This window comes from Odocoileus virginianus, chromosome 22 (assembly GCF_023699985.2).
Source record: "Odocoileus virginianus isolate 20LAN1187 ecotype Illinois chromosome 22, Ovbor_1.2, whole genome shotgun sequence".
Taxonomy (NCBI): domain Eukaryota; kingdom Metazoa; phylum Chordata; class Mammalia; order Artiodactyla; family Cervidae; genus Odocoileus; species Odocoileus virginianus.
Window position 1 is genome coordinate 8,396,443 of NC_069695.1, and position 72,089 is coordinate 8,468,531.

Sequence of the window (72,089 nt, forward strand, 5' to 3'; positions counted from 1 at the left end):
CTCCTAGTATATTTTAAATTGATTCAATTTACAAAACTTCAATGTAGACTTGTATTTTTAGGATTTCATCTATTACATACAAGGGGATACACCTGCAAGAGCTCATTTATCCTCCCAATACCCCAATTTCTCCAAAAGCATTACTTTCCACAGTTTTGAGAGAAAAAAATAATGCCACATCCTGCATAAGCATGGACTAAATGAAAACTATTTTATGAGAACAATTCACAGTAACGATGAGGATTACAATGATGACAATGGTAAAAGTGATCTGTCCATGATTTGAGAATTAGAGGCAATTTTTTACTTGGAGAATAGAGATCATATTTATCATCTCCAGCTACCATCACGGTAACTAAGTATTATAAATGATGTATACACCTTTCAAGCTTCTACCATGCAGTATCAAGACCGCACCATCATTGAGAAATGAACATAATAAACCATTTAAAAACTAAGTATAACAATTTTGTTGTGGTTTACTGTGGCAGACTGCTAGTCATGTACTCAACAGCTTTTGTCCTCATGGAAGCCTCCTCTTCCTAGCTGGTAGGGCCTGCTTCCAATACAAGGGCTGATAAAACAAGTCATCTGCTTTTCTTGCAGCCAAAGCATGGGCAAAACACCAAATCAATGCATAAGGAGACGTTTGCAAGAAGTTTGGGAAGGAAATTCTCCCTGGTTCCTTTACATGTAGTTGGATAAAGGTATAGGGCAACAGCCACCTTGCAAAAGTGGTGGAATAAGTCATATGGTGAAAACCTTTATTGTGTGAGAGGTAGACTAGAGAGAGAGAAAATACCCAGGTGGACCAAAATCTCTGTGAGAGGTATAAAAAAGTATAAAAAGAGGGCTTAATACACAACATTATCCTAAGAGTTATTATTAAATACTTATGCTGCAGTGTAGCTGCTATTGATGTTGCCCTCTCTGGATATTAAATTAAATTCCATCATGCCTTTTTCAACACTGTATCTCTAGAACCAACTTGAGTCAACATTCTGGTGCAAAGGATGAACTAGCCCACAACTTGGCCAGAATGAAACCTATTCGATTTTAACCTTTAAATATTTCATTGTTACCAGAATTAAGTTTGGGCTTCCCTGGTGGCTCAGATGGTAAAGAATCTGCCTGCAACGCAAGAGACTCGGGTTTGATCCCTCGGGTGAAAAGATCCCCTGGGGAAGAGAATATCTACCCCACTCCAGTATTTTTGCTTGGAGAATTCCATGGACAGAGGAACCTGGCAGGCTACAGTCCATGGGGTCACAAAGAGTCAGATACAACCGAGCAACTATCACACACACAGAGAATTAAGTTCATTACTTAGGATCGGACCTCCATGTTTTCCTGTTATTTGTATTCCCTTCCAAATTCTTTAATCTTCAGCCAAAATCCATTGGTTGTCTGAACTTAACCCTGCACCGGCATCTCCATGCCATTGCTCATACCTTTCCCTGCTGCCTGAAATACTCATCACACACTCCCAACTAATGAAATCCTTCCCTACACTGTAACCCACTGAATGGCAACCTTACCCTTTAACATCCTCCCTCAGAGCTTCTAGTCAACCTTTTATTCATAATTTGAAACCATACTGCCAGATCATCAACTCCTTAGCACATAGAGTAGATGCTCAAAACTAGTTCCTAAAGACAAAATCTTTGATAGCTATCTTAGCCTCTACACTGGATTTTTCTTGAAACCAAAAACTTTGTCTTTTTTCTAATTCCAATTCACCCTTCCCTCCCAGCATCTAGCCAAGAGCCTTGCTCACAGTAAGAGCTCAGGGCGTGTTTGAAGAATGTTGGTCTATTTCTTCATTCCTCACCTAACATTTTACCACAAGCTTTCCATAGGGCATCTGTTCAGGAAAAACTTGTTCCAACCAGGTGACTCACTGTCATCCAAGCAATGTAACAAGTGCTTCCAAAAAACATACTAAAAGACCTAGCTATTCAGGTGAGACAAAAGCAATATAACTAATGGCATTTTTCAGCCAGATCCTCCCAGAGCCGTGGTCACTGTTGGGAACAAATGCTCCCTGTATGTGTCCTGACACGGATCTAGACACATACCAAATTGTGGCATCATTCATTCTATAACAGCTGGTTCTGATATTCTGTCATATAGAACAGGATGGAAACTCTTTTCCAAATCTGCTGTTTTCCCCAGCTTGTCACAGATTCTTTTGAAGCATTTGTTCTTTACGAAATAGTGTGGGTTAATTCCAGGTACATACACTCTTTGTGGAAATGTAGATGATTCTGTCTGACGTCTCAACTGCATCCCCAGGTCATGTTCAGTGTATCTTTCCTATGGTTACCATTTCCTGTTCTAAATTCATTAGTCCCCAGTTCCACCCCTACTGTTTAATTTAGAGACTCAGTCTTTTTAATCCTCCAGGGATTGTGTAATTTCAACATCAATTCTTTGTGCCAGCTGCAACACAACAAGAAGCCAGTCTCTTAAACAAAAGTCTGGGATGGAAGCCATTCGGCCCCACAACATGGATTCGAACACATGGTCCTAGTTCCTCCTATTACTGTCACTTTCTCTCAGGGGTGGTGATTATTTGTAAATTCTGATGAGCTAAATGTAGCAAGCTGCGGAATCCCATTTCCCCTTCAAGGAGATGATGAACAATAGATGTTTTAATGCCTTTGCTTTGTAAAGTTTCAAATAGGCTTCTGTTTACACCTGGATATTCAGTTCTTCTGTTTTCATTTTTAATTGCCCACTTAGTGGAACAATCAATAATCCTGAAAAGGTGACCTGCTAACTGCACAGAGGTTTTATTTTACACCCCATTTCCTTCTGCAGCCCTTGGATACAGTGAATACAATGGTTAGCTTTCATTTTTGCAGCTGTTAAGTCTTCCAGTGTCTAAATAAATCTATCTAAAGAAATAATACACAATGTAAAATAATGGCGATTAGATTCATATATGGGCATGCATACACATATTGAGAGATTTTTGTACAGCAGCTGTTTTGTAATTAATTTCTCTTGACATGAATACTAAAGAAAACAGGATGGACTCCAAAGGTACTAATTTAGAAAATAAATGCTCTCATTTCATTATATTAACATATCATGCAACACTAGATAAGAGAAAACCAAGAAAAACTTGAGGGGATTTATTCTTTTCTTAAAATACTTCATATAAAAAAGCACTGTGGTCTTAGTTTTGATTGCTCATAAATGCTGACCCCATGGTTTTGACGGAATTGGCCTGTCTATGTGCTAAATCATTTAATAATTTATTACCTTTATTAAATTACTAGTTTATGATTCCATTATGAAAATGGCTTGTGTATAAACATATAGTGTAAGCTAATGATATGGCATAAGGTTTCACACAAGAATGTCATGAGAAGCTAGGTTATATTCATATCCAGGCTGGAGGCTAGATGATAGCCTCTGATAGCTAGATGATGAAAGTCTCTCAGAAATGGCCCGTGTCTCTAAGACTTAAACCTCTTAAATGTCATTAACATTTTTATGACAGAGACCTGAAACAATTCAGTTCAGCATATACCAGAACTTGTCTGACACACCCTTTTCTAAAACACTGAAATCACTTGTCCAATAAACATTTACACTACCCTTTTCTCCTTGCTAATTAGAATAATGTTTTGGCACAACAGCAAGGCTTTTTGCCCCTTTCATACTAAGCCATCCTTGGCCTTTGAAATGTTGATTGTTCAAAGAATCCCCCACCTGTTCCCATAATGCTTTGGTGCAGGCATGAACATGTGATGAACTCCTCACCAAATAATTCATTCAACTGGTGTTAGCTGACACTACAACGTTCTACCGACTCCTCTGGGTGCTGGGGACTGCAGTGAAGAAAAGAGACAGGCCCTTGCGCTCAGGGAGCAAAGCAATGAAGGAGCTGTCTTTCTTATAGATGTTGATGCAGCCGATCTGACTCTCAGTAGCTGCAACCACCCTGAAGACTGACAACCACAAAACCAGCACCCCCAGATTGACAGTGAGGGGAAAAAAAGAATGGAAAGAATCTGAGTGCTCCATGACATAATCAATATCCAAACAAACCTGGAGTCACCTTTCTTCTGAACAAAATATCAAGGTAGGGGGTTACACTGCCTCCCCCCAAAAATGTATCTAAGTCCTAACCCTGACTGTGAGCTTACTTGGAAATAGGATCTTTGCAGATGTAGCAAAGTTTAAGGCTCTTGAGATGAGATCATTCTGGGTTTAAGGTAGGTCCTAGACCCAATGACTGCTGTCTCCTTATAAGGGAATGGAAAGGGAGATTTGAAACAGAGAGGAAGGCCATGAGAAGACACAGAGAAGGCCTGTGAAAATGAAGGCAGAGATCAGTGATGCTTCTACAAGCCAAGGAAAGCCCAAGACTTCCTGCAACCCCAAAAATTTAGGAGAGGACTGGAACTGAGGCTCGCTTAGAGCCTTTAGCGGGAACAGCCCTGTGACACTTTGATTTCAGGCTCCAGAGCTGAATCAGTGTGACTTGACTGTGAACATATGACCCCTATGACAGCAGGAATCTTCATATAAAAACATACCTAGAGCAATGCTTGGCCCTTAGAAGAGGCTCCGTAAATAACTGCTGAATGAAATAAATGAGTTTTTCTTTAGTTTTAACCTAAACCATCACCTAAATGATTCTAACATTCATAAGCATTGCAGTCCTTACGAATGTGAATGAGTGCTTTCTCTCCTAAAATTCCGCTCTCCAATCTCCCCTCATTTATTCTCATAAACACTTTATGTGCCTTTCATGAAGCTATGCAGCTATATAATAAATTAAAATAGTTCAAGTTTTCTTTCATAATCAATTAGGAAAGAAAGCCACTATCACACAAATTGCAGTGCAATTTGCTTTTGTTTTACTTTCTATAACAAGGATGACCTTTCTCAACCATCTCAATCCTCTTGATGTTGCATGCATCTCCACTAGGACATACATATTTCTTGATATTTGAAAATTATTAAGTAGATCAATTTTGACAAAATTTTTTCCCATGTTAAACATTTCAAGATTGTTAACTCTTCTAAACTGTTAACTCCTAACTTCTAAATTGTTAACTCCTGAACTGTTATATTTTTTGTGGGTTCATTTCCACAATAAGACAATACTATCTTGCTTTGAAAAGTCATCTGGGCCTGTCCATGTATTTTGAATTCATTTATTCCTGTACTTTAGCAAGGTGGCCCCAACAACAATCCACATAAAACATGTAGGCTTTAAATAATTTCAGCAAGGCTGACAGTTCACTTGGGCCTGGAAATGAATGTGCACATCTGTCCTCAACACTGTTTAGTACACTGTATGTCTGGCTGCACCAAAATAGGAAGTATGTTTTGTAAGGCGGCTCGCCTTTTCATTTGTGAGACTCTTTGTTCTTTAGGTTGTGCCCCTTCAAGATAGATAGGATCAAAAGGGTCCAGAAAAGAGTAATGAAAACTGTTAGATATGGGGACTAGAACAGAAACTTATATATATATATCATTTTGTGTGTATGTGTGTGTGTGTGTTTGTGTGTATATGTATATATGTGTGTGTGTGTGTGTGTGTGTGTGTGTGTGTATGGGGGCCTTGGTAGAGCAGGAGCATATATTAAAGGAAATTAAAGGAAATTGATGCATTTTTCCAAAGAAACACTTGTGACAGAAAAAACTTTGCTTACAATGTTCTGGTTTACACTGTTTTCCTCCATCTGGCATTCATGGCTGATATTTTCAAATGCACAAGCATACTCAAGATGGACTGTCTTCTTTCCCTAGGTCATATAAGTATCATGATCAAAGCTTAGCCTGTAAAGAACCTCTTTATTTCCAGTGCCAAGTTTGCCTATGGTAGCATTGATTATGGTCTCTCAATTTATATCTAATGATATATCAAATTATCTTTACAAAAATGCTTCCACCAAGTATATTTGACTGTGTGTGTGTGCACACATGCTTCTTCATACAAATATATATAGAGAACTAGGGAAAATTAAACAAAATAACAAGTGTAGACAGAGGAATATGACTAGAAGGATACACAGGCCATTATTTGCTATATAGCACACATTCTCAATAGGGCTTTAAGAAATTATTGGCAGGTAAAAAGAAACTTACTCTTTTTCTGTATAAAACACAAATATATATATATTTATATGGTACATGAACAGATACACAGTTTATTAGTGGTCTTAAAATTTCATGGAAGGGGGCCTAATTAGATGATTAGAAACAAATATTCCTTAAAAAGCTCCTTTGGGAGACAATGAGGGGCGGGGGGGAATGGTTGCAAAACATTAGTGAATAGTGACTAAGCTTAGGTTGCAAAATCCGCACTAAAGATTCCTATCAGGCAAAGCACAATAGGAAATGCTATCAATGTCAAAATCCACAGAGTTCATGACCATACTTAATTCTATGGGAAAGAAAAACATTTTCTAATTTTGTGTCAGAGTGTTCTTTTATGTGTCTTTATGGGTTAATAGTAGACTTTGGGTGAGTTAGATTTTCAGTAGATTTTCTATGTTTGCTTCATTTAATGCAATGTCAAAATGCCAACTGGTGGAGGTATGTGGCCAGGGAAGATGAAAACAGGGCAAAACAATCCAAGGACACAGCTCTGGGCTGTTCAGGCTGAACACAAGACCTCAGGGCGAATGAACTGCACGTCCTTCGAATGATTATGGTTAAGTTGTGCTTCTTTGGACTGAGCACTTAAAAAATTCTGATGGCAGGCAATCAGAGTGTGTATTCTTTGGCAAGAAGCTGGAACGCAGGGATTTAGTGTTATGTAGACCCTTCTTCTTCACAATGAAATCAGCTTTGTTTTAGCTTGAATTACATAAAAGCACATACTTGCTTTAAAACGCTCCAATAACACAGAAAGAAAATGTCACCTAAAGTTCCACACTTGTGAGATAATCATCAATATTTTGGTACTCATCCTTTCATTAATCCATTTCTCAATAAAAATATATGCATTGTATCTTTACATAGACATACATTAACCTTTTCATTTCATAAAGCATTAAACTCTCCATAGGTATTTATGTGCATATGTGTACTATGTGCATATATGTATGTATGCGTGCACATATACATATACACACACACACATATACATATACATGGATTAATGAAGTTGCAGCCTTCATTTTATTTTAAAGCACAGGTGCTCTTTTGATTCTACTCTATTCTCATTAAGAAAAATACCAAGCAGAGTAGGACTGAAACTTTTTCATGAAATTATATTTCCTCTTTCACCAGTGGTATATCACCTACAGTGGTATATCAGTGGCCACAGGACAGGAAAAGGTCAGTTTTCATTCCAATCCCAAAGAAAGGCAATGCCAAACAATGTTCAAACTACTGCACAATTGTACTCATCTCACACACTAGCAAAGTAATACTCAAAATTCTACAAGCCAGGCTTCAACAGTCCATGAACCGTGAACTTCCAGATGTTCAAGCTGGATTTAGAAAAGCCAGAGATAGCAGAGATCAAATTGCCAACATCCATTTGATCATAGAAAAAGCAAGACAGTTCCAGAAAAACATCTACTTCTGCTTTATTGACTGTGCCAAAGCCTTTGACTGTGTGGATCACAACAAACTGTGGAAAATTCTTAGAGATGGGAATACCAGACCGCCTGACCTGCCTCCTGAGAAATCTGTATGAAGGTCAGGAAGCAACAGTTAGAACTGGACATGGAACAACAGACTGGTTCCAAATAGGAAAAGGAGTATGTCAAGGCTGTATATTGTCACCCTGCTTATTTAACTTATACGCAGAGTACATCATGCAAAATGCTGGGCTGGAAGAAGCACAAGCTGGAATCAAGATTGCTGGGAGAAATATCAATAACCTCAAATATGCAGATGACACCACCCTTGTGGCAGAAAGTGAAGAGGAACTAAAGAGCCTCTTGATGAAAGGGAAAGAGGAGAGTGAAAAACGTGGCTTAAAGCTCAACATTCAGCAAACTAAGATCATGGCATCTGGTCCCATCACTTCATGGGAAATAGATGGGGAAACAATGGAAACAGTGAGAGAATATAGTTTTTTAGGCTCCAAATCACTGCAGATGGTGACTGCAGCCATGAAATTAAAAGACATTTGCTCCTTGGAAGAAAAGTTATGACCAACCCCAATAGCATATTAAAAAGTAGAGACATTACTTTACCGACAAAAGTCTGGCTAGTCAAAGCTGTTGCTTTTCCAGTAGTCATGTATGTGGCTTTTATTTATTTTCCCTCCCAGTTAGGTTGCCCTCCGAGATTCAAAAACTTCCCCCAGACCCGCCAGTGAGAGGGTTTCCTGGTGTTTGGAAACTTCCTCTATTAAGACTCCCTTCCCAGGACGGATCTCCGTCCCTAACTCTGTTGTCTCTCTTTTTATCTTTTATATTTTGTCCTACCTCCTTTTGAAGACAATGGGCTGCTTTTCTGGGTCTGATGACCTCTGCTAGCGAGCCGAAGTTGTTTTGTGGAGTTTGCTCAGTGTTCAAATGATCTTTCGATGAATTTGTGGGGGAGAAAGTGGTATCCACATCCTATTCCTCTGCCATCTTAGTTCCCTCTTGTCCAGTAGTCATGTATGAATGTGAGAGTTGGACTACAAAGAAAGCTGAGTGCCAAAGAATTGATGCTTTTGAACTGTAGTTTTGGAGAAGACTCTTGAGAGTCACTTGCACTGCAAGGAGATCCAACCAGTCCATCCTACAGGAAATCAGTGCTGAATATTCATTGGAAGGACTGATGCCAAAGCTGAAACTCCAATACTTTGGCCACCCGATGTGAAGAACTGACTCATTTGAAAAGACCCTGATGCTGGGAAAGATTGAGGGCAGGAGGAAACGGGGACAACAAAGGATGAGATGATTGGATGGCATCACCAACTCAATGGATATGAGTTTGAGTAAACTCTGGGAGTTGGTGATGGATAGGGAAGCCTTGCGTGCTGCAGTCCATGGGGTTGCAAAGAGTCAGACACAACTGAGGAACTGAACTGACACCACCTACACACAGAAATGGGACCACCTCATGCCACAGTTCGAATTCTCAGAATTAACAGGTATAGTAAGGAATCATTTCCCCTTTGCCTCCTGCTGCACAGGACAACACTATAAACCTAAGGAGCAGATCCATTCTCACAGGGACTGTTGAGGGTCTCACTTGGCATGGAAAGCCTGGCTTGTGCATCTGAGTGTACCCAGCAGCACACCAACACACCGGAGGCGCTCAGTAAGTGCAGGAGGTGAGAGAGCTGATAGAGCCAGATGGAGAGGGCACAGATCTACTCTAATCATGATACTGAATGTTGACAGCTTTTCAAAGTCCTATGTCTCCCGTATTTGTCAAGATTATGAAATCCACAAAGGCGAGCTTACTCCCATACAGAGAGATTTTTCTCTCTTGACTCTACAAATCAGAGTTGGGTAGCTAGGCAGGCGGAGCTCTGAGGACAGAACCGCATGACTATATAGTCCACTGATCCCACAATAAACCCTCTGCTGTACACGAGCAGAACAGAGCTCATCTACGCGTCCCCAGCCTTAAAAATGTCCTTGATCAGGGGCTCACGACCGGGTCCGGCCGAACCGGCTGAGTTCAACTTTCTATTGATTTTTCATTAATATGGGATAGCCATCATACACAAAAACATAGAAATACTAGAAGAGAGACCATTCAGATAAATCTTCATCTCAGATTGTCATTCTAGTTTTGCTGTAGTAGACACATTTGGATATTGACGATTACATTTAATGACATAATTAAATCTATTTATTGAAACCTGTCTTTTCATTTGGATATGTATGTGTAATATAGTGTGCATACTTTTTTCTTTTACATTTCTGTTGTTCTAATGTTTATCTTTTTAGGTTTATATCTTGATTCTGTAAGACAACTGGAAAAGGAAATAAACTTCAAACATATAAATGAGAAGCCAGTTCATTTTCATGTCTACTTCTAAAAGAATGCAGCCAAAGGTTACCATGATTATGTATGCTGAATTCTTCCCGAAGTTGTTTAGTCACACATTTCTGAGGTTTAACAAGACAACTTACATCTCATCCAATATAACAATCCTATGAAGGGGATTTTCTATCAGGTCATCTACAAAGAATTATAAAAAGTTGGGGAAATATAAACTGGATAAGTACTTTGAGGTCAATTTCAATCCAGTAACAGCAAAGCTTATATAACTGTGCCACATAATATGCTGTAGTTTTGATTTCAAATACGTTCTTCTTTTCTTTAGGCACGACTCTGGCCCATCTCCTCTTTTCTCTGGTAAAAGGAAATGCTTTGATGTAGGTAATGATTTCTCAGACAGAAAAGTCTACTTACAGATCTTATTCCTGTGAAAGACACTGAGGTAGCTGAATTCTGGGAAGCAAGTTGCCTTCTGAGAAGACCCTGAGGCAGCAGCAGAATAGTTTTGTTACCTCTTACCATTTTCAACCACTGCTTTTTTCTTTGAGGGATTAGCTAGTTCCTGGAAAACAAATAGTATTTCTGAAGGTACTATTAGGGAAGAATAATACCTCTTTGCAATTTCTTTGAACCTAACACAACTGTTCAGAGACCCTAGGAACTGTAGAAAAGCACTGTTCTATTTCCATACCAGAAAATAAGAAAAAACTGCCTTCTCCATATCTCCTTCCAGCCCCCTCCCACCTGACAGCGATCTCCTCTCCCTCCTTCAAAGCCTTGGGACAGACCTACTTCATGCTCTCCCAGCCATATCCCATCCCTTGTCTAAATCAAGGCTTAGCAGAATACCTGTGTTGGACAATAATATTTCATGATAATACAGCCACACACATTTGTTTACATCTTTTCTACGGTTGCTTTCACCCTACAGAGCTGAGCAGTTGTGCCAAAGCCAGAAGTAGTTACCAAGTGGCCTGTCAAAGATAATGCTTACAACTTCACTTTTAACTCATAGATCTCCTCACACACCCACAGAGAGATTTTTCAGAAATTCAGTCTGCTAACTCTCTACAATATCAGCAGTATTTTCTTTCCTTTTGGTTGTAAGTTCCTACGGATAGAAAATTTAAAGCTTTACAGATTTTATTAATAAGGTTTATTTTAGAGCATTTTCAGGTTCACAGTGAAGTTGAGTAGAAAGCATGGAGTTCCTATACAACCCCTGTCCCCACTCATGAACAGTCTCTGCCATTATCAACACAAGAATGACAGATCTCTTACAATGGAACTTTCACTGATACATCACCATCATCCAAAGTAAGTCTCATTAGGGTTCACTCCTGATGTTGTATACTCTATGGGTTAAAATGAATGTATAATGACTTGTATCTTCCATGATAATTTCATACAGAATAGCTCCACTGTCTTATATATCCCCTATACTTTGTTGATTCATTTGTTGGTTTATTCATGTTTTCCCTTCTAGACCCTGGAAACCATGAATCTTTTCACTGCCTCCATAGTTTTGCCTTTTCCAGAAAGTCATATAGGAAATCACACACTACGTAGGCTTTTCAGATTGGCTTCTTTCATTTAGTAATATGTACTGAGGGTTTGTCCATGTCTTTTCACAACTTTTTAACACATTTCATTGTATCACTGGATAATATTTCATGGTGTGAATGTACCACTCACATACTGAGGTATAGGCTGGTTGGTTTCTGGTCTGGAAAATTATGGATAAAATTGTTATAAACACCAGCATGGAGGATTTTGTGTCCAGATAAGGTTCAGTTCACTTAGGTGAATACCAAGGAGAACTACTGTAGATTGCATGGCACTAGTATGTTTAGTTTTATTAAAAAAAACAAAACAAAACAAAACTGCCAACCTCTCTTCCAAGGTGGCTGAAACATTCTGCATTCCCATTGGCAATGAAGGAGACTCTCTATTGTGCCACATCCTCACCACCATTTGCTGTTGTCAGTTCTAGAATTCTGACTTTCTAACAGGTATATATGGGCTTTCCTGGTGGCTCAGACAGTGAAGAATCTTCCTGAAATGCAGGAGACCCAGGTTTGATCCCTAGGTCGGGAAGATCTCCTGGACAAGCGAATGGCAATCTGGTTTCTCTCTGTTTTTCTAATTTGTAGTTCCCTAATGATATATCAGCAAAGATTCATCTAGTCAAAGCTATGGTTTTTCCAGTAGTCATGTGTGGATGTGAAAGTTGGACTATAAAGAAAGCTGAGTGCCAAAGAATTGATGCTTTTGAACTGTGGTGTTGGAGAAGACTCTTGAGAATCCCTTGGGCTGCAAGGAGATTCAACCAGTCCATCCTAAAGGAGATCAGTCCTGAATATTCATTGGAAGGACTGATGCTAGAGCTGAAAATCCAATACTTTGGCCACCTGATGTGAAGAACTGACTCATTGGAAAAAGACCCTGATGCTGGGAAAGATTGAAGGCATAAGAAGGGGACGACAGAGGATGAGACAGTTGGATGGCATCGCCAACTCAATGGACATGAGTTTAAGCAAACTCCAGGAGTTGGTGATGGACAGGGAGGCCTGGTGTGCTGCAATCCATGGGGCCACAAAGAGTCAGACACAACTGAGTGACTGAACTGAATGATATATGATGTTGAACACCTTTCTTGTGCTTCCTTGCCATCTGTATATATTCTTTAGTGACAAGTCTATTTAGGTCCTTTGCTCATTGAATTAGGTTGTTCATTTTCTTATTGCTAAGGTTTATGAGTTCCATGCACATTTTGGACTAACAGACCTGTATCAGATGTGTCCTTTGCAAATATTTTCTGTAAGTCTGTGAAGGCTGTATTTTTGAATAAGGCTATGCTAAATTTCCATTAGTTAAATCAAGTGATTAACCTACTATAATTTAGAAAGTGTAAGTATATATTAAATTGAGAACTTTTAATAGGATTTAAAATATCCTCATTACAAAATCATTATTATATACTATAAGAAATTTGTAGAGAAAACATATCAAAAAAAACCCAGTCAAAAATCACTGATACCTTTTGATATACACAAAATATACATATCATATGTACATTGAATAATACTTACATCAAATATAATTGCGCTTAATATATTTTAAAAAACATTTATCAATATGTTGTGAATATTTATTGAAGCATTACATATCATTCTATAACGATGTTTTAAATAAAGCTTTCAGTATTCTTTCTTAGATTTATTTGGAGAAATAATCAATAGTGATTTTATTATTTCCCCATGTTAGACTTGGGATTCCCAGGTGGTGCCAATGGTAAAGAACCCACCTGCCAAAGCAGGAGACACAAGAGACACAGGTTCAATCCCTGGGTTGGGAAGATCCTCTGAAGGAGAAAATGACAACCCACTCCAGTATTCCTACCTGGAAAATCTCATGGACAGAGGACCCTGGGGTTGCAAAGAGTCGGACACAACTGAGCACTCATGCCCATATTAGATGTATTAATTCTTGTATCTTTTAAAAACACATTGATGAGTGTCCCAGAAAAAATCCTAACATACATTTTTGATTACATCTTTAGTGTAAGTTTTTAGAAGTGAAACTGTTTGACCAAAATAGTAAATTGTAGAGCTATTAATACATATTGCCAAAACATTCTCCAAAAAGATTTTCTCTTCTCACTAACACCCTTAGGAACCATTATAACAGTGTTATAAATACTCAAACATTTCACTTTATGAGGTGCACTGTGTGGATCACAATAAACTGGAAAATTCTGAAAGAGATGGGAATACCAGACCACCTGACCTGCCTCTTGAGAAACCTATGTGCAGGTCAGGAAGCAACAGTTAGAACTGCACATGGAACAACAGACTGGTTCCAAATAGGGAAAGGAGTACGTCAAGGCTATATATTGTCACCCTGCTTATTTAACTTATATGCAGAGGACATCATGAGAAACGCTGGACTGGAGGAAGCACAAGCTGGAATCAAGATTGTGGGAGAAATATCAATAACCTCAGATATGCAGATGACACCACCCTTATGGCAGAAAGTGAAGAGGAACTAAAAAGCCTCTTGATGAAAGGGAAAGAGGAGAGTGAAAAAGTTGGCTTAAAGCTCAACATTCAGAAAACTAAGATCATGGCATCTGGTCCCATCACTTCATGGCAAATAGATGGGGAAACAGTGGAAACAGTGTCAGACTTTATTTTTCAGGGCTCCAAAATCACTGCAAATGGTGATTGCAGCCATGAAATTAAAAGATGCTTACTCCTTGGAAGGAAAGTTATGACCAACCTAGATAGCATATTAAAAAGCAGAGAATTACTTTGCCAACAAAGGTCAGTCTAGTCAAGGCTATGGTTTTTCCAGTGGTCATGTATGGATGTGAGAGTTCTTCCGTGAAGAAAGCTGAGCACCGAAAAATTGATGCTTTTGAACTGTGGTGTTGGAGAAGACTCTTGAGAGTCCCTTGGACTGCAAGGAGATCCAACCAGTCCTTCCTAGAGGAGATCAGTCCTGGGTATTCATTGGAAGGACTGATGTTGAAGTTGAAACTCCAATACTTTGGCCACCTGATGCGAAGAGTTGACTCATTGGAAAAAACCCTGATGCTGGGAGGGATTGGGGGCAGGAGGAGAAGGGGACGACAGAGGATGAGATGGCTGGATGGCGTCACTGACTCGATGGGCATGAGTTTGAGTAAACTCCGGGAGTTGGTGATGGACAGGGAGGCCTGGTGTGCTGCGATTCATGGGGTCGCAAAGAGTCAGAGACGACTGAGTGACTGAACTGAACTGAACTCATAGCCATTTACTGTAGGATCAATTCTTTTTAGACATAAAATGACATTAAATCACTTGATCTGTTCACTCACACTAAAGTTGACTTCAAATTAACATGGTTTTTTATCAAACCCCAAGTACATTTTTAGAGGATAAAAAGTTGGGGAAAATAATTAACATTAAAAACAAGCAAACAAGTAAGCAAGCAGGCAGACAGACAAGTGCCTGTGACTCCAGATCTGAAGGACGTCTTAGAAGATGCCCCAACAGATGCTTTCTACATGGTCAGGAACCTTAAACTGCTGAAAATAGAATCTTCCCATATTCACAAGCAAAAAACTAACTCCTGTGTGAAAGTGTAACTCTGCCACAGTTGCCTGGAAACTACTTGCCCCCTACTTCAGATTTACAACTGTGTACACACAGTAAGTGCTAACTGACTCCCTTGGAACATTTGAATCTCTTTCCTTCCATGGAAGAGGCTGTACCACTAAGAGCTTCCTTTGAGAAGCCTTGTGGCAGGATGGGCCTAGGATCAGGGGGTCAAATTCTAACTCTCTAGGAAATCATTAAACGTAGATACGCCTCAACTTCTTTCTAACAAAAGCAAACTACCTACTTCATTACGATTGCTGTGCTGTGTACGTGTATGCTCAGTCGCTGAGTTTGTCCAGCTCCTCAAGAGCCCACCGACTGTAGTCGGCCAGGCTCCACTGTCCATGGGATTTCCCAGGCAAGAATACTGGAATGGGTTGCCATTTCCTCCTTTTCCAGGAGATCTTCACAACTCAGGGATCGAACCCACGGCTCCTCTGTCTCCTGCATTGGAAGGCAGATTCTTTATCACTGAGACACCTCGGAAGCCATCAAGATTGTCAAGAAGTTTAAATAACATAAAATATGCAGAGCATCTAGTAGCTGCCCTTATTTTGTGGTGACTCCTAGTTCTTCGATGCAGAGCAACTCTCTTAGAGAACCTGCAAACTATGAATGTGCCTCTTCCCAACAGAAATTCATGGTATTCAATGGAAACCAGTCTAGTCCAAGCACATCTTACGAAACTTCAGCTCTGCCCGGTACTAACAGACAGCTAGTGGGGGAAAAAAATCATATTATTGAGGATGAAACACTAGAATGAGAATGGAATTCAAGTATTTCAGTTGCAACAATGAGAAAAAAAGAATATGGAGAAGTAAAAAGCCACAGTGAAGCATTGTATTTTGCCACTAAATGTCAAGGCAATTTTTGGATATTCTGATTTTTGCCTCTAAGATTTTCCCCAAGATTAGATGGCATTGTAATGCCACCAAATAAATAATGCCTACATTGTGGTTCCACAGCTGAGTGATGGCTTCTGACTAGAAATTGAATGAACAGTTTAATGGTAGTTCAAATAGTAGCAAATAGTTGTTTGCCATTTTACAATCACTTATTCTCATTCGCTCTCTGTCATTTTCTGAGCTATGTTGCAGTTAAGAAAGCTGTCATACAAAATGAAAGTGGCTTTTTCAAGCAGAAAACAAATGTACTCTGGCTGGCAGACTGGCATTTAATCATTCAGTCTCTTAGCATCATTACTTTGCTGCTAGCATAAAACACCTCGCCTTGTTTATGGAGCAGAAGACAGACTGTGAACACTGCGCCCCTACCAACCTCTGCACGGAGGTGCCACGGAGGTCTCTGCTGTCACCCAGGGCAGTGATCTTTCTTGGTGTGGCATCTGGGTTTCTCAGCGGCGGCAGAGGTAGAACGTGATTGGGGCTTTGACTCCTAGATTCACATCTGGTTTGGAGTAAGAGTGTGTTAAGGCACATCTCGGTCTTTGGTTTGTGGTCACATTTACTCAGTCACATCCCATGGCTCAGAGACTGGAAGCGATTTAAAAGACAAGTCTCTTCTGACCATCTCCAATCTCTCACCTGATGATGCAAACTAGTTAACACGTGAAAACTGTGTTGTCTTCTGGTAAGACTGAACATAAACATTCCCGTTTGTTTTAGAAAACCTTGGGCTTTGCCGAGGGATTTGTGTACCCCCAGAGACCTCTCCTTTCCCTTCTCCCCTCATTTTAGTGGGTTGGTCCTTCAGGGAGGAGAAGAGGATTGATGAACGTCACCCATAGGAAGCAGAGTCAAGGCAAACATGCCGTGCCGACAGGCGGGTGCCATGCCTCAGGGCCCTGGCCCCAGGCGGCTCAGAATCAGGTAGCTCTTACTGCAGTTCAACAAGAGCCAATCTTCCTCTGAAGCCCAGCTGTACCCTCCAGCTAGAGGGGTAAAACGGAGAGGCCCCAATACTGAGGAAGAAGCAGTAGATTCCTCTCTCCTCGCTGTGCACACAATGTCAGGGTGTGATGTTACTTCGAGCAAAAAGAACACTTTGATGGATACTGTTAATGGAGCAACTTCAAGAAGAAAATGCAAATTTTGGCATTCTCACCAAGCACCATGCATGCATGTTCACTCAGACTTTCCATACATATGCCTTGTAGAATAATTCCTTAGAATATAATCGTTTGCTGTTTTAATTACTTCTCAGTAGAAGGCTATCAGTACTGCACTAGACTTATCTCATAGAATACATTTTAAAAGCGCTCCTTTTGCATCTAGTCTACAGGATTCAAACTCTTCACTTTCCACTGGCGTGCGTGTGTTAGTTGCTCAGGCATGTCTCTTTGCAACCCAATGGACTGTAGCCCGCTCGGCTCTTCTGTCCATAGAATTCTCTAGGCAGGAATACTGGAACAGGTTGCCATTCCTTTCTCCAGCGGATCTTCCCAACCCAAGGACTGAACGTGGGTCTCCTGCATTGCAGGCCGATTCTCTACCATCTGAGTCAGCAGGGAAGCCCTTTTCCAATAGTATATTCAAATATTTTCCCAGTGAATCCTATAATATCCATTTATTGTAGAGGATAAGACTAAAGATAAAACTGAATTCTCTTCTTCTATGCTTTGGCATTGGGAATTTCTTTGTGAGGAGCTCAGGGTACAATTATCAAAGGTGGAGACATCATGGTTTCCATCCATGAAGATTATAAGATGTCCTCTATTTCTTGAAAAATATAAACTTATATTCAAAGGACAAGATACATAGCATGGAGGATTACCAAAGATGAAAAGAGACTAAACTGACATACTTAATTTGGAAGAAAACATGATAACACCCAGTTTCTTCCAAGAAAAGTTATTGAGAAAGTACCAAATTTATGATCTATAATGTTTCCATTTATATGTCAAAAACAGTGAAGTAGTCTTAGAGCTGGCAGTGGCTTAAGAGTCTTTTGAAATAGAGTGAGTTATAGGTAAATAAACATCAGCTGCCCTCGAGCTTCTGTGGTCCTTTCATTTTTCCCCAAACAAGCTTCATCCAACCTTATAAACCCAGTTAGACTACCCACCAGAGATGATAGGAGTCAAACTCTTATGGACAAGTCTGTACTGCAAAAACCACCTCCATTTTCACCTTGCAGGAAATATCAAGATTAATCAATGCCAAGTTTGCAAGTACATTTGTATCTTGACTGCAATTCAGCACCCTACTGATCTCTCTAAGGCATAGGGAATAAGAGAAATACCAAGAATGTTTTTACAGCAGAATGTGAAGAGAAATGTTGTCTTATTCACCAGCTCCCACAACTCAGCTTCAGGACCTCAAGTTAAAACCATTATATATATATATCAAGAGTTGATAATAGGTTATTTGCTTCCCCTAAGAAATAGAAACAGAAAGGCCAGGGGGGAAACATAAGCTAAAACCAGTTCCAATGAGATATTTGTGTTATTGAAGTGTCAGGCAGAAACTTACATCCATGCAGGATTTTGTGAACTGCATGGCACCTCTGTGTATCAAGGCCATCCTTTCTGCAATGTTTGCATCCTTCATCTTCCCATTGTGCAACCACATATGGGCCCTTGTTATTAGATCTCATTTTATTCCCACTCCTTGTGGGAAATTATTTAATGTCATCGTCAGAGGTAACGGCGCTTAGAATGTTTTAATCTTGTAAAACGTTTTCCTCAGTTACACAGGGGAGTCTGCTTTTGAGTTTCCACTGTGATCATGAAGGATAAGGGGCTCACATGCACACTTCTCTCCTATTTGTTACATAAACATCCCTAACATCTCAGATAATTTTAACTTATTGCCATATATCGAGTGCCTCTAACAGTTAACAAGTGTGTTCTAAAGTTACCTGCGTAACCACATCCATTTTACTCTTGGTATGAAATAGTCATCTGAGTGCTGGGGTGGGCAGGGGCTGGGATAAGCTGTGGACAAGTCATGCTGCTAAGCAGAATACCAGTCGGGATGGAAGACACGGCTATAACAGAAAGGGGGTTAGATTGACAGGAAGGGGAAGGGTTGGAGACAGAAATACAATGATTCCCAAGATTTTGGTTTGGGCACATGGGAAGGTTGTTAGAAATAAGTTTCCTGGAAATTATTTGGTAGAATTACTCATCATACCAGTTAATTAGATAGCAGTTTTTTTCACAAATGACCCAAGGCAAAATATTGTTCATTCATTCATTCATCAGGGCATTCATTCCTACCTGTATTGCATATCTACTAGATTCTTAACAATCTCTGAAAATAGAAAGAGAAGGAAGGCATGATCTCTGCTATCCCTCTGGGGAGGGATAACAGAAAGATGCCCAGAATCCCTTAACCCAGTGTGAGGCACGTGCCGGCAAAGGGATGTGTGCATGCCACTACCTCAGCTCAGAGGGTGTAGCTGTTACCTTGACTGGGCTGAGGGAAGACAGGGAAAGGCAGAGGACAAAGGGCAATAAAGATGACTCTCCTAGAGACGTAACATTTAAGTTGGATTGTGAAGACTAAGAACCTACGAGAAAGAAAAAAATGAAAGTACCATTTCAGGCAGAGGACACAGAGGCATAGAAAATTCCAAAGAGAACCTTTCTCCTCCTCTTGGTGTTCCATCACTCCCTCCTATCCCTTGATGCTGCCAGGCTTTGGTGCTTTTGATGCCAAGATCTTTCCGCATAGTCTCCGCAAAATGGTATCCATTCTAGAGACTTCACCATCCAAGACCTTGATTACTGCTCACTGACAAATGGCAAAGGGTTTAGGACTTTTTCACTGCACCACATTTTGCAGTGGGGTCAGATCAAATGAGGTACAGCCTTTTGATCTGGGATACCAAGGTAGAACAATTTCTTGCTTGTGTTGAAGGTTTGTTCTGTCTGAAGAATGGTACCCAAAGCATAAATTGTAGTCATGCAACCAAAGAGAAAGGGAGGCTTAGTTTGTTTGATGCAATCAAGGAATTCGGGTCAACTAAGAGATATAGATGAGCAGAGTGGAAGGGGAAAGGAAGAGTAGGGGCAATGTTCTGTCCCATGGAATCTATAGTTTTCCCAGGACATTAAAAAGATAAAAAGAAAAACACAGCAAAAAAAAAAAAAAGAGTAACCTTAGCCAGGAGTGGCTGGCAACAGGCAACGTAATGATGGTTCCCTCTCAGTGTCCTTCTCAGATCCATGTCTTTGGGGACCACATGCTGGATGTAGGAAGTATGAGTTAAGATTAGTCTTGTGCATATAGAATTGCTTTGTATTCTCCTACCATGCTGATACCCTTGATGAAGTTCTTCAGTATGTTCTTCCTTTTCCAGCCCTCGGAGGAAAAATACGAGCTTTGTCCAATGTCCTGATTTGACTCTCTAGCAATTAAAAAAAAAAACACCAAACCATCCTCCTTTCAGCAATGCTCTGGAGAGAAAACTGTTTACATGCTTCCGAAGACATAATTGGCGTTATAATTCTGGGGTGACTTCTCTTCTCAGCAGGTATCATTTTACTTATATTGATAATATACCACAAGCATTGAACTGACTTTTAAGAAAACACTGTGAATGCTTGTTATGATTCTCCAGCACTCCAAGTTATTGGGATCACTAACTTCCAATGGAAGCATTTTATTTGTTTTTATAATAAAAAGTACATAATTGTTATTAGTCCCATGATTCCTTCTGTTGAATACAATAGTGCCTGTCTTTACCCCAGACTTCATTGCTTTTTACTCTGCATCATGAGCTTTATTGATTTTCCTGTTACTATTACTTCCTTTAATAAGCCATTTTAAAACAACATGAATTTCCTCCTTTAATTTTGTTGGCTTCATTCCTAGCCACAGCCCTCCACGGAGCCGAGGTCAGGACTGGGCTGTAGCTTCAGCGCTGCTCCTCTCTTTCTTTTTGCCTTCTCATGTATCACCCCAACGATGCTGTGTCAAGATTTTAGGGGGCAAATAAATTTCTCCCCTTTCTCCTCCTCTTGATTTTAGGACCAATTGAAAAATAAAAATAAAAAAAAAGAAAACATAGGCAACAAGCAGACGGAGATCAAAATGTCAGCCTTTACTACTGATAAAACTGGTGGCAGAGAGCAGTTTCTGGCTGGTAACAGTCCCTCTCTGAATTACAAAGACAGGGCTAGATAATGACAGAGCCCTGGAATACTGCAGCCCAAGGAGACCACCACGCCTAGTGGAGCCGACTGTCTGTGTGTCCTTGAAACAGGATGGCTCTAAAAGCGGGAGCAAGGCGGGTAGAGCCAGGTATTCTGAGGTCCAGTACAGTCCGAGCCACGTTTTTGTTTGCAAACCCATCACTAAAGTCAGTTTCACCCTGTATCACTTATCTGTTAAAGAGCATGGAACAGTGTGGGGAGGGTTCCTCAAGTGGAAAACCCTTGAGTGGAACAGGAGGCTGAGGGAAATTACGTGGTAGGTGCTGGAAGCGTCAGTTCCCGAGGAAATATGCAGAAAACGTTCCCTGGCCTTGTACAGTGAAGAAGGAGCTAAAGCTCCCACATTTTCTCTTGTCTACACCGAGTTACATCTGTCATCTAGGTGGGATATTGAGGTTATTCCTCAACATGTCGGATGTTGCGGTCTGAGTTGTCTGCTCTTCACAACAGTTGAACAATTCCAAGGTTACTAGTTCAGGATGCCAGCGATTATTGTGATTCTGATCATTGAAAGATGGATCTTTGTTGAACGGGGCCCAAAATGAACCATGTGGTCATGAAAAGCAGAGTAAAATCAGTTAGACTACTCATCTACTTGACCTGTACTTCCCATACCAGAGAAAGAAACTGAGTTTTCTTACTACATAGTTACTACTATTTTACCTTAATTTCTGGACAAGTGATATTTCTCAGGTTAATGGATTTAAGAGTTAAAGGTGCAACTTCCTGTAGACCGAGGCACAGGATTTTGTGATCTGGTCAACAGTAATTTTTTGCTCTGTTTTACAACCTAGTCTTCAGCATGTATGAAGAAAACCTTTTTTTTTTTTTTTTTTTTTAATGGAGAGAAAGGAGGCTAGGTAATGGAATTGAGATTAAAGAACATTCATGCAGTTCAGAGGCTGTAAGAGGCTCAGAAAAATCAGGCATGAGCTTGCGTGAGAAGCCCCCAGGTTTGACTATGCTTTTCTCTCTACAGTTGAACACAACTAAGTCTCCCCACTGGAGACTCACCACACAAACAACTCACAGTATTCAGTTTGTTTTCCACACTGATGACAAAAGATGACTTCACACAATAAATATTTTTGTTTTACACTCAAGCAGTTGCAACCTTTCCAAAGTGTGGTGGTTAATAACCTGGTCTGTGGAGTCCCACAGCCAGCCTCCCAACCCAGCACTATGATCATGGGCGATTATATCACTTCTCAGAGTCACATTCACCATCACCTTCCGATAGAAAGGTAACTATCTACATGTTGATAACAAAGTAAAACTGTGCAGAACAGGATGGAGGATTCTTACAAAACTAAAAAGGGAACTATTGTATGACCCAGAAATTTTGCTCTTGGGCATTTAATCCAAAGAAAATGAAAATCATAATTTGGAAAGATACACACATCCCGAAGTTCACAGCAGCATTATTTACAACAGACTAGATATGGAAGCAATCTAAGCATCCATCAACAGATGAATGGACAAAGATGCTAGTGATAAGCTGCTTTCAGTCGTATCTGACTCTTTGCAACCCCAGGGACTGTAGCCCACCAGGCTCCTCTGCCCATGGGATTCTCCAGGCAAGAATCCTCGAGTGGGTTGCCATTTCCTTCTCCAGGGGATTTTCCCGACCCAGAGATTGAACCCACATCTCTTATGTCTCCTGCCTTGGCAGGCGGGTTCTTTACCACTAGCGCCACCTGGGAAGCCCCAGTTATTCTGAAATGATGTGGCATTAACTATATATACCTGATGCAAAGAGCCGACTCATGAGAAAAGACCCTGATGCTGGGAAAGATTAAAGGCAGGAGAAAAAGGGTACAACAGAGGACGAGATGGTAGGTTGGCATCACTGACTCAATGGACATGAGTTTGAGCAAGCTCCAGGAGATGGTGAAGGACAGGGAAACCTGGCGTGCTGCAGTCCATGGGGCCGCAAAGAGTCAGACATGACTGAGCGACTGAACAACCACAATACCCACCTACCCCCCACCACCCCCCCCACACATAGAGTAGAATGAACTTTTTCCACTTGCAACAACATAGATGGACCAGAAGGGGATTATGCTTAGTGAAATAAATCAGACAGCTAAAGACAAGTACTGTACACTATCACTAAAACATAAGCAAACGAATATAACAAAAGAGAAACAGATTCACAGATATAAAACTAAACTAGCGGTTACCAGTGGGGAGTTGGAAGGAGTAAAAGGCAAGGGGTCAAGATGTACAAACTACTACGTATAAAATAAATAAGTTATAGGGATATACAGTTTTCTTTCTTGTATGTATTATAAATATCCTAAATTTCTAGTATTTTTGGAATATAAAACACTAAATTTCAAAGCAGTCAGTATTTTTATTCTTTCCCTTAAGACTTATCTTTTGTGTTTAAAGACTCTTTCCATCCCAATTTTTTTAATGGAAAATTTTTATTCCATTTTTTAATGGACTATCCCAATATAACTATGATATTGTTAGCTATTAGCTATAACTATATAACTATATATAATATAAATATTTTAAATAGTTCAAGTTTGACTTTGTCATATTTAAGTCTTTCATCCATCTGAAACCTACTTTTAAGAACAAAAGAAGATTTTTGTTTTGTCTGTGTCATTTTTCCTTTTTGCAATCAGTCAGTCTAGCACCATTTATTACATAGCCCCTGGCAATATCAAATGCAGTCATGGGATACACCAAGTTTGGAGGTACTCAGCAGGGCTGTTTCTGGTCTTTATTTTGTTTTAATATTCTATTTTCTCTTCTTGAACCAACACTCCACTCAGGAAAAGATTATTGGTGGGGAGGACCATGGGGATAATCAGCTTTATCACAGGAATCATTCTCAGGAATCATTCTCTTTACTATCAGCATGTGTTAAGTGCCTACTATGTTCAGAGTCCTGAGCTATTTACTTAATACCCAGTATTACATGCAATCCTTAATACAATCCAATGAGGCAAATGTATCTTTATTATAAAGATGGGGAAACTGGGACCTAAAGTGAAAACTTGCCCAAGTGTATTTAGGATGGAAGTGAGAGAGCTGGGATTCACACTCAACTCCATCTACCTGCAATGCTTGTCCCCTTAACACCTATGATGCACTCTCTCCCTGGACAAGACTCCAGGGATCGCCTTGCCCAGCAGTTCTCAGCACTGGATACACATTAGAATCACCTGAGGAACTTTTCCAAAACACACTGATTCCGCTTCACACACGTAAGTCAGAATACCCAGGAACAGAGCTCAGGCACTAATATTTTTAGAGAGCTTCCTGGATTCTCCTGTGCCCCCAAGTTGCAGCAGCACTAATTTAGTCCCAGGTATTCAGGGAAGCCTGGCGTGCTGCAGTCCACCGGGTCATGAGTAGCTGGACACGGCCTGGAGACTGAACAACAACTCTATGTTTACTCATGAGAAAACTTAGGCACAAAGACGGAATGTAACTGGCTCCAAATATCATACTAATTTAATGGCAGAACAGGAGCTACAATCCAAGCACTTTTAAAAAATGTTTTATTTTATATTGGAATATATAAAACATTCATTTCAGATGTACAGCAAAGTGATTCAGTTACATACTTGCATCTACTCTTTTCCAAATTCTTTTCCCATTTGGGTCTTACGTAATATTGAGTACAGTTCCTTCTGCTATACAGAAGGTCCTTGTTGGTTAGTCATTTTGAATATAGCAGAGTGGATATGTCAATTCCAAGCTCCCTAACTATTCCTCCCTACGACTCCTCCTGCCAGTAACCCAGGTTCCTTCTCTTAAGTTTGTATGTTTCTGTTTTGAAAATAAGTAAGATTCTACATACAGTTATCTTCCTCTGTCTGACTTGCTTCACTCAGTATGACAATCTCTGGGCCCATCCATGTTTCTTCAAATGGCATTATTTCATTCCTTTTAATGGCTGATTAATATTCCATTGTATATATGTATCACATCTTCTTTATCCATTCAACTGTTGATGGACATTTAGGTTGCTTCCAGGTCTGGCTGTTGTAAACAGTACTGCAATGAACGTTGGGGTGTATGTATTATTTTGAACTATGGTTTTCTCTGGATATATGCCCAGAAGTGGTATTGCTGAATCATACGGTAGCTCTGTTTTTATTTTCTTAAAGAACCTTCATACTACATAAATAAAATGAAAAGACAACCAATAGAATGGGAGAAAATATTTTCAAATGATGCAACCAACAAAGGATTAATTTCCAAAGCTTAAAAACAGCTCATTCAGTTCAATATAAAGAAAAAGAAAGAAATCCAACCAAAAAATGGACAGAAAACCTAAATAGACATTTCTCTAAAGGAGACATACAGATAGTCCAGAGGTACATGAAAAGTTGCTCAACGTCACTAAATATTAGAGAAATGCAAATCAAAACTACAATGAGATACCACCTCACACCAGTCAGAATGGCCATTATCAAAAAGTCTACAAAGAGTAAGTGTTGGAGAGGGTATGGAGAAAGGTAGCCCTCCTACAATGCTGGTGGGAATGTAAGTTGGTACAACCACATGGATAACAGTTTGGAGATTCCCAAGTACTTTGATTCATAGCCCAGTAATCTGCACAAGACCACACAGTTCCTCAGCATTATTTATACAGAGTGGTGACTGAATACATTCCCCTTAAGTCTGTATTCAAACCGTTTCACAGGGTCCTGAAAGTTTTAGGCCAGGACAAGGAGGAAAAGTAGAAAGCTGACCAGGATCATCTGTCCATGTAGCTGCTGGTACTCAGAAGTGACTTCTTTGGTGTGAAATCAAGAGACTAAGAATCTCCTCTCGTGCATAAACAAACTTATTCCCAATTTTCCAAATGTTTGCTCTCTTACTTATTGAAAACAAAAACTCCTCTAATATTTTTAGTTGGTAATTATAAATAACTAGAAAATTACCTTGGAGAAATGCACACTGACCTGAGCTCAAAGTGTCAGTGGTGAATCATACATCCTTTTCCAAGAACAGATTACTCAGAAAAGAGATAAGAAAGCTGAAAGTCACATGGCAACAAAAAAGGCGAATATAAGAACTAGAAAGACAAACTTCCCACTGGAACCTTAATATCACCTAGACTCTCACAAAGAAAAGCCATTGCATATAATATAGATACATGGACTGATATGCTAACATGAATATAATTCCTTAAATAAAATGGAAAGAAAATTCTCTTGTCGGTGAGGGCGATAGTCTTATCTTACCCTTGAAATTTCTTTAAACCATCTTAAATGAAAAATCAAACACACACACACAAAGAGATTATATTTAAATGAACACCTAGATGCCAAAATTATTGATACACTATTATTAATATTATCACCTTATCAATGTTGACATGCAGTTTTGAGTACTCTCCTTTCTAGATGCTCAGAGTTATCATCTTTGCTATATTCCTTAAGAGAGATTCATGGCTCCAAAAATATAAGGCTTGCTCTGTGCTTCATGTACACAAGTCAAAGAAGACACATACAGGTCATAACTCTAGCTATCACTTTTCCTTGACTTTGGTTCATTCTACTTTCATACAATCATTCGTTTGCACCAACAGCCCTAACTGGGTTTTATAAGCTCAATTTGGCCCTCTCTGCATAGCTGATAAGCTGCAATATGCAGGTAGTACATAGAGTTTCTGACTGTGGTACAATTTTGGCAGCATAATTGTACAGCAGTGTTTGTATGTCTTGAATATTTTATTGCCTTCTGTCTTCATTATTTTATAAAAACAAATGGAAGATGAAAATGCTGATATGAGAAGTATAGATCTCATAAACCTAATATAGTTGAGACAAAGATGGAAATCACTCTGAGTGCCAAAAGAGGTAAATCCACAAGACATTCATTGGGCTTAAGCCAGTCAACTGTTTGTTCAGTTGTGAATAGAAGATAACAAACAAGAACATATTAGAAATTCTAGAGGTAAATCATAGAGATCTGTGTTAAGTAACTGAGGACGTTTTAGCTCTCTGTGCCTGGGTCCTCAACTTAAAATATGTAAGGTCATTATTTGGCCTTTATACGATAAACTTCGACACACATGTTTTAAAAGTGCATTATGTATAAAAAGTAGGATATTTCCTGCATAGCTCTTATAAACCAAAAATAATCCATTCCATAATCATAAATATATTTATACAAATGCTTGGATTAGGGTAATACAACAGTTCTTCTTGGCTTGTAAAATCATACACACCCTCAGCTGTGTGCACAGACTAGCAGAATCTTTGCCCTATCGAATCAGGTCTTCTACCCATAATGAATAGTGAAGCAGTATGAAGTGAAGTGGAAGTCGCTCAGTTGTGTCCAACTCTTTGCAACCCCATGGACTATGCTGCTGCTGCTAAGTCACTTCAGTCCTGTCCAACTCTGTGTGACCCATAGACAGCAGCACATCAGGCTCCCCCGTCCCTGGGATTCTCCAGGCAAGAACACTGGAGTGGGTTGCCATTTCCTTCTCCAATGTGTGAAAGTGGAAAGTGAAAGTGAAGTCGCTCAGTCGCATCTGACTCGTAGTGAACCCGTGGACTGCAGCCCGCCAGGCTCCTCCATTCATGGGATTTTCCAGGCAAGAGCACTGGAGTGGGACAACGGTACAATGTGGCAATGTGTAGAGTGGTACAATGGTACAATGTGGCAATGTATAGAGTGGTACAATGGTACAATGTGGCAATGTGTACAGTGGTACAATGGTACAATGTGGCAATGTGTACAGTGGGACAACGGCACAATGTGGCAATGTGTACAGTGGGACAATGGTACAATGTGGCAATGTGTACAGCGGTGCAATGGTACAATGTGGCAATGTGTACAGTGGGAAAATGGCACAATGTGGCAATGTGTACAGTGGGACAATGGTACAATGTGGCAATGTGTACAACGGTGCAATGGTACAATGTGGCAATCTGTACAGTGGGACAACGGCACAATGTGGCAATGTGTACAGTGGGACAACGGCACAATGTGGCAATGTATACAGTGGGACAACGGTACAATGTGGCAATGTATACAGTGGGACAATGGCACAATGTGGCAATGTGTACAGCGGTGCAATGGTACAATGTGGCAATCTGTACAGTGGGACAACGGCACAATGTGGCAATGTGTACAGTGGGACAATGGCCCAATGTGGCAATGTGTACAGTGGGACAACGGTACAATGTGGCAATGTGTACAGTGGGACAACGGTACAATGTGGCAATGTGTACAGTGGTGCAACGGCACAATGTGGCAATGTGTACAGTGGGACAACGGTACAATGTGGCAATGTGTACAGTGGGACAATGGCACAATGTGGCAATGTGTACAGTGGGACAATGGCACAATGTGGCAATGTATACAGTGGGACAATGGCACAATGTGGCAATGTGTAGAGCGGGACAATGGTACAATGTGGCAATGTGTACAGTGGGACAATGGCACAATGTGGCAATGTGTACAGTGGGACAACGGCACAATGTGGCAATGTGTACAGTGGGACAACGGTACAATGTGGCAATGTGTACAGTGGGACAATGGCACAATGTGGCAATGTGTACAGTGGGACAATGGCACAATGTGGCAATGTGTACAGTGGGACAATGGCACAATGTGGCAATGTGTACAGTGGGACAACGGTACAATGTGGCAATGTGTACAGTGGGACAACGGTACAATGTGGCAATGTGTACAGTGGGACAACGGTACAATGTGGCAATGTGTACAGTGGGACAATGGCACAATGTGGCAATGTGTACAGTGGGACAACGGCACAATGTGGCAATGTGTAGAGCGGGACAACGGCACAATGTGGCAATGTGTACAGTGGGACAACGGCACAATGTGGCAATGTGTAGAGCGGGACAACGGCACAATGTGGCAATGTGTACAGTGGGACAACGGCACAATGTGGCAATGTGTACAGTGGGACAACGGCACAATGTGGCAATGTGTACAGTGGGACAACGGCACAATGTGGCAATGTGTACAGTGGGACAACGGCACAATGTGGCAATGTGTACAGTGGGACAACGGCACAATGTGGCAATGTGTACAGTGGGACAATGGCACAATGTGGCAATGTGTACAGTGGGACAACGGTACAATGTGGCAATGTGTAGAGTGGGACAACGGTACAATGTGACAATGTGTAGAGTGGGACAACGGTACAATGTGGCAATGTGTAGAGTGGGACAACGGTACAATGTGGCAATGTGTACAGTGGGACAACGGTACAATGTGGCAATGTGTACAGTGGGACAACGGTACAATGTGGCAATGTGTAGAGTGGGACAATGGCACAATGTGGCAATGTGTACAGTGGTGTAATGGCACAATGTGGCAATGTGTAGAGCGGGACAATGGCACAATGTGGCAATGTGTAGAGCGGGACAATGGCACAATGTGGCAATGTGTACAGTGGGACAATGGCACAATGTGGCAATGTGTAGAGTGGGACAACGGCACAATGTGGCAATGTGTACAGTGGGACAACGGTACAATGTGGCAATGTGTACAGTGGGACAACGGTACAATGTGGCAATGTGTACAGTGGGACAACGGCACAATGTGGCAATGTGTACAGTGGGACAATGGCACAATGTGGCAATGTGTACAGTGGGACAACGGTACAATGTGGCAATGTGTACAGTGGGACAACGGCACAATGTGGCAATGTGTAGAGTGGGACAATGGTACAATGTGGCAATGTGTAGAGTGGGACAATGGCACATGTGGCAATGTGTACAGTGGGACAATGGCAGGTGCCATTGCCTTCTCCGCCCATGGACTGTACAGTCCGTGGAATTCTCTAGGCCAGAACACTGGAGTGGGCAGCCATCCCCTTCCCCAGGGAAGGAGTGTGGCTGGCATGCACGATATAAACCCATGAATGATGAGCTTATTGCCCCCAAACCCTTGTCTCTTCTATGATTAATTATGAATGTTTCATTGATCACAGTTGCATCTATACTTTCTTTTTATCCACAGAAATCAAACATACTGCATCTACCAAGCCTCTACCTACATTTTGGAAAATTAAAGAGTAATTCCTCTCTTTAAGAAATTTGTTTCATTTATTTCAATTAACTTAGCTCCTAGCACCAAGCATGACCTGTTAGGAACTCAATATAACACCTAAACTGAATTTCATCTGCGAATGCCAAATCTATGCTTTTATTCATTAATTCATTCATCAAATTATTTACTTATTATACATATATTAAATACATAATGTATGCCTTTCTCTTGGCTAAGAGAAAGGTGACTTAAAACATAGCTTCCTTCCTTTAAGAGTCAGTCTATCCAGAAGGGGATATTAACATATAAACCACAAATTTGACTGTAAGGCAGAAAATTTCAAAAGATGAATTTAAATGAAAAATATTACCTGGAAGGCAGGAAAAAAACAACTCTGACTATAGGTGAAAGAATGAAACTCACCGAAGGGGTGGTATTTCATCTGGGCCCTAAAACAATGAGCAGAATTTTGAATATATATGATGTGTATGTATGTGTGGATATATGCATATATATCATTATTTTATAAAAACAAATGTGTGTGTGTGTGTGTGTATATATTCACACACACATACATATATATAGGCCATGCCATGTGGCATGAAGGATTTTAGTTTCCCAACTAGGAATTGAACCTATGGCCTCCTACGGTGGACAGAGTCTTAACCACTGGACCACCAGGCAAGCCCATTAAAAAATATATTTTTTGACACATGGATGAACTATGGATAAAATAAGGGACTATCAGAGTAGCAAAACAAAAACAAAAGGAAAGAACAAATCCATATAAGATAGTGAAACTGAAGCAGAAATTATTCCCTGACCAATGATGTTTTAGAGCCATGAGGTTTAAGTTAGGCTTGGGTAATTAAGAATGGAGGGTACACAAGTCTGTGAACCTAGTAAGAAGCAAGATTGCATTGAAAGAAAAAATCCTCCATAAAGAAGGTTTCCCTAAATAACAATAAACTCAATGTGTATAGAAGAAAAATGCTGTGCCTCATGGGATACTGGAACATTTGTGGTTTTTATTTGAAGTATAGCACAAAAATGGAGGGAAGATTCTCATGAGGATTCCCAATTAAAAGCCTGCAAGCAGGCTTGAGGCTAGAATGCACACTTCATATATGCCCTCCAAAAGTACAAACTAGAAATTTAAAATAATTCTGGGTTAGCAGACAGTTGACTGGACTGACTGACCCACATGGAAATCCACTGTAGAGTAATGAAATTTCAACCCAAGCTATTTATGCATCTATATTTATATATCGCTAATTCCATCTAATTACTGGAATATATTAAAAAACAAAATAATTAGATGCAATAAAAGAGAAAATGTGAACTAACCATTAAATCTAATGAAACCACTGAAATATGGTACAAAAATCCCTCAAAATATGCGAAAAGAAATTATAAAAGAAAAGTTATAAAGCAAAGAGAATAGGCAATATTTCAATACTGTCTTCAGCAAAATTGAATATTGCAAAAGATGTAATATCCAAAAAGAAGATAATGGATGAGAATTTTTCAAGTTGATGCTACACACATCACTGAAATTTTCACCGGCTAAATAAAATTTATAAATACACACACAACAATGAAACTGCAGAATGTGAAAAGCAATGAAGTGATGTTAAAGAACATCCAATGGGAAAAGATTACCTCAAATAATAACAGTTACAATGGCAGCTAATTTCTCAGGCATAATCTTGGAAACTATAAAGAAACAATTGTATCTTCAAGGAACTAAGATGAATTAACTGCCATCATAGAATTCCATGTACAACAAAACTGTCAAGAATGGTGAGACTTCTGACTTTGGCTTACTACTTAGAAATCTGGAAAAGAGTGTCACTCTTGTTTTTAATAATAAAACCCACTGGATAAAAGCAAATTTACACCTTTGCTTAAAGCTATCAGAGACCTGGTACTGCAGGGCAACCTGCTAGCCAAAAATCTAAGGAAAGAGCACATGCAAGTAGAAAGGGAACACAAGGAAGTGCTTGCTTGGGTTCAGTGCCTCAGGATGCCATTCATGCTGGTAAAAAGAATTCAGCTAAAATATTTTTAATGAATTGATGACAAAGGCCAAAAGTGGGCTGGCATGAAAAAAAAGTCAGAAAAGCAAGGTTACCAATAGCAGCCATATTGTGGGATCATCACGGTTGACAGTGACCTACTCAGCAGACGAATCCAGCAGATTTTGCAACTGGAGGAAAGCCAGCAAAGCTGTGGCACACTGCTGCGTATTTCAGTAGCCTTTGCCCCAGAGGCATTCCATCTGTTCTCGCCTGAGAGTCTTCCTGTCCCTTACCCCACAGCAACCCCCACCAGAACCCCAGAGCTGCCCCAGCAGCCAGCATGGGCTTCCGCAGCTGTGTGAGTGGTAATGCAGGCTCATCAAAGAGATCTGAGGGAACTCCCTGGTGCTCCGGAGGTTAGGACTCTGTGCTTCCACTGCCAATGGCCTGGGTTCAACCCCTGGTTGGGGAATTAAGATGGTACAGACATGTGGTGCAGTCTAAAGAAACAAAGAGAAAGATTTGAAAATTAAAAAAAAAATAGAAATTAACAAAGATACAAAGGGAAAGACAACCATGTTTACGCATTGAAAGAATATTGTTAAAATGTCCACACTACCCAAAGCCAGTAATATACTCACTGCAATCCCTATAAAATCTGTAGTGACTTTTTTTTATGGAAATAGAAAAAAAAAATCCTAAAAATTTTATGGAAACACAAGACACTTAATAGCCACAGAAATTCTAAGAAAGAGGAAGAAAGCCAGAGTCATCATATTGCCTGATGTCAAACCATACTACAAAGGTATAATTATCAAAACAGCATGTTACTGGCATAAAAGGAGATATGTAGGACAAGGAAACAGAATTAAGAGACCCAAAACATATCAAGGATCCCACTGTAAAAAGTTAATATGTCTAGTCTAATTGCCAACATCCATTGGATCATCGAGAAAGCAAGAGAGTTCCAGAAAAATATCTATTTCTGCTTTATTGACTACACCTAAGCCTTTGGGGAAACAGTGGAAACAGTGTCAGACTTTATTTTTTTGGGCTCCAAAATCACTGCAGATGGTGACTGCAGCCATGAAATTAAAAGACGCTTACTCCTTGGAAGGACAGTTATGACCAACCTAGATAGCGTATTAAAAAGCAGAGACATTACTTTGCCAACAAAGGTCTGTCTAGTCAAGGCTATGGTTTTTCCAGTGGTCATGTATGGATGTGAGAGTTCTTCCGTGAAGAAAGCTGAGCACCGAAAAATTGATGCTTTTGAACTGTGGTGTTGGAGAAGACTCTTGAGAGTCCCTTGGACTGCAAGGAGATCCAACCAGTCCATCCTAAAGAAGATCAGTCCTGGGTGTTCACTGGAAGGACTGATGCTGAAGTTGAAACTCCAATACTTTGGCCACCTGATGCAAAGAGTTGACTCACTGAGAAAGACCCTGATGCTGGGAGGGATTGGGGGCAGGAGGAGAAGGAGACGACAGAGGATGAGATAGCTGGATGGTGTACCCGACTCAATGGACATGAGTTTGAGTAAACTCCGGGAGTTGGTGAGGGACAGGGAGGCCTGGCGTGCTGTGATTCATGGGGTTGCAAAGAGTCAGACACGACTGAGCAACTGAACTGAACTAAAACCTTTGACTGTGTGGATCACAACAAACTATGGAAGATTCTTAAAGAGATGGGAATACCAGACCACCTTATATGCCTCCTGAGAAATTTGTATGCAGGTCAGGAAGCAACAGTTAGAACTGGACATGGAACAACAGGCTATTTCCAAATTGGGAAAGGAGTACAATAAGGCTGTACACTGTCACCCTGCTTATTTAACTTATATGCAGAGTACATCATGAGAAATGCCACAAAAGCGTCACAAGCTGGAATGAAGCACAAGCTGGAATCAAGATTGCTGGGAGAAACAGCAATAACCTCGGATATGCAGATGACACCACCCTTATGGCAGAAAGTGAAGAACTAATGAGCCTCTTGATGAAAGTGAAAGAGGAGAGTGAAAAAGTTGGCTTAAAACTCAACATTCAGAAAACTAAGATCATGGCACGCAGTCCCATCACTTCATGGCAAATAGATGGGGAAACAGTGGAAACAGTGAAAGACTTCATTTTTGGGGGCTCCAAAATCACTGCAGATGATGACTGCAGCCATGAAATTAAAAGTAGAAGAGACTTAAAATTAGAAGAAAAGCTATGACCAACCTAGACAGCATATTAAAAAGCAGAGATACTACTTTGCCAACAAAGGTCCCTCTAGTTAAAGCTATGGCTTTTCCAGTAGTCATGTATGGATGTAAGAGTTGGACTATAAAGAAAGTTGAGGACCAAAGAATTGATGATTTTGAACTGTGCTCTTGAGAGTCCCTTGGACTGCTAGGAGATTCAACCAGTCAATCCTAAAGGAAATCAGTCCTGAATATTCATTGGGAGGACTGATGCTAAAGCTGAAACTCCAATATCTTGGCCATCTGATGCAAAGAAGTGACTCATTGGAAAAGACCCTGATGCTGGGCATGATGGAAGGCAGGAGGAGAAGGGGACAACAGAGGATTAGATGGTTGGATGGCATCACTGACTTGATGGACGTGAGTTTGGGTAAACTCCAGGAGTTGGTGATGGACAGGGAAGCCTTGTGTGCTGCAGTCCATGGGGTCACAAAGAGTTGGACACGTCTGAGCAACTGAACTGAAGTGAACATGTCTAGTGAAATTGCAAAAATCATAACTGATAACATAAGGACAATGGATATTTGAAAAGATTAAAATTATATGTGTACCAAACATTTTTCAAGAAGTCTAATATAGCTCTATCAACATCAATCTCAATTGTCTTGAAGACAATACAAATTATTAACAATACAGAAGGATATTGGAATGGGTTGCCATTTCCTTTTCCAGGGGATCTTCCTGACCTAGGGATCAAACCCATGTCTCCTTCATTGGCAGGAAAATTCCTTACCCCTTGATCCACTTACATATATATGCATACACATACACACACACATTAAGACCCTAAAACTATAAATTATATATCATTTTCAAGCAAATGTAGAATATTTACACAAAGTGATTATATGCAAAATCATAAAGAAAGTTTTAGTAAATTTGAAAGAAAGGAGAGACACGGAAAGTCTACATCATATTGCCAACATGACCAAAAATATAGAGACAAGAAATGCAATATATGCTTCAGGCAATGAAACTTGTTGTAAATGACTGACGCTAAAAGCAGGAGGACGTTTTCTAAAATTCCAAGCCAATAAAGAAGGAAAGGCTGGAGACACAAAAGGTTTGAGCTTTTTATCTGAGTCTTATTAGGCATTAGTTTCTTTTATGTATTGGCCATATTAAATAGATTAAACATCTGAATTAGAGATAAGCGGTTCTATATTCAATCTCAATCATAAGTTATCAGCTTCCATCAGAAGGAAAATTCAACCTGTGTAGAATTGTCTGTGTAGTATATTGCCACTTGTGTAGAAAAAGAAGTTGACTTGTATAGGTCAAACACACAGCTGTGTCTGACTCTTTCCGACCCCATGGACAGTAGCTTACCCGGCTCCTCTGTTCATGGAATTTTCCAGGCAAGAATACTGGAGTGGGTTGCCATTTCCTACTCCAGGGGATCTTCCCGACCCACGGATCAAACCCATGTCTCTGGTGTCTCCAGGAAGATGATCCCTTACCACTGAGCCAAGTGGGAAGCCCAGATAGCCACCACAGCCTGATAAATGTACTTTTTTTCTCCATCTCTTGTTTCATAATAATAATAATAATAAAAATTCAACCATTCATCAGACTCACAGGCATGTAAAAACTGACATGATAGCCACTGAGACTGGTAAAAAATTTCTTGACCATGCAAGCCTCTTGATTTGTATAAATTCAATCTTCTTTTACCTCCCAGTGTGAATGTGACTCTGATCTGAAAGGTCACACATAATTGGGTTCTATTTCTCTTCCTAAGTGGAAGTTCAGCATTGTCCCTCCCTTTGAATCTTCTCAATTCTTTTCTATAATGCCAATAGGAAGGTCAGCTATCTCCCAGCAACAACTTAGCCACCATCATAGATGGAGACTTTTGACCAGAATGTAAGGCTGCTCAAGACATTGTCATGCCAATCAAGTCAAAATTGTGCTGCTAAGATCTTAGGCCAAAGTTAAAACAACTGGTTTTACTTATTTGTTAAACTTGAGAGAATATAGGGCATAAACATTTATAACCTGTGACTCAGCCTTTTAACTTTACAGGAAGTAGAGTTTGAGAAAGTTTACTACTAAACTTATAAGACTGACCTTAATTTCATATTGGGGCTTATGTTGAGATATTATACACAAAAGATCCTCTAACCAAAAAAATCACTTTTCTCTCCTCTCCTCAACTAACACCAAATGGTGTTTTATTTCCATCATTCAGATGAAACTGCTTTTGTCTGAGTTATCCTTGTTCTCTGTGCTGCCATGTGCAACATCCTCTTGAAATTGACCGTTCTTCACTTCTTGAAACACTTTCTTCATGAGAGTTCCTTTGTTTTCATTCTACCTCTGGCCTGCCTTAGCAGTCTTCCATGTTGGTTCCTTTTCCATGACTCCTCTGCCAAACACTGGAATAACTGGTGTCCAGCAGTAAGCCTTCCTCTCCCCATCACCCCGCATATATAAGCTCTCTTCAGTCCCATCCTTCATCGAAACATTTATATCTAGCCCTGATCTGTCCCCTTGGACTTAAGAGGCACATATCTAACCACCAAATGACATCTTTATTTGATGGTATAATGGGCATCTCAAAACTGGCCTGTCCAAGGTAGAGCTCTTGGTTCTGTTTTATGCCCAACCCCCAATACTCTTGTTCCCTCTGCTTTCCTGTCTTACTATGTGTGGTTCCAATGCCCACATAACAGCTCAGTCTACAAATATGTCTTTAATTCTTGGTTCTCCTCCTCCTACATATCAACACATCAAATCTCAATAGATATTCCTATTAGTTCTGCCTCCAAAATACATTCACTTCTGCTGATATCAATTGTTTCACTAGATGTTTCTACTACGCCACTCCATTTGTGCTGAGACCAAATACTAATCTGATGAACAATGATCAGTGACTGAAGAAATGCTCTAGAATTCACATACACCTGATCCCTCTTATAAGGTCAGTACAACTCACCATTGATGGAACACACTGTCTTCTGCAACACAGAAGAGAATGAAACTGACATTTGGTGCACAAACACTGCACGTTACCAGTAAATGCCTTATTTCCACCTCCTAAAGAAAAATGCACTTACTTTAACAGAGGAAACTGATATACCCACGATCACTAGGTGGCAGGAGTGAAATTTATACACGAGTGTTTTGGGCTCCATTGCATCTCCCTTTTCCACACTCTATGGGGCTGTGAATGATACCTCTGTCTTACATATGTGAAGAGAAAAATGGAAGAACCATTATATTTCCCATTCTGTATCTCTACAGGATTAGAAAAATCAACCTGTCAATATAGTGACTAACCTTCAGAACTGATAACCTGCCTGATAGATGGAAAGAGACCAATGAAAGGAGTTCCAGAAATAGGTTGAGGCAACATTTCAAAGCCTGCAATAAACCAGACTTCATTCACTCGGGACAATAGACTGAACCAAGATGCTGCTTTCCATTTGGTTGTTAAGGCCTGGAGCTAATCTTTTATCAATAAATTTTGACTGAGAGTCTGTTATGTGTATGTCAATATATATCCCAGATAAAAAAATATTCTGCCCCATTATCAAATCACCCATCTGACCACATGACTGCTTCACTTGTAAAAATATTGTGGTTATCACTGTGTCCTATGTGAATAAGACTTGGTAAATTTAGATCTTGATAAAACTCACTGTCTAGTGCAATGCCCCTCAAAATAACTCTACAGGCTCTAGTATCAGTATCATTTAGCAATACATTATTTTAAAAATCTTGAGTTCAACCTTCTGAATAAGAATTTTTTTAGGGTGCTCACTGGAAATTTTCATATTTGAAACAAATGAGAATGCTGGAGAAAACAATGTGGGCTCTGGAGAGGCCCTTTGCCCCACAGAGAGAAGAGAACCAATGAAGAAGCCCTTTTCATTGTGAAAAAAACTGGAGGTCAATCTGGTGAAACAAAGGAAGACAAGATTGGAATTTTTTTTTTTTTCTCTTTAGAATTACAAGTAGTCTCTCCTGATTTTGAGGAAGTGCTAATTTTTAAGTCTTTTTTTTTTTTTCTCCTTTTGAACAAGTGTTGCCATTTTGATACATATCAAGAGTAGAGTCAGATGGTGGGGATTCTAGCTACAAGCCTGCCCTTAGAAACCAGTAGAAAGCACACGGCCTTCTCATACTCAGCTTCCTCATCTGTAAAATGAGACAATTAGACCACACAGTCACCCACACTCCAAGCATTTCCTAAGACATTGAAACTGGGAAGTATTACATCTGGGGGCACAGATTTGGACTTTTGAGAAACTTGGGACTTTTTTAAACCACTAGGTTGGAATTAGGAAGTGAGAGGAAGGTGGTGTCTGTTAAAGCTCTAAGCCTGACTCTAAAAGACCAGAGAATTCCTCTGATAATGTTAATGACAGAACTTGCAAATTGCCTTCACATCACCAATTGGATTACCTCAGCTCTAGATCTCCTTGGCATTACTCCATCTCTTGCCCAATGGAATAAAAACAGGCAATGAGACATAAACATCTCTTCCCAATCATGTAGGGTTTTACAGAGTTCCTGGCAGGCAGGTCAATAAACAGCAGCAGGTCTAGAAGCTGTAAATCAGGTGTTATAGGCATCAGTTACCCAAGGAATAGAGATGAGAGTAGGCTGAGGGCAACTGCAGCATTATCAAAGGATTCTACTATTTTATTGGATCAGAGATCAAGAAATATTCATGTTTAATCATGAGCTAACCACTCCTCCTTTAAAGAAAGAAACAAAATCTTCAGGAAAAAAGGATATGAAAGGGCAAGTCTAAGTCTCGATTTAGCCTGGGTCCCATATATCACTGTAAAACTGTTGACTTGATCTGGAAACCCTGGACAATTTATTTACTCAAAGTTAGCCTGCATGGCTTGATGCAAATATATACAATGAAGTCAAAGGAAAAAATTAAACCAGAAATCCACCTGAAATAAGTACCTCCATGCCCTCTACCATGCTGCCACCCACAACTTCCCCAGACCTCAGATGTAATCTCTGAGAAGTTGTTAGCCTTGGGTAGCTGTGACAAAAACTTCAGGTCTCACTACCACATGGATAAATGGAGGATCTGAGAATGAATGAAGAGGAGGAGAAATAATGAAGGAGTCTAGAAAGAAATGGATAAAGAAGATGTGGTACATACATACAACAGAACATTACTCAGCCATAAAAAAGAACGAAAGGATGCCATTTGCCCCAACATGGATGGACCCAGAGATTATCATACTGAGTGAAGTAAATCAGATGCAAAAAGACAAATATCACATGATATCACTTATGTGTGGAATTTTAAAGCAGGGTACAAATGAACATATTTACAAAACAGATGTAGAGTCACAGGTGTAGAAAACAAACCTTGGTCACCAGGGGAGGGGAGGGTGTAAATCGGGAGTTTAGGATTGACATATACACACTAGCACATATAAAACAGGTAACTAATAAGAACCTACTGTAGAGCACAGGGAACTCGATACTCTGTAATGATCTATACGGGAAAAGAACCTAAGAAGAGAGTGGATATATGTGTATGTGTAACTGATTCACTTTGCTATGCACCTGAAACTAACACAACATTGTAAACCAACTATAATCCAACAAAATAAAATAAAAAACAATAAAAGAGAGTCAGAGAGAGAGAGAGAATGTGAGTAGACCAAACAAGAACTAGGACTGCTGGTAAAACTCCATATTTGTAGGAAAAGATAAAAAAAAAGAAAAATAAGTGAAGTGGCTCAGTCATGTCTGACTCTTTGCAACCCCATGGACTGTAGCCGACCAGGCTCCTCCGTCCATTGGGTTTTCCAGGCAAGAATACTGGAATGGGTTGGAAAAGATAAGAGATTCATAATTCATAATTACAGTCACTGTGACTTTATCTCTTTGTGTTTGAAAAGTTTACTTTCTGATTTGTGATTTGTTCATGGAATAACTCCAAAATTTGACAACCAATAAACAATGCTTACATTATTAAGACTGAATCACTTTAATGTTTGACAAAATAGTATTCCCTTCTTCCAGGGAAGTATTTCATGTTTCTTGACTTTTTCTTTCAACTTCCTGATCTGATTTTTTTCAACTCTATCTTCAAACCTATGATTATCCTTATGTTGAAACCTACTTTTGTACAATTTGGGGGAGGTCTTTCTTACTTCAAATGGATTTGGGCTTTTTTTTAAACCTGTTTACTTTGAAATCATTATGGATTCATGTTACAGATGTGATACACAGAAGTTCTGTGCAGCCTTTGCTAGTTTTTCCCCCAATGGTCACATTTTAAGTAACTGTAATAGATATAATTGTTCATTTTTTAGAAAGTTACTTCCTGTTTTATGGCTCTAACCTCTTCTTAAAACTCTTTGAGGATACTAATTAAGACTGCCTTCATTGTTTTAATGCATTTTCTTTTGATCTCTGATATGTCTGCTTCCTACAGGGTTACTTTGCTCTGTCTCAGTCTTTCTCTTTCTTTGATGCAAACTTCTTTCAAATATCTGGTGACCCTTGATTGTTGATCATATTTTAAACAATTATCTCTTAGGAAAGCTGAAAGTGTAAGTTGCTCAGTTGTGTCCGACTCTGCAAATTGGTGGCTCAGATGGAAAGCATCTGCCTACAATGTGGGAAACTCAGGTTTGATCCCTGGGTCGGGAAGATCCCCTGGAGAAGGAAATGGCAACCCACTCCAGTATTCTTGCCTGGAAAATCCCATGGATAGAGGATCCTGGTAGGCCCCAGTTCATGGGGTCACAAACAGTTGGACACGACTGAGCAACTTCACTTCACTTTACTTTAGGAAAGCTGATGGGGATGTCTGTGTATGTCAGCAGAGTCAGTCAATTGGCAGATTTTGATCTGAGGTGACTGGGATGTCAAGTAGCACTTATGCTGGTTACATTCTCAATATCAGGATGAGGAGGGTTTGGTCCTATAGCCGTGTTTCCTACACCAGTTCCTCCAGTGCGTCCTGACACCACTTTTTTCCTTTTTTAAAAAAAATATAAGAGTCTGTCTCACCACCAACCCTAGGATCCATCCTTGGCAGTTCTGGCTGTCCTGTTTGCATGGAGATGAGAAGTGAAGGATGGAGAGAAAGGGCCAGCTTTGCTTTATCTAGACCTCAAACCTGCACCCCACCCAGTTATGAACACCTCATCTTTGCTCTTCTTCACATCATTGATCTTTGGGGATCTTCAAAACCCTTCTGCACATCTGGACATGAGCAAAATTATCCAGTAAAAATACCATGAGAGTTATACATGAGAAGATTTTGTATAATTTAACATTTTGTAGAAGCCACACTAAAAAGTTTAAAAGGAAGAAATTAATTTTAGTAACATTTTTGTTACTTAAAATATCCAAAATAATTATTTTGAAATGTAGTGAGTATAAAAAAATTATTGAGATATTTCACATCCCTTTTTATCACACTCAATCTTCAAAATCTGGTGTGTATTTCACACCACGGCACTGGTCCATCCAGGCCCATTCCACTTCAGGGACTCAGTAGCTACATGTGGCTGCTAGCTACCTCATTGGACAGCATGGCTTTTACTGTGGCTCTAATCACCTTCTATTATCAGTTTCATCTACTTTGAATCATCTAGAAAATGTATGAAATCTCTAATCCACCAGTAGTCCCCCTCTTAGTTTAATTTCTACTGTGTGTTTGATCTAACTTGAAGATTCCATCTCATTTTACTATAGTATCAGGAAGAAAGTACATAAATGTGTGAACTCTGCCATTGAGAAATCCATAAAACCATCCCAAATCCCAACACAAGCCCAACAAAAGGATCTCCAACATGTTATTGTTGCTTATTTTATACCCACAAGACCTACAACAAAGTATATGTACTGGCATTTCTTCACACTTCTCCTAGTCTACACACCTCAAGGATTATATTCCTGTTTAATTAGTTTGGTCCACTAGCATTTGATTATTCTGCATTTTTAGTTCCTTTGTAATTTAGCAATAACTACTATTGATTGCTTACTATGTATCAAGAATTCTTAAGTTTTCTATGCATTATTTCACTTACTCCTCTCAATAACTTCAGGCAGAAGGTGCTACTATTGTCTCCCTTTTATATATGAGGAAAGTGAGGTACAGAGAAGCTAAGCAAGTTGTCCAAAGTCACACAGACCCCAGAGTTGTGATTCGACAATACATGTTCTTTAAAAAAAAAAAAAATTATTGCAGTAAAGTCACATAATATTAAACAGACCATCTTAACCACACTGAACTGTACAGTTCATAGTACATTCACACTGCTGCGTGACTCTCACTATTTTCCATTTCTGGAGTTTTTTACCTTCCCAAACTGAACTTCTGTCCCCATTAAACACTAGCTCCCTATTCCCCCGCCCCACCCCTTACCCCCATCCCCAGTCCCTACCAATATATATTTTCTGACTCTATGAATTTGACTATTCTAGGTATCATGTATAAGTGGAATCAAACAGTATTTGTCTGCACCTAATAGTAATCTCAAGATTACAAAACTAGCAAGTGGAGGGGCTAAGAGTCCAACCCAAGTGGTCTAGCTCTAAACATGAAATCTGGAAGAAGCATAGGGCACAGTAACGAAGAACGCTCACCTCCAGAGCTGGCCCACTTGGGTTGGGCTCTTAGCCCCTCCACGTACTAGTTTTGTGGAGTTGAGATTGCTGCAGAGTGTCCCTATCCTTGAATTTGACCTTAGTTTAGTAAGGTTAGGGTATTCACCATGGTACTTTTCACACACAGATTAGAGTAGAAAGATGGCAGCTGTGGTCATTATGGGACCAGAGCGCACTTCTGAGTCTGTCCTGTGCCACCTACAGACTTGCTTCTCTGCCGAATGCCGGCCTCACTGCTAGACTGGACTCCATCTGAATTTTTACCAATGTTCGTTAAGCTACTCTCTCTCTCCTGTAGAGAGATTTTCATGGCTTTTACCCTTGCAGCCTTCTCTATAGAATGGCAGTCAGTACTGGCAATCAACCCTGAATATTCATTGGAAGGACTGAAGCTGAAGCTCCAATACTTTGGCCACCTGCTGAGAAGAATCAACTTCTTGGAAAAGACCCTGGTGCTAGGAAAGACTGAGGGCAAGAGGAGAAGGGGCAACAGAGGATTAGATGGTTGGATGGCATTACTGATTCAATGGACATGAGTTTGAGCAACTCCAGGAGACAGTGAAGGATAGGAAAGCCTAGCATGCTGTAGTTCATGGGGTTACAAAGACTCAGACATGACTGAGCAACTGAACAACAACAAGTGAAGATCTGGCTACATTTCTATTTTCCTTTAGGCCTAACTGCTGATTGTCCATCTTGGGCTTGGAAAGCCCCATTGCTCACCAAGCCCAGCTATGACACTGTAAGTCATTGACTCCTTGACCCTGTGAGAAACAAGTTAAAAGGCACAGATTGACTCTAAGAGAACCTAAATTCATTATTAGAAAAATAATACAAAAAGAAATGACTTTGAGATAACTTTTAAAATAATAATTAAGAATTTTTATCAAAGACATAAGTTTAATCACTAGGCTAAAATAATTCATAATAAAGGCATCTTAAAACAAAACCTTTGCATGACTATCATATCCAGGAAACTGCAGAGCACTTGGTTTAAAATGTGCCTTTTCCAAAGATCCATATGCAATAAATAGATGGTATTTGTACATCAATTGACATCTTGGGTAGGGAATGCTTTCCTAGAAAGCTTGGCTCTGATGGATACAAAGAAGCCACCATTTCTCTGTTAAGTAATGGGCTATGACCGTGCTAAATATATGCGTTCAATTGAAAGCCTCCAAAATGATGGCGAGAAAACTGATTAGAAATGGTTTGGGAGCCTAATTCTGTTAGTGGGAATGAAAATTGATAAACAACATTGGCTGATCTGCCGGAACAAATAGATTCTTGATTCAGCAGGAATCCAGCTGCTATTATGTTCCAGGTGAACGAGCATCACTTAAATAAATAAATCCTTTCTTTATTCTGTACATGCTTTCCAGGTTTGCCGCATTTATTAAGTTAGAAGCGAAGCCAGGTTGAAGAGGTATAGAATGCCCCTCTGGGAGACACCATGGAATCAGTGGGACAGTCAGAAACGTCACTGAGCTCCAGAGAGGGGAAGGGTTGTGTTTAGCAGCTTTCTCATGGCTAAGCCTGTTATTAACTTTGTGGTATTTCAAATTTATAAAGCATCTTGCAGCCCGAGCTTCCATGTGTACTGCAAACAGTAATTAATCCTCACAGCATCCCCCAGAATGTGAGGAGGTCCGGTTTGCATCTCACAGACTATGCAACCCAAAAGCAGAGAAGTTAAGCCAGGGGCCAAAGGACACTCAGATCACTCAGGAGACCGACCGCAGGGATTGCAAATTCCCAGCCCCTGGAAAGAAAGTGCAATCATGTGGACTTTAGCAGATTGAGCAAGAGGAAAAAAGCATTTCCCAAGGTTTATGAACAGGAAGGGAAAGAATCAACTCTGGTGGAGTTTGTAAACATCTGCTAGCACTGGGTGGAGGAGGAGATGGCAACCCACTCCAGCATTCTTGCCTGGAAAATCCCATGGACAGAGGAGCCTGGTGGGCTACAGTCCTTGGGTTCAGAAAGAGTCGGATATGATGGAGCATGCACACACTGGCATTTAGAAGGCAACTTTGCCTGCATGAGATTTTTTTTTCAAAGCAAAAAGAAATATAATCCATTTTATGATTGTAATAAAATGTTACCCCATCCCAAGGCAAAAACATAAAAGAAGTACAATACTCTCTAACTACACTGCATTGAAATAACAAATAATAAATATAGTAGTTCTAATATATAGAAATTAATTTCTCAATCCTGTTATAAAATGAAGAATTCAAATCTTTCTCTTTTTTTTTATTTAGACTCCTCCCTCTGAGAGAAAAAAAAAAAAATGAAAAGTTTCACCCAAAAGGAGTGGGAGATGTTACTTATTGAAAAGACAGATTTCAGGCAGATTTGACAAATGACAGCAGTGACATTTGCAGAATCACAAAAGCCAGAGCAGTGTGCTCACTCGCCTTCTGAGGTAACATCTCTCCAAGTTGCAAATAGGATTATAAATAAAGTGCTGTTCAAAGACCCATCACAAAACCATTTTCCATGAGAAACTTAAAATAGAACAAAAATATCCCATTTACGTTGGCATGATACATTTTACTACCTGCCACTTTAATCTCCAGGAGTCAGGCTTAACAATAATATCAAAGACAGGTTTATTATCAAGGTCCACATGTCCTATTTTCCTCTTACTAACAACCTAACAGAAATGCCAGACGCAGAAGTTATTCCTGGTGCAACATATCATTTAATTCCCTTTGACAGGTTTATTCTTCTTTGAAACTGTAAATTCATTCATTAGATAGAAGAGACTTGTTAGACTCTGATATGTGTTTTGTTTGTTTCAAGGATAGACACTATCCCTTTGATGTATCACTGAGAAGTAGTTCTGTTTTTATTAACAGGGGTAAATATTGATGGTAGTCAAAAAAATTAAGTGCTTTGTCTTCTGTTTCTGATTGAAACCACTAAAATAGGTAGTGCAAATCAAGCAGGACAGATTTGACATTCTGTTGCAGAACAAAGAATTAAAGGTTTAGAAATGTACACTTTGTCTGTATGTGTGCTAAGTCACTTCAGTCATGGATATACACTTTACCATAATCTAAATAAGGTAATTTGAAGCTCAGTCCTACTTTTCTTAGAGAATATAGCTCTTCCCTGGATCTCTAGATCACTCTTCTTGTTGGTATTCATTTCTAGGTGAAAATTATTTAAGACTGCCTCACCTCATTTGCCAGCATAAGAGAACTGTACTGGAAAGCAACACATAGGCAGAAAAGCCAAAGAGAAGACAGCCTTGGGGACTAAAAGGAGGGGATTCATTCGCAGTTAGGGCATCACTGGAAGGTGTCACATTAATGTAAGAAACACGAAGGTCACAGAACTCACAAGAAACAAATCTGATAGCTGATCCAAATCCATGTCACTTCAAAGCCCACACTCATTCCACAACACAGAGTCTCTCTAAAGCACTCTGTTTACAACTTCTTCAGTACTTATAGCTAGGCTTGTTCCAAAAAGAATGCAAGGTTAACTTACAAATCTGGAAATATCACAGAAGGATTCAAGTTGATATAAGGAAGCAAAATGACACAGGAATGTAAGGCCTGAGAAATAAGATGACTGAAGTCAAAAGGAGGGAACAGTGTGATGCCTGGGAAGTTCCTTCGGAGATGAGCCTCTAACACGGCTAGGGGTTCTCCAGCAGGAACCAAGAAGACATATATAGATCTCCATATTCTACCCATAGAAGTCAACTAGTTATTTAGAAAAATTAAACTGGTGTTTTCCCCTTGTTCCAACTCCTCACATAGGTATGTATTCTGATGAAGAAAATCATCAAAAACACACTTTCAGAAAACATGTCAAGTTTAAGCAGGATCCTTTTCTCTTAAGTTAGATGGATGGGGCCATAACAAAACAGAAAGTCAAGAAAAGCAACCCCAAACACAGGATTTGGCAGATTGGGGAGGGGAGGGGAGGGGGCAGGATTAATATTGCAACCAAGCTCATGGCTTCTTAATTACCTGTTTGATGGCTAGATGTTGAAATAGTGGGGAAAATAGATGGATCATTCTCCTTCTTCCCCAGCCCCCAAAGTCCTAAATAAATATTGCTTCTCTTAGTTGAGGTTTTAAATGTATTCAGTAGGGTAAATTTAAAATGATAATCCTTGATCAGCAGCTAGAGCTCAACAATGCTCTGTGGCCAGTTAATTGTGAATCTACACAATCTACACATTTCAACAAGTGTAGTCAGAGTTACAACTTGGTGTCAGGCATTAAAAAAAAAATCTCCTTAAATAAAAGTGTATTATCTGGAATTAAGATATTATCAGGATTAACAACTTTGCCTGAGTTAGTTCTGCCAATTAGGTATCAGATATCAGGGGACCTGAAGGAATAGAATGAAGGATAGATACACTTTCTTTAAGTGCCAAAAGCATTTTTCATTTCTACCCCCAACACTACAGCAGCGCAGAAAAGGAGTTTGAATGCTGCTTTGCAATCTGCTCCTGCATTATTCTGGTGGGAGCTGGAGGTCTAGGGTCAGCATGGGTGCACCTCCCATCTCTTAAACTGAGGACCAGCAGCGTCGCTCTTAGCGCTGACAAGCAGAAGTCTCTGCCCCATGTCCCCAGTCTCAAATTTTGGAGCATCTTTGTGGAAATCACGTATTTCTATTTTTCCAGTGGCTTGGAAGCAACTCAGTCCCTACTTTTCTCATTCACAAGTCCCTCTGGTCCTCTCCCTCCAACTCTGGAATCTTCTACATGACCCTTGGGTCTGATCTGTGCTCCTACATTCATCCCAGGGGCCTTGGGGATGAGTCCCAGCCTAGGAGGGTGAGCTGCTCGTTCGTGCCAGCAGGCTGATGAGTGATGTTGGGAGGTTATGTGAGACTGAGCTGCCAGAGTGGCACCACCGCGCTAGTCTGGAGCTGCTGTCACTCAGTATGCCGAACAACCTCGGGACTCCGGGCTGCAGACGGTCTCCCCCAGGTCCTCCTAGAGGGTGCGCCCCCAGCCGCCATGTTCCACCCACAGGGCGCGCCCCCAGCCGCCATGTTCCACCCACAGGGCGCGCCCCCAGCCGCCATGTTCCATCCACAGGGCGCGCCCCCAGCCGCCATGTTCCACTCAGAGGGCCGGCCCTCAGCCGCCATGTTCCAGCCACAGGGCTGCGTCTGATCCCAACGCCTGCGCGCCGTGAGAGAGAAGTAGCACACAGGAACCCAGGTGGGATTTCCTTTTGGCAACAGAGCTTCCCCTGCCGCGACGGACTTAAAGTCATCCAGGGAAGTCCCAGCAATTTCCTCCACAGACTCTCTGCCATGACTGAGGAAGACGCCATGGAATGGATATATGGCCACATATCTCCTCTGAGGGATTCTGAAACTAAGGCTTCCTGACATCAGCTGGCCCATTTAATCTATCTACGTCTTCTTTGGCCTTTGACCAATATGGTGTCATTCTGCTTTCCTAAACTGGTCTTTAATCATCCCTGGGTGAAGAAAGGACACTTCTTCGGCAAATGGGAAGACCTTTTGCATTCTGTCCAAGGGGCCACTGACTCTTCACCCCCGCTAGTGGTCATGGAGGCAGAAGTGCAGTCAGTATTGGAAGTGATTATGTCCTAACGATATGGTAATGACAGCCTAGAGAGTCCAAGGCAAGACATGACTAGAAGATGTGTCTTTCAACTTCCACACTATAAAGTTTAAATCAAATCAGCGTGTCTAGAAAATTAATTGTTCATCTATAAGATACTCTGTAAGACTTTTATTTGAGATTGTCCTCAACAACTTTTAAGAGTCATTAGAAGCCAGTATTGAAAAGTGGCACAATGGATGATGCATTCATGAGTAAATGGTACTCAGAAATTGCAAAGGCAAAGAAATCTGTGTTTCAATAAAAACAGATTCTAAGAAGCCATAACACTATGGGTAAAAACATCATTACTAACTCTGTCTCAGAGGAAAAGATGAAATTAGTCAAGAATGGTGCATTTGATATTGATGAAAAAGAAGGAATGTTTCTTGAGCCTGAATAAACGGTACCTGGACACTGGGAAATACTGACAGGCGTGCTGATGTACTTTCTAACTTGCTGCCACTGCAAGATGCTCCAAGCTCATCTTGAATATACACTATATTTTAAAATCAAATTTTTTATATAGATACGGGTCTTAAAAAAATTTGTATGGGTCTCCACACACAAGGTCAAGTTGTGATTCAGGGTCTGCAGTGCTAAGGAGAACCATGGAGAAGACAGTAGCAATGCAGAAACTTGAAAGGAGGAGCAAGATATAATTTTTTTTTTCTCACAATTTTACTGCAAACAAGTCCTGCTCCAGAAACCTATTCAGTCATATCAGGAATCCTTTAAACTTTGCTTTCCAGCTGTTTTGGGCTTGCTGATAACATGCTGGTAGGTATAAATATTACATGATCCCATATCCCAATATTATTCATCCGATTATGTGAGCTAGCTCACTGAAAGATAGTTTTGGAATTTTAAATAAAGCTATTTTTACAGAGAATAATTTGGATATATCTAAGAAATAATACCATCATGCATTGCAACAAAATGTGATGTTGGATAACATTGCCATATGGATATTTTACTTACCATGCAACATGTATCCTGTCACTTATTTTTACGAATTTCAAGCCTTTTATAAAATATGTGTCTATACTACTCCCACAGTTCATCATCCTCTTGCTTTTTGGAATTATACCTCAGAAAAAAATTAAGTAGAGCTAAAAATAAGAAACCAGGTCTACTGAAGAGGAGTGTGGTTCAACAGGGTAAGACTTTCCAACATGATACAAAGAAGCTCTGTTATATGGCTCTTGGTGTGATTCTGTCATACTAAAATACTGAAGAACTCTTCTGGGGGTCCCGTGGTTAGGAATCCGCCTGCCAATGCAGGGAACATGGTGTTTGATTGCTGATCCAGGAAGACTCCACAAGCACCATGACTACTGAGCCTGCGTGATAGAACTACTGAAGCCTATGTGCCTCGAGCCTGCGTTCCACAACGAGAAAACACTGCAAATCAGAAGCCTGAGCCCCACAGCTGTAGAGTAGCCCCCACTCGCTGCAACTAGAGAAAGCTTCATGCAGTAACAAAGATCCAGCACAGTCAAAATAAATCAGTAAAGCTTTAAAAATACTAAGAAGTTACAGTATTAAGGGGCTTGTTTTCTGGGGTTAAAAACATGAGCATTATTTCTAATAATATGTTGAGAATTTCTACACCTAGATTTCCTAAATCAAGACAAGAATGGCTTTTGGTCGTGTCTAAAAAACTTGAGCCAGAACATTTGCCAATGAGGAACTCTGATAGGAAATCTCAAAAGAAAAAAAGCCTGAAAATATATGAAACAGCAGCAAGTCATTGGGATAATTGTACTACTCTTTGTATTAGTTACAGATTCATGAAGTGGTGTTAAAAAAAAAAAAACAAATCTCATAGGCTCAGCACAAGAGAAATTTATCCGTTGCTACACAACCCACCAATGCAAGCATTCTTGCTCAGTGGATAGCTTTCCACAGAACAATTCAAGGATACAGCCTCTTTTATCTTGCACACTGGCACCCTTTCAGCCCAGGTCTTCTGTATCTAGTTGACAGAGAAAAGAAGGGAGAAATTGTCCACTTCTCAGCTCATCCTGGAAATCACACCTATCCCTTGCGCGTACATTCCATTTGTACAAATTTCTTTCTTCCTTCCCTTCTCTCCTTCTTTCTTTCATCATTTATATTTTTTATTTTTCAGCCACACCACACAGCTTGCAGGATCCTAATTCCCCAACCAGGTATTGAACCCAACTCCACGGGCAGAGAAAGCACCAAGTCCTAACAAATGGACTACCAGGAAACGCCCCCGTTAGTAATTTATTTAGCAGGGAAGGAGGCTGGGAAATTTCCAGAGAAACAGCTCTTTAAGATGGAGGTGGTATGGCTCATTGGTGGCAATTCCAACTCAACAGCTTTAAGAAACATAACCACGTTGGGATGGCCAAGTTCAGCTCCATTCATATTAATTTCTAGACATACTATGTCAGCCATGTGGCTGTCTCAAGCATTCAGTTCAAATCATAAACAAAGATATTATATAAAGATAATTTAACAAGGAGCTATTACTAAATTATGAATACAGATATTGTAGTTACAGGATGTTCTGGGAAAAAGTAGGAAATCTTTACAAATCCCTTGATTGGTGAACTAACCATCACATGTTTTCAGGTATTTCAATATTATCTTTAAATAAAACCTGCTGCTGTTGCTTAGTCACTTCAGTCATGTCCAATGCTTTGTGACCCCATGGACTGCAGCCTGTGAGGCTCCTCTGTCCATGGAATTCTCCGGGCAAGAGTACTGGATTGGGTTACCAGCTCTCCTCCAGGGTATCTTCCCAACCCAGTGATCAAATCCTGGTCTTCTGCATTGCAGGCAGATTTTTTTACATTGAGCTACCAGGGAAGGCCCAAATAAAGCCTACTATCTTATCTTCTCTTACACATAATGAATGGAATGCTAGTCTTAGTGGATCTTAAAGTAGATAAGAATGGGTACAGAGAATTGTCAGGGAGTGGAGAGCAAAGGTGTCTATGTAATCTTCATAAGAACTTTTTTGAGTGCTCAATAACTACCAGGAAAAACACTTAACACCTTACATCCATAATCCTCTTTAATGTTTGCTCCAATTCTGAGATAGGTACTAACATTCTCTTTATTTTACAAAGGAGAAAACTTAAGCTTAGAGAGGTAAAATCCTATGCCAGGGCCTGGCATGGCCAAGCTGTAGACCCAAGCGAGGTAGCTCTTAAAGCTTATATCCTAGAATATAAAAGACAGAGCCTCTGATAGTGCCAAGAGAGTCAACATATACAATGTAAATTTAACATTCCCCGCTCTGAAAGCCTCTACCTTTTATTAAATAGAAAAACACAAACCCAAAGCACCTTGAAAGTGAAGTCGCTCAGTCGTGTCCAACTCTTTGCGACCCCATGGACTGTAGCCTACCAGGCTCCTCAGTCCATGGAATTTTCCAGGCAGGAGAACTGGAGTGCATTGCCATTTCCTTCTCCAGGGGATATGGCTAAATAATTTGAGATTTTATCTATAAACTTTCCTAGCACTATAGGGAATACAGGTGTTTTTTAAATAAAAGAAACAAACCATTAGAGATCAAAATCTCCAATATAGATGACTGGTAGAGATCTATGTGCTGAGATCCTAAAGTCGGGTGATGACAGCATCAATTAGCCTTATTTTTTCAGTCACTGGATGGCCCCAAGGTGTACTCAGCCAGGCACAGAGTACAGGAAAACATACTTTGGTCCCAACTTCAGTGACTCCCAAGGAGCAACACACTTGTACAAGAGAAGGAGTGATTTCAAACCGATTTCTTCCCCATCCTGCCTATTCAGGGCTCTGATGATTCTCCCTTCTGTTCTTTGTATCATGTCTCTATCATGAGAGCATCTATGTATTGGGAGGGGGTTGGAGGCAGTGATTTTTCACTTTCTCCTTTTGGATGTCCCACTGACTCAGGAAAAGGAGACAAAACACAGGACTAATATGAATGAAATTTCTATTATACAAATCATTTTGGTTGGGAGAGAAACAATTATTCTATTTGAATAATATGGGGGTCTTTAAACCTTGAAGAAGATACTTAATTTTGTTTGAAACAACACTAACTGAAGGACACTTCTACATAAGTAATGATATTTTATTATTTTCCCTTAATTTCACCGTAAAGCTAATTAAACTTACATATATGCAAATATAGCACACATATATTTATATATATAGTTATATATACAAATTGCCTATAGACATGTTTTATTTATAAAAAATGTGTATGATACTTTGAACCAAGATTGCTAGTGATTCATTGAAATGTTTTCAGACTTTCTCATTTTCTAAAGCAAAACAATTTCCCTGAAAGGTTGAAAATCATTTAAATGAACCTATAAAATAGGTGGTAAAATGGTTTTTAGTTCAGCTGAGGAGGTGCTGCGCTGGTCTTAATGAGGCACCCGAGATGGTTTTATCCTGCTCACACAAATCATTTGTTTCAGTGACATTTGAAAGTGCTATTAATGCAAAAACTTTATACCAATAAGCCCCACTTTACCATTTTTACCACATTTCCAAGACTTTTGACAAGCTTCACTACCCACTGTAAACTTTCCCCTTCCTAATATAAACCATTCATTCAATTTGAACACAAGAATTATTGAGACTCAGAAGATTTTAAGCCAACAGTACTGAGACCCTTCATTTTACCTTATTCCTTCAGACCAATTATCTGAGTTTGGATACATTTAAAACTTTTTCTTTCATATGAATTTTTTTCTAATTGTTAGCAGGATTAGGACATACAGTTCCACAAATTAACAAGCAAAGTGATCAGAGCTTATATCTAGAAACTGATTCAGCTATGTGATATATACAAAAGATAGGTTTCATGTAATCTCTCAGTAACAGAAATCCCAAGTGCAAAGACAGGAAGAAAGCAGCAAATGTTTCTTTGGATATACTACACTAGTCAGGATACTGGGCACCCCAGAAAGAAAACTGTCCATCTGAAGCTGGAGACCTCAAACAGGAACTCAAGGTGGGCGGTGTTCCAAGCTAGGAGCACGGCAGCTGGCTACCTTAAGCTCTTACCAGTGTGTTGTTACGAAGCCTCTGGTCTTCCATGTGGCTATGATCTCCTGTTTCCAAATGTTAGTTGTTCAGTCACATCTGACTCTTTGCAACCCCATGGACTATAGCCCACCAGGCTCCTTTGTCCATGGGATTTTCCAGGCAAGAATATTGGAGTGGGTAGCCATTCCCTTCTCCAGGCCATTCCCTGATCCAGGGACTAAACCTGGGTCTCCAGCATTGCAGGCAGATTCTTTACTGTCTGAGCCACCAGAAAAGCCTCCATTTGCAAAGAGAAACTTACTTTTCTTCTGAGTCTCTGTGATTGAATATACACTTCCGTTTGATTTGTAAACAGCCAAGGACTCCCTTTGTAAGGAATATGAGACCAACTGGCAACTAGTCACAGGAGGTTGAAATTTCAACTCTGGATCTTTCCTAGTCTGTAAGAAATGAATCAGATCATTGCAAACTTCAGTACTTTAACTAGAAGGAAGTGATATATCATTGACCTCAGCTTTTCTCTGCACATGTGCGTACCTCCTCCAGAGTACAAGACAGCCTTCAAGGGTCATTCAAATATTCATGTCCTATGACATGATGATTCTCAATGTTAAAATATGGTATGACAAAAAATACAGTCCTCCTTACTTTGTGTTAGTGTTGACATCCAAAATATCTGATTCCCTTGGACTTAAGTAGACACAACACAGAGATATAATATTCAAAATAGCAGCGATTTCACAATTTTCAGGAGGTTTTGGTCTGAATTACTTTTCTTTCACATAGGCAGAAACCACCAAACAGGAAACAAAAACAATTCTTCACTGACACTTCTTACAATTGAAATTCAGATATACTACCTATATACATGGAATCTGCAAAGCTGCAGTGAAGCAGTTTTCCTTCATTGGATTACATTCCTTGCGGCAGCTTGTCATCTGACATATGTCTAAAAAGATCCATTACTCACTCTTGCATCTCATGTCTGCTAGCCTCATTTTCTGTAATTCACACAGGCATTCCCTACATACCAGTAAGAGTGGTTGCGGATTTCATAAGGCTTATATATATTTTGGCTCAAGTTCCAAGAGGGAATTGAGAGTTATCTTTCATCCTCTAAGGCAGAAAATTCTAGGGTAGGATTCTAACTGTCAACCTGTATCTCACATCTCTTTGTGGGTGATGGTGATCCCATATTAGTTTATTATTAGCCCAGCTTATTTCACACCACTATGCTTTTGACAAAAGGTAAGGACAGACCACTGGGTGTGATCATCTACAGTAACATGGGGAATACGGTGTATGTTCCAAAGGAAACCACATACCAGTTTCCAGGAGGTAGAAGTAAAAGTATGCTGGGCAGACAAAAATCCCAATTGTCTGAACTGATTAGTGCCCCCGTGTATCAAAATGGTGTCCAATGAGTTCATGAGGAGATACATTGTCCTTGCTTAGTCTTCTTTTCCAAATTCTAATCCTCTTCTTTAGAGCACCCCATAGTGAAAACTATCTCTAATTTTATGTAAAAATGTGCTAATAACTGATGTCTGTGATCTATGAAACATTCAACAGGCTCACACACAAACATAACACAAACACCAGTATAAATTGAATTTACTGAATTTTCCTTTATTTAAGCTATGTTTCTCCCTTCTATTTAAAGCAATAATTGATTTAAAATTTTATGTGTTTAGTTTTGTCTGAAACATGCTCTTTATTCTTGTCAAGAATGAAATTACCTAGAAGAACACATTATCTATTTTAATAAAACCTGAGCCAATCATATTCCAGATGACATTTGCTAGTTACCAGGAAAAAAAGTAAATACACATCTCGAGGGTGACCTCGAAATGACATTGCACATCCTTTTGTGAAAGCACCAGGGAAGGACCAGCCAGATCTGTGAAGTTGCTTAAGGATGCTTTCTGAATAGCCTACCACCTTAATGACATGAGGGAACGTCAGGGCAGCTCTCTGCCCTTGGTCATACATTCTAGGAGGATGTTCAACCCTCTCTGCACTTTCAACTCACCTTGGGAGTTAAAAAATGCTTTGGGCCTAATTCCAGACCCAATTCCGGGAGAAGAGCTTGGACCTTCCTGACTTTTAGTAAATCCAGGGTTCCAGTGTGCATGAATGAGCAACACTAGTCTAGTGTTAAGGACTTGAGATTAAATCACCAGCTCAGATGCAAACGTGTTGCCTGAGATGGTTAGTACAGAAAGCTCATGTGTGCCAACATCACTTGTCACTTTCAGCTAGGGGCAACTGTCCTCCCGTGAGAGACATCTGGCAAGGCCTGGGGACATTTTTGGTTGTCACAACTTGGGGATGCACCTGGCATATAATTAACAGAGACTGGTAATGTTGGTGAACTCCTAAACTGCACAGGATACCCCTGCACAGACGAGAGTTATCCACCCAAAATGTGAATAGTACTGAGCCTGAGAAACGACACCTGAGCCAGAAATAATACTTGGGACATAAGACAGAAATTGAGGAGTATAAATTGCTTCTCTGGAAGAAAAGAAGCCAATAATGTGTTGGGTGTCCTTGCAAGCCAACAGACAGCATGCAGTACTGCAGATTTCCTTCAAGACAGATTGGAGAGAGACTGAAAGGGGCAAAAGAACAGAAAACTCTGCCCATAAACACTGGGGTTAATAGAAGGCGTCCAGATTTATGTAACAGCTGTCCTGGTTCTCAACCAAGCTATCAATATTGCAGATGCAAATGATCTATCAATATATGCATAATATTTGCATTATAAATTTCAGTTCCCAAATAAATCCAGAAATTTTAAGTTAAGCAGAAGACAATAATGTCAAACTAATGATAACTGCTTTGTAATTTTAGATTACTGTAATGGTGGACTTTACTGGCTCTTTCCTTTGTAAGGAGAGCCTTTACACATACAGACACACGCAGCTGACTGCACACACACGTGCACATGTGTGCATGCACACACACACACTGTACCTGACCACTCTAGAGATAGAAACCATGATGGGGCAATGGATCTAGCATCTTAGATCGAACTGAAAGTTCCTTGCCATTTCTTCAACTTAAGCAGAACTGAGAAACTATTTTCTTTTTGCTCTTTGATCTGGGAAAGTAAGCAAAGCTTCATGGACCAAATTACTGGTGAAGATAAAACCTAGACCACAGAAGTTGAAAGCTAAGTGGAGATCAAAGTGGACACCAAGGGTCTGACATCACTGAGCTCAATTTCTCTGCATTTATTCAATTCATACACAGAAAGGATCAGCTGTGTTCCTCATTGTTTGCTATCATCAGGAGACTGGTACATAGCAAAGGAAATCTAAGTTCTGCCTTTCCAAAATGGCCCAAAAGAACACCAAACATGCAAGATGATTATTTCAGGTGATAGAATTGCAGATGATTCAATTCTTATAATTTTCTATGCTCTCCTAATTTATTATAAGGAGCAAAATTTAGCTTTCTAATAATTTAATTAAGGGAAATTCTGAGACTCTCATAATTCTCTCATGAAATGACATTTTGTGGGACTATAACTTAACTATGGTACAACCTAGACTTATACAAATCATATATACATCAAAGAGATGGGAATACCAGACCACCTGACCTGCCTCCTGAGAAATCTGTATGCAGGTAAAGAAGCAACAGTTAGAACTGGACATGGAACAACAGACTGGTTCCAAATAGGAAAAGGAGTATGTCAAGGCTGTATATTGTCACCCTACTTATTTAACTTATATGCAGAGTACATCATGAGAAATGCTGGGCTGGAGGAAGCACAAGCCAGAATCAAGATTGCTGGGAGAAATATCAATAACCTCAGATATACAGATGACAGCCCACTTATGGCAGAAAGTGAAGAAGAACTAAAGAGCCTCTTGATGAAATTGAAAGAAGAGAGTGAAAAGGTTGGCTTAAAGCTCAACATTCAGAAAACTAAGATCATGGCATCTGGTCCCATCACTTCTTGGGAAATAGATGGGGAAACAGTGGAAACAGTGGCTGACTTTATTTCTGGGGGCTCCAAAATCACTGCAGATGGTGACTGCAGCCATGAAATTAAAAGACGCTTACTCCTTGGAAGGAAAAGTTATGACCAACCTAGATGGCATATTAAAAAGCAGAGACATTACTTTGCCAACAAAGCTCCATCTAGTCAAGGCTATGGTTTTTCCAGTGGTCATGTATGGATGTGAGATTTAGACTATAAAGAAAGCTGAATACAGAAGAATTGATGCTTTTGAACTGTGGTGTTGGAGAAGACTCTTGAGAGTTCCTTGGACTGCAAGGAGATTCAACCAGTCCATCCTAAAGGAGATCAGTCCTGGGTGTTCATTGGAAGGACTGATGCTGAAGCTGAAACTCTAATACTTTGGCCCCTTGATGTGAAGAACTGACTCATTTGAAAAGACCCTGATGCTGGGAAAGAGGAGAAGGGGACAACAGAGGATGAAATGGTTGGATGGCATCACCGACTCAATGGACATAGGTTTGGGTGGATTCCAGGAGTTGGTGATGGACAGGGAGGCCTGGGGTGCTTCAGTTCATGGGGTCGCATAGAGTTGGACATGACTGAGTGACTGAACTGAACTGATATACATCATGTAAAGTAGAATCACTAAAGGAGCATCCCAAAAGATGGACAACTGGACTACTATTTTCAAAGATGACCTAAAACCCACTCCAAAGATTATGAGACCATTAGGTCTCAGGTTCATCCTGCCATTGGCAGAGGTCCCTCCATGGGGCTAGGAGGCATGTTTATCATGTCCTTCCTTCCCAACACCTCTTCGCTTGTTTCCCCCATTTCACATATTCCACTCACATGGGATTTTCCCAACCTGCAATTCCATCCATATTTCTCACTTCTTTAAAAACTCAGCTTGAGATCTTCCCTTCAGAGGAAACCTGAAATATGTAGACATTTTATGGGGGAGTCCAACTGGGAGAAATTTTAAGACAAGATCTATGCTTTTAAGTAGACCAGTCATGCTTCCAAGAATAACTCATCGAGAATAACAACAACTACAAAAAAATAAAACAAAACAAACAAACCCAAGGAAGTCAAAATTCAGCAAAGATTTATCCAAGCTTCAGTTTCCTGGAAGACTGAGTGAAAAGCTCGATCTATTTCTATACATGGATTCTTTTACTTTGGCCAACTCACTACATATGTATTAACTCTGCACAGGTTTCATTCTTATTTAGTGGGGTACTTTTAAATATGCACACACTCATCCTGATGCCTATACGTTATTGCCCCAATTACCAGTCATTCTCTATCCTGGTTTCACACAAAAATAATCCAGAAAAAATGAAAATATCAAGGTGTCAACCCCACTGTAGATCATTTAATCAGGCTTGATGGGAGAGGGACCTGGGGAAACTACTCCAGGTGATGAGGATATGTAGCCAGTGTCCACAGAATTAGGGTATAAAATATTTGGGCCAAGAAGTTACCCTCCGTGGGACTTCCCTGGTGGTCCAGTGGCTAAGATTCCATGCTCCTTGCTAAGACTCCTGGGTTTGATCCCTGGTCAGGGAACCAGATCCCACATGCTGCAACTAAGAGTCTGCCTGCCACAACCAAAGATCCAGAGTGCCACAACAAAGACCCAGTGCAGCCAAATGAATAATTTAAAAAAAAAAAAAGAAGCTACCCTCTTTTTATCCACTACTAATTTTATCCCACATATTACTACACAGCTCAAGAATTAAGATAAGTATTAAAAATGCTTTAAACATAGACTTGTTGACCTGGTATCAGCATAATGGTATGTGTCATAAGTTATTTTTTAAGGCCACATGCCTAAGAAATAGGAAGAATTATGGCTGAGAAGAATCCTTCTTCTTCTCAGAGCAGAGGAGGGGGTGCTGCTGAAACCGTAGGATGGAGGCGGTGAAAAGAAAACAATGGAAGAATGCTTCTGTTGCAAAGGAAACCCTTATTTATTTCAGATCTCCAGAACTATCAAGCATCCAAACCATTCTGGAGGGGCTTTTAACTCTATGATATATGAAACTCCAGTTATTCTTGACTCTAGGTCCGCTATGATAGATGCGAAAGAGCCTTTGAATTCTGAAGGCCCTTTCTTGTGCTTTAAGCAAAGGAAAATCATGCTATATGCCCAGAAAGCACATGGGAGTGGGCCAGTGCATCCCAAAGCATGTTCTGTTTTTTAAAATCTTCCATAAGCATGTCAGGAGGTGACATCAGGAGGTAAGGCAAAATAATTTGTTGTTATCCAATCTGAATAGTGGGTTGCAATGGAGCCTCATTTCTAGGAAATCCAATATAATAATAATAAAAAAAGTCAAGTGCTGCTGCCACTATGGGATGAGTTAATTCATCGAGAGTTGAGCTCTTAAACTCTACTAACCTCTTAAGGAATCCTGGTCCTTAAAATGTTTTACCTGGGACTTCACTGGTGGCTCAGAAGGTAAAGTGTCTGCCTACAATGTGGGAGACCCGGGTTCAATCTCTGGGTTGGGAAGATCTCCTGGAGAAGGAAATGGCAACCCACTCCAGTGTTCTTGCCTAGAAAATCCCATGGACAGCCGAGCCTGGTAGGCTACAGTCCATGGGGTCACGAAGAGTCGGACACGACTGAGCGACTTCACTTCACTTCACTTCACCTAAATATTCTACATGATGGGTGAGTAATCTGAAGACTCCCTGAATCAATTTAGCACACATGCTTTTTCTTTAGTATGAACAAAAACCCACAGAGCCTTTCTTAGAGATTTTCTGACCCCAGAAATTTAAGCAGATTATTTTTTCAGATTGACTAGCAAAGCCCTCATGAGCATTTCCAAATGAGGAAATGTTTTCGTTTTATAGAGATTTAATTCTAACAAAGAAAGTAATAAGTTGAAGACTGTACTCTACTAAACAAAATAGGCATTTGGAAAAAAATCACCCCTTGGTAGTATTCAGGAAATATTTACATCACAGTTGAATTTTTGACTTTAATCATGAGCATAAAGACTATCCATGCATCTTCTAAGTTAGGGGCTGGCAAAGGTGACTAGGGGAAAAAAGAAGAGGACAGAAGGTATGACAGAGTACCAAGAGAAGGGGACAACAGAGGACGAGACGGTTGGATGGCTTCACCGTCTCAGTGGACATAAGTCTGAGCAGGCTCTGAAGGACACAGAAGCCTGCGTGCTGAGTCCATGGGGTCGCAAAGAATGGAACACGCCTGAGCACCTGGACAGCAGCGACAGATGGCCACGTGAATGCTCCTCCAGCTTCCTGCACTGCAGTTGTACCGTATTACATGGAATTCATTCTTGCTGGAAACAGTCCTTACTGGACTTCCCACCTGCAGGCGGTCCCCTGCAAAGGTCTCCCCATCCCTGTGTCGCCACGGAGTTTGGAGGCCGATGTCTTTTCCCTGTGTCATCACACAGCCCTCCCTGTGTCTGTGTCCTGATCCCTCCTCCTATTAGGACTCTGGTCTTATTGAATTCGAATCCCTCCTAACAACCTCAGTTTAACTTAATTGCTGCTTTAAAGAGCCTTATTCAAATATAGTCAGAGTCTGAAGTACCAGGGTTTAAGGACTTCAACATGGGAATTTAGTGTGGACACAGCAGAGCCCACAGTGATAGTCATTGGATTTAGCTCCACTCTACTATTTTTAGAGTAAGATCTAAATAAATACAAAAATTGTGGAACAATGAGGTGTATTTTCCATCTTGGATTAGTTTCCTCTTTCTTTTCTTCACACACACCCTCCCCTCAAACCCCAAGTTTATCAGAACATTCTAACTCAGCTTGGCCAGTTTCAGTTTGGGTTAAAATTTGTTTTTAAAGATTAATCCGCCTCTCATGGCTTCAGGGTTCTGGATTTTAGCCTCTGGACAGCTTATTGAGGCTTTTATTTGACTTTTGACATTTATCTAGCATGATACACCTTTAACTGTCAGCTTACTGAGCATCAAACCAAAGGTTATATTTGCCCTTATAAATTCCCTGCTCAAGCCTTCACTTCCTTTCTCCTGCAGCAAAGCAGAGAGGAAAAAGAAAGAAAGAAAGAAAAATTCCTGTCCATGTCAGACCATGAGCAACATGGATTTCAAGGGTAGTTTTCCCTTAGCAAAGAGATTTCAAGTTCTAAGTGATCTTTTCTCTTGGAAAAGGTGCTCCGTCCACCACTCTTCACACTGGTCCATGGCTAGATGCCCATGGAACATGTTACCTTGATCTTTAAACTGTATCACATTTAATAACTAGACATCTGATCTGAACTTGTATTCTTTAAAATAGTTTGATGTTGCTACATTTCCAGCCCATAAGTGAATATAAGTTAAATGTGCAGATTAGGGGATTGGGTTGTCTGGGAACATTTCCTAGGACAGGAAAAGGACTAGCAGCAGATGGAGATTTGGTAGATCACGATGCACACTTGACAAAGACCAACAGGGAGCTCTGCGGTAAAACGTGTCTGTCAGAGGAGTCCCGTGCCAGATGGGAGTGCCTTGTACCATCATCATACCGAGTAACTGATGAGGACCGGCCTGAGAAGCTGTGGCTTCAGCTACAAACGCCTTGCTCAGTCACTGAAAGCTTCTCAAACCATGACACAAACTCTGCAGGATCCTGACAAAGAGAGTTTGTCAGTTGAAATTCAGCACAGCTGGACAGCATGCCCCTTCTCAAAGGGGATCTGAGCTGCACAACTCTGCCATGTATGCTTTGAAAAAAATCTTCAGTGATGTCCACTTTTGTGTGTATGCTTACAACTGGTGACCATATTATTTACTGTCCAATATATGCCCTTTTGAGAGTAAAAGGAGTGGATATTAATAATTACACCAGGACAACAGTGTATAATTACTCGTTAGGTATCTATCTGTCTACCTTTATTACTCACGAACCTCTATCTATGCATCCATCACAATTAATTTCCTCTATATTTACTGTGTGCTTAGTCACTCAGTCATGCCCTGCTCTTTATGACCTGCCCAGGTCCTCTGTCTATGGGCTTTCTCCAGGCAAGAATACTGGAGTGGGTTGCCTTTCCCTCCTCCACGGGATCTTCCCAACTCAGGGATCGAACCCAGATCTCCCACATTGCAGGCACATTCTTTACCAACTGAGCCACCAGGGAAACCCAAGAATACTGGAGTGAATAGCCTATCCCTTCGCCACAGGATCTTCCTGACCCAGGAATCGAACCAGGATCTCCTGCATTGCAGGAGATTCTTTACCAGCTGAGCTCTCAGGGAAGCCCCTCATATTTACTGAACACTTACGACTTATGGAAAAGGCGAGCGTCGATGTGCTTTGCAGACTGTTAAGAGAGCGCATGGGAACAAGCAGACGTGTCAGCACGCCCCTCTTCTCGCTTCCTCTGCTTTCAGAACTCACTCACACATCCCACCTCACTGATACTCAATCTCGAATCTGTACACTGTGGTTCTCTGAAACAGATCACTAAAGGCCCATACAACTCATACTATTTCTTAATTTTCTGTTTTTATTTTCATGTGTGTAGGTGGAAGTGGTGATATCATATTTCTCCTCAGTCTATGGTATAGAATCACTTGGAAAAGCAATCTGTTTCAGACTCCTAAAGTATTGATATGTATAATTTTAGTCCAAATCAGATTCATTTTTTCAAGACTCACTAGCAAAGTTACAAATCTTAATCTTACTCAGTTTTGCCTAGGTGCTCAGTGTACTTGTATGTCTACGGGAGGCCAGTCCCTATTTCCAGCCCATTCCCATTTCGGACAAAGACGAGGGTCAGGGAAAAGAGAGGCACATGCCTTCTCAGACCTATTTTCTGAGCCAGGTGACTTCCTTTTCTCTTGGCTCTGAGAACTGGGATGCCATTTTTTAGCCAGGCTTTTCAGGCCAGAAGAGGGATCAGACAAGATAATGGTGTTCTCCAGCTTCTCTGCCGCCCTGAATCTCTACAGCCTCCTTGGGAAAAGTGGAGAGGCTTCTCAACGGGGCCTTCTAGCCATGCACAGTCATCTCTTCACCTATCAACTGTACTATGAATTGTAGCAACCTCCATTTGAAAGTCCAAGTTCCAACTCTATGACTTCATCAGGTCTATGATATTACGTACCTGTTCAACCTCCCAGAACTTCAATTTTAACTATGTGAAATCTCTTTAAGGCATTTTATGGCCATTAAATGATACAAAACTATGAGTTTGGTTAGTACTATGGTCAGACGTACCCAAGAGAAAACTATACTGCAGTAGTTTAAAACAAAGAGATTTGAGACTTCACCAGTGATCCAGTGGTTAAAACTCCAATGCAGGGAACCCTGGTTTGATCCCTGATCACTAGAACTAGATCCCACACACTGCAAAAAGATCAAAATCCGGCATGCCATGACGAAGATCAAAGATCCCGCGTGCCACAACCAAGACCTGGTACAACGAAATACATAAATACTAAAAAATAAAACAAAACCGAAAAACACAGATATATTTGCTTCACATAGACAACTAGGAGAGCAAAATAGTTAAGCATGTTACCTCTGATCCTGGGCCCTTCTGGGTTCTTGCACTACCATCCTTGTTGTTGGCTTCTGTTGCCATGACATCAAGATGGTTCTTTCACTTCAACCCTCGATTCATTGTTCTGGCTTAAAAAAAGGAGAAAGTCAAAATGTCACAGGGGAAAATAACAAAATAGATATTTGCAGAGTCTTTCTCTTTTAAAAAATCATCTGGAAAGCCTAACCTAGCAGCTTCTACTTATATTTCATTAGCCTCATCAGGACATTTGGCCCCTTGTGGACCCAGAGCAGTTTGAGGAAAATGATGCTGTAACTCAGCACATGGACACCTTGAGCAAAATAAGGGATCTACTAATACAGAAGAGGAGAATGGATATCCAGGATTCATCTTCCATATTGTATAAAACACACTGTACAATGCTGGCACAGACACAGCTTATCCAAACCCATTCCACTGTGGAAAGTATAATCCTATCACTACATTACTTTGCCAACAAAGGTCCATCTAGTCAAAGCTATGGCTTTTCCAGTAGTCATATACGAATGTGAGAGTTGGACTATGAAGAAAGCTGAGTGCTGAAGAATTGATGCCTTTGAATGGGGTGTTGGAGAAGACTCTTAAGAGTCCCTTGGCCTGCAAGGAGATCCAGTCAGTCCATCCTAAAGGAAATCAGTCCTGAATATTCATTGGAAGGACTGATGCTGAGGCTGAAACTCTGATACTTTGGCCACCTGATGTGAAGAAATGACTCATTGGAAAAGGCCCTGATGCTGGGAAAGATTGAAGACAGGAGGAGAAGGGAAAGACAGAGGATGAGATGTTTGGATGGCATCATTGACTCAAAGGACATGAGTTTGAGTAAACTCTGGGAGCTGGTGATGAACAGGGAAGCCTGGCATGCTGCAGCCTATGGAGTCGCAAAGAGTCAGACATGACTGAGCAACTGAGCTGAACTGAACCACCCCATCCTTGAACTTCTCTTGTATTTTTTTTTACTTGTAGGAATGTCCTCTCATTCTCTTTTCTCCCAAACAACATATTCATAGACTTTTCAAAGTTGAAAAGCATCATGAATCATGTGGCCCAACTTTCATAAGAAGTCTGAGACCCAGCTTGTATATCATAACTGGTTCCTGCTCATCTTTCTAAATCCAATACAGTATATACCATTGCAACTATTATTTGCTGGCCAACTCATCCTCTAAATATAATTTCTCCTTCTGAATGCTATGCTTAAAAGTGATCGTTTCTCATCTATTGCAGACTCAAAATATTAATTTAAAAATCATATTGTTATTCTTTAACCCTATGGGCCGCCACAGTGACAACAGCACCTCTCCAAAGCAGCTCTTGCTCCAAACATCCAGCCCCGCCCTGCCCAGCAGGTGGCCTTGGCCAGCAGTGACACCCCAATAAATGGTCTCATGCTCTGGGTGAGGGTTGCACTACACACTAGTCTGCCTGCAAGAGTCACAGCCAAGCCTCACAGCCGGTTGGTCTGAGGGTCACCCTCACTCACCAGTGCAACCACAGCCATTTTGGCCCATCTACATAGATGGCCCATTATGGCCCATCTGCCCATCATGCAGTCTGCTCACTAGAACGCCTGGCTCAGGTGACCAAGGGGGTTGTGCCCCTGGGCCCCAGAGGACATCTTCATCGTAAGACCACTCTCTCAAGACTGAGACACAGCTGATATACTGAATACACAGAAAAAGTAAATAAATAAATAACACAGTGAGTGAGGCAAAATGAGGAGGCAAAGGAATACCTTCCAAACAAGAAAACAAGACAAGACCTCAGAAAAGAACTAAACAAACATAAGCAATTTAGAAGATAAAGCGTTCAAGGTGATAGTCAGAAAAATGTGCTCACTAACTTAAAAGAGCAGAAGAACTTAGTGAGAACATCACCAAAGAGAAAATAGTGAGGAAAAAAAAAAAACAATCAGAACTGAAGAATATAATAACTGAAATGAAAAATACACTAGAATGAATCAAGAGTATGCAGAAAAACAGAGAATGCAGAAGGATAGATTGGCAATCTGGAGACAGTATATTGGAAGTCATCCAATCAGAACAGGGAAAAAGAAAAAAGAATTTTTAAAGATAAAGTTAGATTAAGAGACCTCTAGGACAACATTAAGCACACTAACATTCACATTATAAAGATTCCATAAGGAGGACAAAGGAAAAAAGAGAAAGAAAATCTGTTTGAAGAAATAATGGCCGAAAGCCTCTTTAACCTGATGAAGGAAACATTCATCCAAGTCCAGAAAGCACAGAGAATTCCAACAAAGATGAACCTGAAGAGACTAACACCAAGACACATTATAATTAAAATGCCAAAAGTTAAAGAGAGATTCCTAAGATCAGGAAAAGGAAAACAACTAGTTAAGTACAAGGGAACCCCTTTTCCCACTAGGAGAGTCGGCTGATTTTTCAGCAGAATCTTTATAGGCCAAACGGGATTGACATAATATATTCAAACCACTAAAATAAAAAAACTTACAGATGTAATACTCTAGCCAGCAAGGTTTGCATTCAAAATTGAGGGCAAGATAGTTTCTCAGGTAAGTGAAAGCTATAGGAGTTAATCACCATTAAGCTAGCCTTAAGAGAAATGTTGAAAGGACTTCTTTCAATATAAAACAAATGACCATAACTAGAAACACACAAAAAGAATATAAAAGAAAAAACTCCCCAATGATAAAGGTAAGCATACAGTATAGGCAGTGGACCAAACACCTATAAAGTTAGCATGAAGGGTAAAAGACAAAAGCAGTATAAGCAAAGTAGTTAAAGGTTACACAAAACACAAAGACAGCAAAATAATAAATATGACATCAAAAACATAAAATGTGGGGAGGGACTAAATATGTAGTGCTCTGGAATGCACTTGAACTTAAGCAACCATCAATTTAAAATAAACACTTATATACACAGGTTATATGTGAACCTCAAGGCAACCATAAATGAAAACCTATGACAGATAAAAAAAAAAGAAATAAAATGTAACACTAAAGAAATTCATCAACTCACAAGAGAACAAGACAAGAAAGGAACAGACAAGAGCTCCAAAAACAATGGGAAAACGGTTAACAAATGGTAGAAAGCATATGTGTATCAATAATTACTTTAAATGTAAATGAACTAAATGTTCTAACCAAAAGACATAGGACGGATTGAGCAATACCAGTATCATAGTCACAAGAGACACTCCATTTAATTCTGCCATTCAAATCTATAACCAGTAAAAACATCTACAACTCGACAAAGGTTCCTCTGTCCAGCACCCCAGGACACCACAGAGATCCACATCTCCGTACACCTGGAGGTGGGTGGACCAGAATACACAGAGGAGGGGGGACTGGGGAAACAGCAGTGGTGGTGCCCGTGATACCCACCCCCTCGCCATGGTGGCTTAGCCAGCTGCCCAGAGAGCGCAGGACAGCAGGGGAAACAGCACATCCAACTCCAGCTTCCTGGAGCGGCATCCATGGCCACCGGGATGCAAGCAGCAGCGGCAGCCCTGGAACCTGTGACTTCCTCCCTCCAGGTGGAGAGGCACATGGTAACTGGGCAACACCAGAATTAGCAGAGACACCTGCAGCCCCAGCTTCCCCCTAACCTCACCCAACAGTGGCGGTGCCTGTGACCCCAGGGCCTCCAGATGCAGCGGAGGTGTCCATCATTTGATGTCCCCGATAGCCACAGCGGTGGTACCAGCAACGCTGACGGTACCAAGGCACCAGTGTTCTAGAGCCACAAGCAGTGACTGAGGGCGCGAGACACTCCCTCTGGCAGAGGCCAGGAAGGGGGGGAAGCACTGATGCTTGCATGGAGCCAGAGGCAGCGCAGGCAAGGCAGACTAAAACTTGTGCTATACCGCCACCTACTGAAAAACAGAAGAAATGGTTCTGATTACCAATCTGTTGAATTGTTGAATCAAATAATAAAAGGTTTACCTAAAGAAAGGTGTTCACTATTTCAAATGTGTCAGCAGAGAAACAAGTCATAAAACACCAGGAAAAAACACAGTAACATGCTATCACAATAAGAAAATGACAATTCTTTAGAAATCAAGCATAGTCACAAAATATTGTGATCTGATTGAAAGAGAATTCAAAATAGTTGTCATGAATAAATGCAATAAGCCATAAGAAGGCTTAGGAAAGCAGTTAAATGAGCTCAGAAATGAAATTAACGAACAGAAGGGAAATTTCACCAAAGAGATGAGAAGTCTAAAGAAGAACCAAACAAATTCTGGAGCTGACAAACTCAGTAAATGAGATGAAGAAGGCATTAGAAAGCATTGGAAATAGAGCAGGCCATATAGAAGAAAGAATTAGTGAGCTCAAGATAGAATTATAGAAATTATATAGACAGAGGAGAGAGAAACAGGATATAAAAAGTGAAGAAATTCATGAGAACTATCCAACTCCAGTAGAAAGGGCAACATAAGGATAATGGATATCTCAGGAGAAGTGAGGGAGAGGGGATCGGAGACTTTATTCAATAAGTAAGAGCTGAGGATTTCCCAAACCTGGAGAAGAAAATGGAGAGACAAGTCCATGAGGCTAAGATATACCTAATCATCTCAACAAAAAAAGACCTTCTCCAAGACACATTATATTAAAACTGTCAGAAGTCAACAGCAAAGAGTTTTAAAGGCAGCCAAGGGGGAAAAGATGGTAAAGTTCAAAGGAAATCCCATTATGCTATCATCAGGAGATTTCTTAGCAGAAACCTTACAAGCTAGAAGTGGGATGAAATACTCAAAACATTAAAAATTGAAAACTTTCAGCCAAGAATGCTCTGTTCAGCAAAGTTATGTTTCACATATGAAGGAAAAACAAAGGCTTTCTGAGACAATCAAAAGTTGAGGGAGTTAATCACCAACAGACTAGCCTTAAAAGAAATCCTGAAAGGAGCACTTCTACCTGAAATGAAAACACAAAAGTACATAAAACTTAGAGTTACATAATAAGTAGACACGCAGAATCAGAAAATGCAGCTCTGTATCAGGATATATTGTTAAACAGTTAAGTATAGCATAAAGATTAAGGAGAAAAACACAGTAAAAAGTTAACAGTATCTAGTTCAAGTTTGAAATAAACTCACAACATTAAAGGGGTGATTTGTGACAACAAAAAATGTAAAAGGAGAAGAAGAGGATAGAATTATTATAGGCAAATGAAGATAAAATGACATCAGCAGAAAAAAGACCATTTCATTTATGAGACATTTTACAAAATCCTCATGGTAACCACAAAACATAAATCTAGAGCAGAGACATAAAAAATAAAAAAGAGGAAAATGAGAAAGACATCATACAAAATCACCAACACAAGGAAAAAGAAACAATGGAAATGTGAAGCAAACAAAAAAACAAAGATAAAATGGCAATACTAAGCTCCCATCTATCAATATATATCCTATATGTAAATTGACTGATTTCACCAATCAAAAGATAGTGACTGGTTGGATTAAACCAACCACATGCTTTCTCCAAGAGACTCGGCTCTAAAGACAAAAAAGAAAGTGAAGAGATGAAAAATGATACTGTAAGAATATTTCAGTCAAAAGAAAATAGATGTACTGATACTCATAGCAGATAAAACAGACTTCAAACCACAAATGGTAACAAGAGACCAAAATGGATATTGTATACCAATAAAGGATCAATTCAACAAGAAAATGTAAAAGTTATTAATATATATGCCCCTAACCCAGGTGTGTCAAAATATATAATGCAATTATTAACACTCATAAAGGTAGAAACTGACAGCAGCATAGTAATAGTAGGGAAGTTTAACGCCCTACTTACATCAATGGACAGATTTTCCAGACAGAAAGCCAACAAGAAAATACTGACTTAAATGAAAAATCAGACCTGGTGGACTTAATAGATGCATATAAAACATTCCATTCAAACACAGCAAAATAACCTTTTTTCTCACATGCACGTGGGTTGTTCTCGAGGACAGACTATATACAGCAGCACAAAATAATATGCAATAAATTTAAGAAGACTAAAATCGTACAAAGCATCTTTTCTAATCAGAATGGTATGAAACAAAACAAAAAAAACAGAACTTCAAAAAGGTTGGAAAAGTCACAAATATGTGAAGACAGAACAACATGCTACTGAACTACTGAAGCAATAAAGATATCAAAGAAGAAATTTTTTTTAAAGCTGAAGATAAGTGAAATGAAAACATGACATACGAAAACCTATAGGATTAAGCAAAAGCAGAAAGTAAGTGCCAATCCCCAGTGTAGTTTAAAATCCATGTTCAACTTTACAGTTGGTCCATCATATCTATGGTTCTACATTCATAGACTCGACCAACTGTGGATCATGTAGTGCTATAGTACTCAATTAAAAAAAAAAAAAAAAAACTCTGTGAATAAGTGGGCCTATAAAGTTCAAACCTATGTTATTCAGTGGTCAATTATACATAGCAACACAGGCATAACTCAAGAAACAAACATATAAAATCTCAAATAAATAATCTAAACTTATACTCAAAGAAATTAGAAAAAGAAGAACAAACCCCAAAATCAATAGAAGGAAGGAAATAATAAAGATCAGAGTGAAAATACATGAAATAGAGACTACAAAGACAATATGAGATTAAACACACACACACACACACACACACAAACCTAGCTTGTTTTGTGAGAAAACAAATAAAACTGACAAACCCGTAGCCAGATTCAGTAAGAAAAAGATAGAGAAGTCTCAGATAAGTAGTATCTTAATGAAATGAGAGAAACCACAATGAATACCATAGAAATACAAAGTATTTTCAGAGAATACTATGAAGAGCTATGCACCAAACTGAATAATCTAAAAGAAATAAATTCTTAGAATCATACCACTCTTCCAAGACTGAATTATGAAGAAACAGAAAATCTGAACAGAATCAATCAATAGTAAGGAAATTGAAACACGAATCAAAAATTTCCCCCAAAACAAGAGTCTTGCGACTTCACAGGTAAGCCTGTCTTCAGACAGACTTCACAGGTAAATTCTGTCCAACATTCAAAGAAAAGTTAGTACATATCTTTCCTAAACTTTTCCAAATAATTGAATAAGAGGGAACACTTTGTAACTTATTTTACAAGGACAGTGTTACCTGATACCATTTTACAAGGACAACGTGACCCTGATACCAAGACTAAACAAAGACAACACAAAAAAGAAAGATATGGGCTGGTATCTCTCAGAAACATAGATGCAAAAATCCTCAGCAAAATATTAGCAAACTTAATTCAACAATACATTAAAAGGATCACACACCATGACCCTATGATTTTTATTGCAGGGTATGCAAGAATGCTTCAACATCCACAGATAAATCAATGTGACACACTACATTAACAAATTAACTAAAAATCCTATGATCATCTTAATAGATGCAGAAAAAGCATTCAACAAGGCTTAAAATCCATTTATGAAAAGAAACTCAATATACAATGAATTGTACCTCATCATAATAATGGTCATATGTGACAAACCCATAACTAATATCATATTCAATGGTGAAAAACTAAAAGCAATCCAGGGTGAGAAAGAAAGTTGCTCACTCTCACCACTTTTATTCAACATAGTGTGAGAAATCCAAGCTGGGAAAATTAGGCAAAAAAAGAAGTAAAAAGCATCCAGATTGGAAAGGAGAAAGCAAAACTGTCACTATGAATGGCATAATTTTATGTATAGAAAACACTAGAGAGTCCACCAGAAATAATAAATGAAGTTGTAGGATACAAAATCAACATGCAAAACTCTGCTTCATTTCTATACACTAACGAAAAACTAGTAGAACAAGATTCAGAAAACAATCCAATGAAGAAAAAACAGAATTGCAATGAAAATAAATTAGAGGA